The sequence below is a fragment of the Microcaecilia unicolor genome, chromosome 10, assembly GCF_901765095.1.
Source record: "Microcaecilia unicolor chromosome 10, aMicUni1.1, whole genome shotgun sequence".
Lineage (NCBI taxonomy): Eukaryota > Metazoa > Chordata > Amphibia > Gymnophiona > Siphonopidae > Microcaecilia > Microcaecilia unicolor.
Window position 1 is genome coordinate 10,819,993 of NC_044040.1, and position 72,089 is coordinate 10,892,081.

Here is a 72,089-nt window from a genome sequence, read left to right on the forward strand (position 1 = left end):
TCGAATCCCTCACATATGATCTAATATCTTTTAAACAGGGACGTAAATGAAATTTGCAGAGAGTGGATACACCTCAAGTTATTAATAACGAGACAGAGGGCATTATGCATGTCATCAATACGTGCATTGTCAGTATGCTCATGACGTTAAGGAGATTGTGGTTCCCCACTCCCAGGATAAGATATATAAGCTGCAGAAGCATACCGATATGCCATAAACACATTGTGTGGAATTACAAAGTTGTCCGTGTGGTTTATGGTATGTCTGGCAGCATAGGAGCCAACTCTGTGGGTGCTGTGGGTGCTTGAGCACCCCCAGTATTGAGAAAATTCCTTGTATGTGTACAAGGAAGGATTATTTCCACTGGGTTTAGCACCCCCAATAATTTTGAAAAGTTGTCTCCTATGTCTGGCAGACTATCTGAAAAATTAAGGTGCGGGTTGATCAGCATCTTAGTAACCTACATACCGCTCATGCTGAAGCCCCCCTGGTCTTCCATTGGATCCAGAAAAATTATACTGTGCAAGATTTGCAATTCATGGTATTGAATCAATTTACAGCTCCGATGGGGGATAATGTTCCCCTTACGTTGATGAGAAGGGAACAACGTTTGATTTTTCTATGGAATGCAGTAATTCCCCATGGCCTTAATAAAGAAATTGAGTGGCTTAGCATTTAAGATGTACGGTATTTAAACTCCGCTGTCATGACGTGGGCCATACGTCTGCGTGGGAGTCCGTTTCAGGCATACCCACGGCTGTGTGGCGCCATGAATGAGATTTCAACGGCTTGTTGTAGATGGTAAGCGTTTTTATGTATATTGTTATATAGGTGTGTATTGTATGAAATGGAATGATGTGAAAAAGGTGTCACTGCTATTGTTCTATGTAGAGATAGTGACCCCTGAAGACGCTCAGGAGTGCAAAACACGAATCGTGTTGGGTTACAGTGGAAGTGACACGTCTTTATATTCAACGCCAGTGTAAATGGTGATTAACAGGAGCACATAGGAAGAAAGAGGAATAGTCCGGGAGAACTTTCACTAGTTTGCTCAACATCATGGACTATGAATAACTCCAATTTGGGCGAAGTAGAGTAAACGGAGTATATGACAGCATAGTTTTAATCTGATGAAAAAAAGACGGGAGGAATTGAATCTTTTGTGATGTTGGACACAGAATATAGTATAAAGTTCTCTAAAGTGATATAAAAATGAGTACTTCATAGTTAATCCCTTATAAGATATATATATATATATATATATATATATATATATATATATATAGTAACATAGTAGATGACGGCAGAAAAAGACCTGCAGGGTCCATCCAGTCTGCCCAACAAGATAAACTCATATGTGCTACTTTTTGTGTATACCCTACTTTGATTTGTACCTGTCCTCTTCAGGGCATAGACTGTATAAGTCTGTCCAGCACTATCCCCGCCTCCCAACCACCAGCCCCGCCTCCCACCACCAGCTCTGCCACCCAATCTCGGCTAAGCTCCTGAGGATCCATTTCTTCTGAACAGGATTCCTTTATGTTTATCCCACGCATGTTTGAATTCCGCTACTGTTTTCATCTCCACCACCTCCCGTGGGAGGGCATTCCAAGCATCCACTACTCTCTCTGTGAAAAAATACTTCCTGACATTTTTCTTGAGTCTGCCCCCCTTCAATCTCATTTCATGCCCTCTAGTTCTGCCGCCTTCCCATCTCCGGGAAAGGTTCGTTTGCGGATTAATACCTTTCAAATATTTGAACGTCTGTATCATATCACCCCTGTTTCTCCTTTCCTCCAAGGTATACATGTTCAGGTCAGCAAGTCTCTCCTCACACGTCTTGGAACGCAAATCCCATACCATCCTGGTAGCTTTTCTTTGCACCGCTTCAATTCTTTTTACATCCTTAGCAAGGTACGGCCTCCAAAACTGAACACAATGAATATCTAATATAATAAAACGCACCGTGAACGTTCTGAAGACAACGTTCTGAAGCCACTCAAACACTCCCTGGCTGTAGGATTCGTGGATTCGTGGTGTGAAGCCAGCCAGCCATCTCTGCCCCACCCTTGCGTCAAACGTCATGACGTCGAGGGCGGAAAAATTTTTTTTTTTTAAATGGATTGCACCCACGCACGCGGTTCCGGCAGCGCAGCGTCAGGGAAGGAGGCGGTGCTCCCGACATCTCTAGCCTTCCCTTCGCTGTTTCCGCCTTCTTCTGACGTCAAGGATGATGTCAGAAGAAGGCGGAACACAGCGAAGGGAAGGCTAGACGTCGGGAGCGCCGCCTCCTTCCCTGACGCTGCGCTGCCGGAACCGCCACGGAGGTAAATTTAAAAAGAAAAAAAAAGGGATGTTGGGGGGGAGAGAAGAGGGTGGGCAGTAAAGTTGAACAATGGGAGCGGAAGGGCAGGGGAGAAACGACAGCATGGATGCGAAGAGGGGGGCATGGATGCGAAGGGGGGGGGAGGAAGAGGGCGGGCCAGGCTGGGACATGGGAGAGAGAGGAGCATGGATGCGAGGGGGGGTCATGGAAGGGAGAGAGGGACTTGCTGGAAAAGGATGAATGGAGGCGGCAGGGGACAGAAGAGCATGGATGGGCATGGATTGGGAGGGCAAGGCTCAGGGAGAGAGGGGAATTGCTGGAAAGGGATGAATGGAGGGGGCAGGGGACAGAGGAGCATGGATGGGCATGGATTGGGAGGGCAGGGCTCAGGGAGAGAGGGGAATTGCTGGAAACGGATGAATGGAGGGGCCAGGGGACAGAGGAGCATGGATGGGCATGGATTGGGAGGGCAGGGCTCAGGGAGAGAGGGGAATTGCTGGAAAGAGATGAATGGAGGGGGCAGGGGACAGAGGAGCATGGATGGGCATGGATTGGGAGGGCAGGGCTCAGGGAGACAGGGGAATTGCTGGATAGGGATGAATGGAGGGGACAGATGGGCATGGATGGATATGGATTGCAGGACAGGGCTCAGGGAGAGAAGGGAATTGCTGGATAGGGATGAATGGAGGGGGCAGAGGAGCATGGATGGGCATGGATTGGGAGGGCAGGGCTCAGGGAGAGAGGGGAATTGCTGGATAGGGATGAATGGAGGGGACAGATGGGCATGGATGGATATGGATTGCAGGGCAGGGCACAGGGAGAGAGGGGAATTGCTGGATAGGGATGAATGGAGGGGGCAGGTGACAGAGGAGCATGGATGGGCATGGATTGGGAGGGCAGGGCTCAGGGAGAGAGGGGAATTGCTGGAAAAGGATGAATGGAGGGGGCAGGGGACAGATGGGCATGGATTGGGAGGGCAGGGCTCACACTCTCTCATATACAATGTCTTTCTGACTCACACTCACACACTCTGTCTCACACTGTATCACATTCACTCTCTATGTGCCACACAGTCACTCACACACTCGCTTGGTCTCATACACTCACTCTCACAGAGAATCTGTGTCTCTCACACACTCTGTCTCACACTGTATCACATTCACTCTCTATGTGCCACACAGTCACTCACACACTCGCTTGGTCTCATACACTCACTCTCACAGAGAATCTGTGTCTCACACACACTCTCTCTCTCGCACACACACACACACTCTCTCTCACACTGTCTCACATACACACTTGCACACACTCTCATTCTCACACACTCTCTCACAAACACACTCACACCCAGACTCACTCTCTCTCTCACACACACACACTCACACTTTCACTCTGTCTCTCACACAGTCACTCTCACATACACTCTCCCAAACATACACACTCCGAGGAAAACCTTGCTAGCGCCCGTTTCATTTGTGTCAGAAACGGGCCTTTTTTACTAGTGTTACATAAGTACATAAGTATTGCCATACTGGGAAAGTCCAAAGGTCCAACGAGCCCAGCATCCTTTTTCCAACAGTGGCTAATCCAGGTCACAAATACCCGGCAAGATGTTGGGTGTGATTTGTTGTAGTGTGCAAGAATTATATGTTATAGAACAACAAAGTGTGTAGGAAATTTTAAGAATTAATATTTATATGAAGGATATAATAAAGATTGATGTGGTGTAACAGTTGTTTTTTTATAATTGTGATAGAAACAATTTGATAAAGGATCGTCCGTTCCTGTGTTTCTTGTGCAGTCGTGTCCCACATTCCATGAAGATCTTCTTGTGCTTTGCAATCATGTTTCCTAAATCCCATCTCCCGTTATTTCAGTATAGACACAGGGGATTTACAAAAGAAGGGAATGTCCAGATCAATATGCTTCTCCCACTTTACCCTCTTCAAAGTGCAAAAATGGTTATGGGAATCTGCAATAAACAAGCATCGAGCTGACTAAAACCATCTGGAACATGACTACATCATTATCCTGGGTTATGTTTTATTGATGGAGACAAGTTGCGAACACAGTTGCAGAATCGATAGTTTTCTTAAAACCAATAGTGCAGTTGTGAACAGAATGATGATGTCTGGTCATCTGTCTATTCTATTGATCTAAGGGGAATGTGCCTCATGTCCTGTCCAGCTTTCCTAAGACTTTTATTTTTACGTTTTAATGGAATAATAATAATAATAAAACTTTATTTATAACCTGCTAAATCTATAATAGTCTAAGCGGGGAACAAACCACATACAAAGTACAATAAAACATAACAATAAAAATTATTTTATTATTTATTATTTGTTACATTTGTATCCCACATTTTCCCACATTTTTGCAGGCTCAATGTGGCTTACATAATACTGTGAAAGCATTCGCCTAGCCCGGTACGGGATAAGTACAAAATGTTGTATTGGGATAGGGAAGATAAGATTCAATCAAGTTGGGTTTGAGGTAAAAGAGTTCATTAATGTCCAATACGATCTTTAATAGTGAAGTTTAATAGTGAAGTATACAGAAATTTGCTATATTACATTTAAAGCATTCTGCAAAATAAATTCAAATATTACTAACAGCAAAGTAATATCATACATCAAAGGAACCAAAAGCCTGAAAAAGTAAATGAGTTCTTAAAGCTTTTTCTTATTAAACGAAGTTCAATGGGCAACGCATTCCATAATTTCGGACCTTCGATGTAAAAAATAGAGGATCTACATTCTTCCAAATAGACCTGATGAAACGAAGGCACTGCGAGTAGCTGTTTCTTAGATGATCTCAGAGAGCGAGCGGGTTGATAACACCTTAGAGTAGCACTGAGTGTTGGGGAGATATTACCATTCAATGTTTTAAAAAACTAACGTTAAAATTTTAAACTCGGTACAGAAGTTTAGAGGGAGCCAATGCAGCGATTTCAAAATTGGAATTACATGATCATAGCGTGGTCCTCCTTTAATCACTCCGGCTATGGAATTTTGAACAACTTGCCACACCTTCAACATGTTACCTGTATTTCCCATTAGCTAACCATAACAATAATCTAAAAGTGAACAAACTAGAGACTGTAACCAGTGATCTAATACACCTCAAAATCCTTAATTTATTAAAAAAAAAACCTTTGCTATTATATTTCCAACCTGATTTTCCATAGACAAAGTAGTGTCAAGTTGCACCCCCAAATTTCTAATCTGTCGGACAATAGGAATATTAACAAAGACCATCCACTCCTTTTGTACCAGAGAGGAAAACAATTTGAGTTTTAGAAATGTTCAATTTCAAATGCTTTCCTTCCATCCATTGCACTAATTTTGTAAGATAAAATCTCAATTTGACAAAAGTGTCTTCAAAAGAGTTCTCAGCAGGAAACTGTATGTCATCAGAAGGTCCTTCTTGCAGCTATAGGTTTCTAAACAGCTGATTCTTCAAGGACTTTGGTTTTGCAAAGCATTCTGGGTCTTATAGTCCTGGCTTTCTGTTATATTAAGCAAGGTTAAAACCTTAAAATACTTTACAATAAGAATTGACAAAACAGGGATTGAATGATTGGAAAGCCTTTGAAGTTAAGAGAAATCCTTCTGTACTTGATCCTGAAACTAAACATGACCAAGGCTGAGCTTCTTACCTTTCCCCCTAAACCAACTTCTCCTCTTCCCCCAATCTCTGTGGATAACATTCTCATCCTCACTGTCTCATCAGCTCGTAACCTTGAGGTCATCTTCGACTCCTCTCTCTCCTCTGCACATATTCAACAGATTACTAAAACCTGTCGTTTCTTTCTCTATAATATCACCAAAATTCGTCCTTTCCTTTCTGAGCACACTACCAGAACCCTCATCCACACTCTTATCACCTCTCACTTAGACTATTGCAACTTGCTTCTCACAGGTCTCCCACTTAGCCATCTCTCTCCCCTTCAATCTGTTCAAAATTCTGCTACATGATTTATATTCCACCAGTGTCGCTATGCTCATATTAGCCCTCTCCTCAGTGGCGTAGCCACAGGTGGGCCTGGATGGACCAGGGCCCACCCACTTAGGGCTCAGGCCCATCCAGCTGTAGCACATGGTAATGAAAATGCTGCTCTCCACAATACTGGCACCTTCGCATGCTCAGTTTTCAGAGCATGCCTGCTCCACACTACCAAGGTGGAGACTGGAGAGAAGCATTTTCCCACCAGCTGAGATATTTTTTTGATGTGGGGATGGGAGAGAGAACATTTGGTGCCCACCCACTTCTTGCCTAGGCCCACCCAAAATCTGCTGTCTGGCTACGCCCCTGCCTCTCCTCAAGTCACTTCATTGGCTCCCTATCTGTTTCCGCATACAGTTCAAACTCCTCTTATTGACTTACAAGTGCTTTCACTCTGCAGCTCCTCAGTACCGCTCCACTCTTATCTCTCCTCTCTGGGAACTCTTCCACCACAAGTGTACCAGTTAGAGTGGGATATGGGCCTGAATTCCCCTTCTGTACAGTGCACTGCACCCACCACTAGGCTACTCCAGGGACCTACTTGCTGCTCTAATAGGACTGGTCATAACATCTGATGCTGTCATAGAGGCTGAAATGTACTCTATCTTTGGGGGGATGTGAGGGGATCAGTGACCACTGGGGAAGTAAAGGGGGGGTCATGCCTTAATCCTTCCAGCGGTCATCTGGTCATTTAGGGCAGCTTTTTGTGACGTGAGTCATCATTGAAACAGGACTGGACCAAAACGACCAACTTTTAGCCCTGGACATTTTTGCTCTATTCTATTATGGCAGAAAAACGTGCACATTGTGGGAACGCCCAAATTGCACCCCAACACCCCCCCCCCCCTTGGGATTTGGATGCACTGCATACAAACTGCATAGAAAAAAACACATCTAAAAATGTGCTTTGAAAATAGCGATTTGGAAGTTTTTGCAAGAAAAAAAAACGTTTATCTGCCACTTTATGCCACTTTTTGGATGTTTTTCTCTTTCAAAAATAAGCCCGATAGGCGCCTAATTGTTATTATAAAAATAGGTTTGAAAAAGGCGCCTACTTTGCCTTTACGCATAGGTGACTGGTGGTTACCCTCCACATAAACCACGTCATATAGCAATGCAGCAATGATTTTCTGAGTACTTGAAATTTCTGACACTGTACCTTTAAGGGAAAAGATGATGTAATATCCTGGTAAAGGCTGATCGTTTCCATACTAACTTTTTAACCAATAGGACTCTAATCTGAATTTATTTTACAAGGTTGCAAATAATTTATTTGAGTGCATTTCAAACTACCAGATGGCATATTATGATCAACGTACATAGGGGAGTGTGCCACGTGTGAGACACAGCTGACATGCAAGGTTGTAATGATTGATTGTCTTTCTATGGACAGAGAACGGACAGTTGTACGTCCAAAAGAGACCAACCATGTACCCACCTTGGAACAGCTCCTTCGATGCCCATATCAACAAGGGCAGAGTCATGTACATTGTTGTGAAAGGAAAAAGCAGCGACCTGGTCTCCGAAACCAGCATCCAATTGAACTCGCTGGCAGAGAGGTGCAGGAAGAACAATGGGAAAACAGAAATATGGGTAAGGACTCCTCCATCCAGTTCAAAGAACAGAAATTAGCCGTGTTATGTCGTAAGATGTACAGTATATACAAACCCTTTGTGATAGAAAACTGGAGGGTAACTGTCTCTGTTATACATGGGCAAGATCTATAGCATCAACACATTTTTTTTACTTACGTTTTGCAAACAGTAATACAGAGATGATTGCACATTAATACAATATAAGAAGAAAACAATCCCAACTAGATATATGGATTATATACAATCTTTCTCTTTCTTAGACCACAAAGTGAAGAAAAATAGGGAGAGTGAAATAAGACAAGGGGATCAATTAAACAGTAAACAGAAAAAAGGAAACATGGTATTAACCTGATTATCCCCAGATATTACTCGTCTAATTCATTATTCCACATTGATCATCTGGTTGGCTTCTTCAAGACCAAATACGGTGTATAGTCAATTCATTTCATTGAGAACATACTTATTGTCCAGATTTTAGTTAGAAATAATAGATCTGATTACATTCTCTGTCTTTTAAAAACCAGAAGTTATTTAACAATACATATACTTAAGTCTCTAATTCAAATCCCACTAATTAAAGCAGTCCCAGTTTTCACAGGCTTCACTCCTTTCGAAGTAATAATTAAGGAAATATTTCTGAGGAAAACTTTAGGAGTCATACCTGGAACTCTGGGAAAAACAATAATCTCGACATTAATCATCCACAATAACATCCACCTTATCATTCAAAGTTTCTGGTCCATTATCATTTTCAGGATCATACCCACTTCTAGCTTGTACAGAACTTCATCTGTCATATCAATTTTTTCACTCTCAGAGGGTTTAATTAAGTTTTTAAAAAGTAAATTCCATAAACATGGAAAAGAAAAGTCAGCAACGTTAGGAAAAAGCAAATACAATATCGTCAGTATTATAAATAATTCATCCTATAACCCACATTATGAAAAACATATCAAAGGAAATACATTCCTTTGCTTAGATTCTTATTTATAACCTTTCCATTTCACAATCATTATTCCTTCCCAGCAAGAAATTGTTCCAGGTGGAAAAGGTCAAAAGAAGGGAAATGAGCTATCCTGATGATGCACCAAACACTGAGAGAGAAATTAAAATAAATAAAGCCCCACCCCCACCCCCGCTATTTCCAGCACTTAAGAAAATACAAATAAAGATTGAAAAATAATAATGACACAATTTACATGTGTAAAATCATCATGCATGTATAAGAAGTGATTTTAGGGGGGGGGGTGCTACTTATCGTATATGTATCCCGCATGCACAGATTTCAAGAGGGTATGTTCTGGGCTTCGCCTGGGCAGATTTTTAAATACACATATGAATTTACACCCGCTCCAAAGCAGACATAACTCTGCTAACTGCGCGTTTGGACCTGGGATTTGCAGAAGTGATTGAGGGGAGGAAGAATCGTATTTATTTATTACCTCTTTGGTATTCAAAACTAGCAGAAGCATTGAATTTCAAACCTTGCTCTTTCACTGACTCCCCTTGTTCATACAGTTTTGCAAAATCCTGGTACTTGTGAGTTTTTAGATACAGAATTATTGTATACGATTTTGAAATTGATACTGATTTGATTGTAATCCTACATGTTTCTGTCTTATTGTAAGCCGCCTTGAGTCCAGCAGATTAAGCAGGATAAAAATGCCTATGTTCAATTAGATTAAGTTAAAATAGAAAGTTTTGAATGTTCGTGCTTCAGTACCATCAAATATACATGTTTTTCCCAAGACCCTATACATATTTTACAAAAGACTCTTGGGTACCTTGGCAGCTGCACCAGAGAGGTTCCTTAAGTTATGACCGTGGTTCCCAAATCTGGTTCTGGAGGCATCCCAGCCAGTCAGGTTTTCAGGATATCCACAATGAATATTCATGAGAGAGATTTGCATGCACTGCCATAAATATTTATTGTGGATATCCTGAAAACCTGACTGGCTGTGATGCCTCCAGAACCAGATTTGGGAACCACTGTTATAACCACTGTTATAACTGATAACTGATAACTGGAGTGGAGGAGTGGCCTAGTGGTTAGAGCATCAACCTTGACATCTAGAGGTGTCCAGTTCAAATCCTGCTGCTGTTGCTCCTTGTGACCTTGGACAAGTCACTTAACCCTCCATTGCCTCAGGTACAAACTTAGATTGTGAGCCCTCCAGGGGCAGGGAAATACCCAGTGTACCTGAATGTAGCTCACCTTGAGCTACTACTGAAAAAGGTGTGAGCAAAATCCAAATAAATAAATAAAGTAGTTTCAGTGATTCCTGACACATCCACAGGAGGTTCTTTAAAAAGAGACCCAAGAAGGATTCATTTGCTGACTCATCAAAGGAAAAACCTTATGATGGATGGATAACTCCCTTGTTGAATGAGATCAGCCCACTTTTATTTATTTTGATTTTGCTCACACCTTTTTCCATAGTAGCTCAAGGTGAGTTACATTCAGGTACTCTGGATATTTCTCTGTCCCAGGAGGGCTCTCAATCTAAGTTTGTACCTGAGGCAATGGAGGGTTAAGTGACTTGCCCAAGATCACAAGGAGCAGCAGTGGGATTTGAACCAGCCACCTCTGGATTGCAAGACTGGTGCTCTAACCACTAAGCCACTCCTCCACCCCAAAGAATCTTGTTACTCTTTGGGGTTCTACATGGAATGTTGCTACATGGAATTTTGTTATTCTTTAGAATTCTAGAATCTTTATTTATTTATTTAGATTTTGCTCACACCTTTTTCAGTAGTAGCACAAGGTGAGCTACATTCAGGTAGTTTGGATATTTCTCTGTTCCTGGAGGGCTCACAATCTAAGTTTGTACCTGAGGCAATGGAGGGTTAAGTGACTTGACCAAGATCACAAGGAGCAGCATTGGGATTTGAACCGGCCACCTCTGGATTGCAAGACCAGTGATCTAACCACTAGGCCACTCCTCCACTACACAGCTACCTTACCACAAGCTAACTGTTTAGCGCATGGACACCGCATGAACCTCTACCATCTACAAAATGGGTGGTGGTACATGCACACACGGTAATTTTACAAAACAGGCACATGCTAATGGCACCATATGCAATCTGAAACACTTTATAGCTGCCTTGCTTGCTGCAACGATTTCTAAATATGTGGTTTTAGGCTGTGTTTCTAAGCCACTTGTTTCCAAGACTCCAGCTCCTAGTTTGGGAGTGAAGGGGGATTGCTCCTGTTCTGACAGTGTATCACTTATATCCTTGGTAAATACCACCATTGAACAGCTGCCTCTGTTCTGGTGCTAGAGGGGAGGGGAATCAGTGGAGGTTGAAGATGGGGTTTGGTAATGCTCTTAAGGAGATGCAGGTTGTCATGGGGGGGGGGGTTGGAGTAGGTTGTCATGAGCTGTCCCTGGAGGGGAGAGAGAGGCAGCCACCACAGCCCCCCCCCCCCCCCCATCAACAAAATTGCCCTGAAAGAAAAATTAATCAAAGAATGAAACAAAACAAAAATCTAAAAATAACACAGGACACTAAATTAAGCAATTTCTTTACTACCTTCCAACCCCTTGAAAAAACTGCAAAAGGAAAGAAATTGTGTTAGCAAAGTTTTCCAGAATAAACATGGGGGGAATCCTTTCTTCCCTTTTCCTCAGATTTACCAGATTTTGGAGGAAAGTGCAGGGTGCTGTTCCTTTTCGACATGATTTACTGTAGGGATGGGCATGAATTCAAACCCCTCACTCCCCTCCCCCCATAAGTTGCAGGAAAGCAAATTAAGTAACATTTCAACATTCTTCAACTTGACGACTTTCTGCATCTTCTTAATGTCTTCCATCAGCCCCTCTGTGTCTCTAGGAAAATATTCAGTAAGTGGGGCTTACTATCGCTCTTTCTCTGGTCTTGAACCGTTTTGGGTCAGGTGTTCTAATCTAAGTGGTTCATTTTGCTTTTCCAAAACAGATAGAGCTAAGGCCACAAGGCAGAATGTTAATGAACGCACGATACTTCCTGGAACAAAGTGGTAAGTCCCGATTATTTGATTTTATTCATTATTTCATTTATTTCACAGAACAGGGCGGCAGTGGCTAAGAAGGCAAATAGAATGTTGTTTATTTATTGATGTATGTTACACAGAAATCTCTCGAATACAATGGCATAATAGTACTTTAGAAGCTCTAAACGATAGATAAGGGAAAAAGCCTCTGAAACCGACCCAACCTCCAACCCGAATAATTGTCTTTAATAACAAAGGTTGGAAAAAGTCAATGGGTTCCTTATCATCATTGGCATAAAAAACCCTTAAATTCTATCATGCAAAAATGCTAAAACCTCACAGAACTGACTGTGGATCCAAAAACAAGAAATGAAAAGATATCTTAATTCAACTTCCAAGTGCAGGTAGGAAACAACTTGCGGATGATCGGTCCAACCAGGGGCGTAGCCAGACAACAGATTTTGGGTGGGCCTAGGCAAGAAGTGGGTGGGCACCAAGTGTTCTCCCCCTCCTCCCCCACCACCGCCAAAAAAATATCTCAGCTGGCGGGAAAACACTTCTTTCCACCATGGCAGTCTGCAGCAGGCATGCGCTGAAAACTGAGCATGTGCAGATGCCAGTATCATGGAGAGCAGCGTTTTCATTACCATCAGGGGGAAGTCTTCAGCTGGCGGAGCTTGGGATCCCCACCAGCTACCGCTAAACATGTGCTACTGTTGGGTGGGCCTGAACCCTAAGTGGGTGGGCCCTGGCCCACCCAGGCCCACCTGTGGCTACATCACTGGGTTCAACACACCGACTTTGGCCAGAGTTTCGCTATAAAGTAGCTGTTTCAAGGCGTGAGGGATCTTGTAGCAGGAAGCCTGAACGTGTTTACGTTTTCTGGTTGCTCACGCCTTGAGACAGCTACTTTATAGCGAAACTCTGGCCAAAGTCGGTGTGTTGGACCGATCATCTACACGTTGTTTCCTACCTGCACTTGGAAGTTGAATTAAGATATCTTTCCACTTCTTGTTTTTGGATCCACAGTCAGTTCTGTGAAGTTTTAGCATTTTTGCATGATAGAATTTAAGGGGATTTTTTGCCAATGATGATAAGGAACCCATTGACTTTTTCCAACCTTTGTTATTAAAGACAATTATTCAGGTTGGAGGTTGGGTCGGTTTCAGAGGTTTTTTCCCTTATCTATCGTTTAGAGCTTAATGCACTTCACAGACGTTTAGTTTTTCTAAAGTACTATTTTACCATTGAATTTGAGAGATTTTTGTGTAACATTATATGTAGTACTCTCTTTTCCTTGTTGGTATACATATTTATTGATTTATGCAGTGCATTTTTCTAGCAAAAAAGGTGCCGGTACTCAAATGCCAGGCCACCCTTCAGGGGTGGGGTGATCACTGAGGGACCCACCCCACAATAGCCAGAACCCCTGCAACCAGTCACAGAATCTATGACAAGGCAGAATTGGTGTGTAGAGCCTGAGCTCTTTCGTTAAATCTTGGGTTCCTTGGGTCAATTTTAGCAGACAATGGGAAAGGTGCCGGTACTCAGTACCCCCAAGTACCCCCTCAAAAAAAGCCCCGGATTTATAGCATTTGTACCCTGCATTATCCCAAACAAGTTCGGGTTCAATGTGGCTTACATCAAACTTTTAAAGAAAATTACAGTAAGAGAACTATAACGTAAATACAAAGCAATAAAAGGTAAAAATATCCAAGCAAAAAGATGGCATTTTGAAACAACAATCTAAAAGAAAAATAATCACCAATCGTGGCAAGGAAATCACTAAATAAGAATTCTTTCAACAATTTACAAAATTTCAAGCAGTCCGTAACATATTTGAGTGACTTTGGTAGGAATTTGCATTTCCTAGTAGCTTGGTAGGTGAAACTTGCATCATGAATAGATCTGTAAGATTTTTACAACACGGAAAATGGAGACGATAGTCTCTCGACATTGGATGAGCATTTTGTAAAGGTAATTCTAACAAGTATTGGCATATAGTCAAGTAAAAGGCCAAATAATATTTGATGAACAAGTACACATAGTTTAAAGGTAACTCTTGCATTAATTGGAAGCCAAAGCCAACGCTGTTTGATTAAAAGAGGAGCTGACTTGGCGAATGGAAGGGTTTTACATACAAAACAAGCCGCAGTATTCTGAGCTATTTGAAGTTTTTTGGTAAGAGAGACCTTTAGACCTGAATAAACAGCATTACAGTAATCAAATTTGGTTAACACTAAACATTGAACTAAAGTGCAAACAAGCGAGTTAGAAAGAAAGGCCTCAGTCTTTTCAATGTATTTATTTTTGTAGCGCCAGAGTGTACCCGGTGGTAATCAGGCAGTGCCGCGCGCTGCCCGGTTACCGCCAGGTTAATGCAGGAGCCAGTGGCGATCCTAGGTCAACTACCACCCGGGGCGGATGGCTACTGCGCACCCCCCCCCCCCCCCCGGGTGCAGCGGCAGCCACACTCCCCCCCCCCAGCACAATGACACCCCCCTCCCCGGCGCATCAAGCCCCCCCCCCACGGTGCAATGACACCCCCTTCTCCCCGGCGCATCAAGCCCCCCCCCCTCAAGCATGCTCCCTCTGCTCCAGAACAGGAAGTAACCTGTTCCGGGGCAGAGGGAGCAGGGAACCAGTGGAGCCGACAGGCGCGCGGCTGCTCTCTGCACCCTCCAGCAGCATGCACCTGGGGTGGACTGCCCCCACCACGCCGCCCTTTCTACGCCACTGGCAGGAGCCCTTACCACTACCTCAATGGGTGGCGGTAAGAGCTCCCCTGAAATGGCAGTGCGGCAAGTGCTTTACTTGCTGCGTGGCCATTTCCTGCAGGAAGGCAAAGACCAGCTGCGGTAAAAGGGAGCCTCAACGCACATGTAAAACACGCGCTGACACCAGCACCGGCCCACTTTTGCCACAGTTTGGTAAAAGGGGGCCTCAACCAACTATGCGTTAGCCGGCTCTGCAAACCTGGAAATTCAATGCTGAAGCCCAGACAAGGCACATCATTGAGGGGCTATTTTACTAAGCCACGGTAGGCTCTATGCACGTGCAGCCAGGCCACCATACCCTTTGATGCGCACCCATAACGCCTGGATGAATTATTTATTTATTTCCTCCTACACGCGCCAGTTCCGGCAGTAATTGGCACTTGGTGTGTGCCAATTGGTCACCACGCATGTAGTATGTGAGCCTTTACCGCTAGATCAATGGGTGGCATTAAGGTCTCAGGCCAGTTTTGGGCACGTGCTGGTTTCATTTATACCGCAGGTGCTTTTCCCGTCCCATTAAAAAGAACCCATTTTTTGTAGATGCGGTATAAACTGGACCGGCACGCACCCAATGAACACACCTACACTACCGCAGGCCATTTTTTACCATGGCTTAGTAAAAAGACCCCTGAATTTCTAAACATAACGCTGGCATCGGTCAACAAAATGACCCCTATGTGTTTTTAATTTTGTTTCCTATCTAGTACTAGGAATAGGTGGGTTAGGAATAATTTTAAATATATAAGTTGCTCATTGTGACTCTCTGACATGCAGATCTGTCCGACGGACCTTAAGAACCCGATTTGGTAACACCGATGTATGCCACGTGTTTTTCTCACCTGCTGTAACTTTTCCATCCCTTAGACACCAAAGAGCAGAGCGAGCCTGAGACGGAAGGCTTCTTCACCCTGCACCAGCGCAGAGGTGCCATGAAACAAGCCAAAGTTCATGACGTCAAATGCCACGAGTTCATCGCCACCTTTTTCCCTCAGCCCACGTTCTGCTCCGTCTGCCATGAGTTTGTCTGGTACAGTAACTTGCTGGTTCATCCGATCTTTCCTTTAGCGTTCTTGTATTTGTACTCGGGTTTGGGGAGGGGAGTAGAAAAAGGGGGAGGGAGGAATGGGTAAAGAGTGTATCTTTTATTTTCTAAATAGCAATAATCAAAGAAGACAACCAAGTTACATAAGTACATAAGTATTGCCACACTGGGACAGACCAAACGTCCATCAAGCCCAGCATCCTGTTTCCAACAGTGGCCAATCCAGGTCACAAGTACCTGGCAGAAACCCAAATAGTAGCAACATTCCATGTAGAACCCCAAAGAATAACAAGATTCCATGCAGAATTTCAAATTGTATAGCAACATTCCATTTAGAACCCTAAAGAGTAGCAAGATTGCATTCAGAATCCTAAATACATAAGTGTTGCCATACTGGGACAGACCAAAGGTCCATCAAGCCCAGTATCCTGTTTCCAACTGTGGCCAATCCAGGTCACAAGTACCTGGCAGAGACCCAAAGAGTAGCAACATTCCATGTAGAACTGCAAAGAATAGCAAGATTCCGGAATCCTAAAGAGTAACAAGATTCCATGTGGAACCCCAAAGAGTAGCAACATTCCATTTAGAATCCCTAAGTACATAAGTAATGCCACACTGGGACAGACTGAGGGTCTATCAAGCCCAGCATCCTGTTTCCAACAGTGGCCAATCCAGGTCACAAGTACCTGGCAGAGACCCAAAGAGTAGCAACATTCCATGTAGAACTGCAAAGAATAGCAAGATTCCGGAATCCTAAAGAGTAACAAGATTCCATGTAGAACCCCAAAGAGTAGCAACATTCCAGGTAGAACTGCAAAGAATAGCAAGATTCCAGAATCCTAAAGAGTAACAAGATTCCATGTAGAACCCCAAAGAGTAGCAACATTCCATGCTCCCAACCTCCCGAGAGCATCCTCCCCCCCCCCGAAGACCCCCCCCAAATGCATCCATCCCCCCAATGTATGCACGTAAATTCTAATTTTTGCCAATTAGTGCTCATTATTGCTTGTTAACAATGCTTAACACCTGTTAAAATAATTAATCTATGCATATAGTTATAAAATACACCTAGATTTACAAGCAGAATTGCGCATAATTCTAGGTGTGCTATATAGAATCTGGGGGTATGCGACTTGCTCCCAACCTCCCGAGAGCATCCTCCCCCCCTCCCGAAGACCCCCCAAATGCATCTATCCCCCTCCCAAAAGTCTTCCTGAAGAGCCCTCCATCCCCTTCCTGCAAGCCCCACCTTCTACCGAAGACTCCTCACCTCCCTGTAAGCCTCCCCCCTGGGCCTATCTGATGAATGCCTTGGTGGTCTAGAAAAGGGAGGGTAGCAATAATTCCAAGTTGTTGCTGTTGTCGATGGCAGCTCCGGGTTCACAATGGCAGACACAATCTCTAGTGGTAGTCTGGCTTCTAAAATAACTCCCAACATTTAACAAGCAGTTTAAACAGTTTCAGAAACAAAACCCAACATAAAGAAATGATGCAAGTCCCAACACAAAATACCATGGTCAAGCACACAAAGCTGGATAAGGCAGGATTGTCCTGTTTGTCTGTCCTAATTAGATTGTAAGCTCTGTCGAGCAGGGACTGTCTCTTCATGTTCAAATGTACAGCGCTGCGTACGTCTAGTAGCGCTATAGAAATGATAAGTAGTAGTAGTAGTATTTGAGATCCTATATGGAATCTTGTTACTCTTTGGGATTCCGGAATCTTGCTAGTCTTTGAGATTCTGCATGGAATCTTGTTACTCTTTGGGATTCCGGAATCTTGCTAGTCTTTGAGATTCTGCACGGAATCTTGCTACTCTTTGTCCTTATCCCTTATCTGTCCTAATTAGATTGTAAGCTCTGTCGAGCAGGAACTGTCTCTTCATGTTCAAGTGTACAGCGCTGCGTACGTCTAGTAGCGCTATAGAAATGCTAAGTAGTAGTAGTAGTCTTTGGGATTCCGGAATCTTGCTACTCTTTGGGATTCTGCACGGAATCTTGCTACTCTTTGGGATTCCGGAATCTTTCTACTCTTTGTCCTTATCCCTTATTTGTCCTGTTTGTCCTAATTAGATTGTAAGCTCTGTCGAGCAGGAACTGTCTCTTCATGTTCAAGTGTACAGCGCTGCGTACGTCTAGTAGCGCTATAGAAATGCTAAGTAGTAGTCTTTGGGATTCCGGAATCTTGCTACTCTTTGGGATTCTGCACGGAATCTTGCTACTCTTTGGGATTCCGGAATCTTTCTACTCTTTGTCCTTATCCCTTATTTGTCCTGTTTGTCCTAATTAGATTGTAAGCTCTGTCGAGCAGGGACTGTCTCTTTTTGTTCAAATGTACAGCGCTGCGTACGTCTAGTAGCGCTATAGAAATGATAAGTAGTAGTAGTAGGATGGGCTCTCTATTCCTGTTTAGAATCGCCTTTTGTTGTTATATGTAGAAATAAGGTACTTTAAGCATCTGAAAACTTATCCTAAATACCCAAACTTCTTGCACTCCACAGGGACACAACATATTGAGAGGCCCTTTTACAGAGCGCCGGTAAGCCCAACGCGGGCTTACCGCTCGCTCTTTCAGGACTACCGCCAGCCCAACGCGGCTGCTGATAGTAGTCCTACCCCTGGAAATGGCTTGCGCAGCGGTAACCTGGCGGTAATCGAGCATCGCCGCTCGCTGCCCAGTTACCACCGGGTTAGCGTGGGAGCCCTTAAAAGGCTCCCCATTGAATGGCCATGCGGTAAGAGTTCTCTTACCGCATGGCCATGTTTGCTGGGGGGTTTTTTACCCACAGTGGTAAAAAGAGCGCTGGTGCATGGGAAAAATGGCCCCTACCACCAACACAGGACCCGTTTTCCCGCAGCTTGGTAAAAGGGCCCCCTTAGTTCTTTACATGCAGAATGATTGCAGTGACTTTCGCAACAGTAAATAAAAAAAACTTAAATATCATCTCCTTGTTTTTATAGTTTTCTAACATGCTTTGTTTAAAATGCCTGTTTGTGTTCTCTTTTTCAGGGGTCTTAATAAGCAAGGTTATCAGTGCAGACGTAAGAGTCTTCTATTTTTGTACTTTTTACATCGATCAACCTCTACGTTTTGTAATACGTCGTCTTTGCTTATGTTGTTCCTCGTTTTATTTTATTTTTGTTTTATTTCCAGAATGTAATGCTGCCATTCACAAGAAATGTATCGACAAAGTCATCGCCAAGTGCACGGGATCTGCCGTCAACAGCAGGGAGACAATGGTGAGTGTGGGCTGGAAGCTTTCTCAGCCGTGCATTGGTAACATTTCAAACACCAGAAGGCTTGAAATGCAACAAGAGGAAATCCGGGCAAGGAAGGCAAAATGTTTTGGTTTACTATGAAGCAGACGAGAGAATAAGAGGCATTCATCGTGAATGTAAGTGCTTGACAGGCCTGTTCAAGTACCAGCTGAAGCACAAAGTCACAGCGAAGGAGACAAGAAGGATGATGTCAGAAAAAACATCTTCAAGTCAGAAAAAACTCAGGCCTGCCTCAGGAGTCCCTGTATTTTAATTGGCTTGAAGGTGCCCTCGCTCGGTTGTGACGATGCACCTTCAAGCCAAGAAGAACATTTTGAAGTCCGTTTTTGAAGTCTATTTTTTTTCATCAAGAAATTGACATAGAGTTAAAATATAGGGACTCCTGAGGCAGGCTGGAGTGGCCGAAACACGATTCGTGTCGAGTCCAGGTTGTAATAATAAACTTTTGCTGTGAACGTTTTTAGTCCAGTAGAAGTTTTTTCTGACATCATCCTTCTTGTCTCTTTCACTGTGTCTTTGTGATTTGGCTCTACAAGTACCAGCTGGCCATTTAGGGGTCAATATTCCATAGGGTTTAACTAGGCAGAAGAGGCTAGTAAGTAAGAGAGATTGGTGAAGTGGTTCAAGGCCTTTCTTGATGGTGAATTCAACACTTATTTAGAGGCACCTCTTTTACATAAGAACATAAGAATAGCCATACTGGGCCAGACCAATGGTCCATCTAGCCCAGTATCCTGCTTCCAGCAGTGGCCAATCCAGGTCACAATTACCTGGCAGAAACCCAATTAGTAGCACCATTCCATGCTTCCAATCCCAATCCCAAGGCAAGCAGTGGCTTCCCCCATGTCTCTCTCAATAACAGACTATGGACTTTTCCTCCAGGAACTTGTTCAAACCTTTTTTAAATCCAGATACACTAACTGTTGTTACCACATCCTCCAACAACGAGTTCCAGATCTTATCTATTCTTTGAGTGAGAAAATATTTCCTCCTATTTGTTTTAAAAGTATTTCCATGCAATTTCATTGAGCGTCCCCTGGTCTTTGTACTTTTTGAATAAATGAAAAATTGATTCACTTCCACCTGCTCCACACCACTCAGGATTTTGTAGACCTCAGTCGTAACCTTTGTTTTCTCTATTGGTCAACATGCGTTGGGTAACTTTAATTGTATTATGTTTGGTTGGGTGGGGGGGATTTTAAACTTTGCTCAGGCTACACCTAAAGAGGTATTTCGGCAGTTCAACAAAAATACTCCTATCCAATTGAAATAATTATAAAGAATCGCCCTTTATTAAAGTCTAGAAAATATGTTAAATCCAAAATCACGACTAGAACACTTGCTTGTGCTCCTTTGACTTATTCACAGGACAATTCTTCATATCTTCCTGTCCTTGTTTATACTTTGACGCTAGATCAGTTTGTAATAAATAAGTTGTTATAAAAGATTTAATAAGTGATTCACAAGTAGGATTTGCTTTTATTAATGAGACTTGCCTTCAGGATGGAGATTCTTTTATTGCTTCTGAGTTGAGTCCACCTGGTAATAAAATTTTACATTGTTCAAGACCTGGGAAAAGAAGTGGCAGCTTAGCTTTAATTTATAGAGCAGTTGGTTCCCCATCACCCCCTCCTTTGAAATTTGGATGAACTTTGGCAAAATGTCTAAAATCGGGGTGTCAAAAATCACAATGTGGATGTTTTTGAGAGAAAAACATCCTTCTGTCACCTTATGAAGTTTCTTGGACCTTTTTTGTTTTGAAAATGAGCTCCATCATCTCCAAACCCTGAGTAAACAGAGAGGGGCGTAATCGAAAGGGACGCCCAAGTTTTGCTGAGGACGTCCTTGCAAAACATCTCAATAGAGGGGCGGGGAAACCCATATTATCGAAACAAGATGGAAGTCCATCTTTCGTTTCGATAATACGGTCGAGGACACCCAAATCCTGAAATTTAGGTTGTCCTTAGAGATGGTCATCCCTAGACTTGGTCATTTCTGATTTTCGGCGATAATGGAAACCAAGGACGCCCATCTCAGAAACGACCAAATGGAAGCCCTTTGGTCGTGGGAGGAGCCACATTCGTAGTGCACTGGTCCCTCTCACATGCCAGGACACCAACCGGGCACCCTAGGGGGCACTGCAGTGGACTTCATAAATTGCTCCCAGGTACATAGCTCCTTTACCTTGTGTGCTGAGCCCCCCCAAATCTCACTACCCACAACTGTACACCACTACCATAGCCCTTACGGGTGAAGGAGGGCACCTAGATGTGGGTACAGTGGGTTTCTGGTGGGTTTTGGAGGGCTCACATTTACCACCACAAGTGTAACAGGTAGGGGGGGATGGGCCTGGGTCCGCCTGCCTGAAGTGCACTGCACCCACTAAAACTGCTCCAGGGACCTGCATACTGCTGTCATGGACCTGAGTATGACATTTGAGACTGGCATAGAGGCTGGCATAAAATATTTTTAAAGATTTTTTTTGAGGGTGGGAGGGGGTTAGTGACCACTGGGGGAGTAAGGGGAGGTCATCCACAAATCCCTCCAGTGGTCATCTGGTCAGTTCAGGCACCTTTTTGTACCTTGGTCGTAAGAAAAACAGAACCAGGTAAAGTCGTCCAAGTGCTCATCAGGGACGCCCTTTTTTTCGATTATGGGTCAGGGACGTCTATGTGTTAGGCACGCCCAAGTCCTGCCTTCGCTATGCTTCCGACACGCCCCCGTGAACTTTGGTCATCCCTGCGATGGAAAGCAGTTGGGGACGCCCAAAATCAGCTTTCCATTATACCGATTTGGGCGACCCTGTGAGAAGGACGCCCATGTTCAGATTTGTGTCGAAAGATGGGTGTCCTTCTCTTTCGAAAATGAGCCTGAGAGATTCCTCCAAAACAACATTAAAGAAATTTCTATAACAGTGATTCCCAAACCTGACCCTGGACTGGAGGCACCCCAGCCAGTCAGGTTTTCAGGATATCCATAATGAATATTCATAAGAGAGATTTGTATACAGTGGAGGCAGTGCTTGCAAATCTCTCATGAAACTGTTATGATTTTTAATCTGTGGATGAATGAGAAGTCATCAACAGTCTCATGATTCCGTCTAGCTCTCCTGTCTTCCACAGTCCTTCCTGCAATAGAAGATGTCTTCTTAGAAGATATGCTGGTAGCAGGATGTACAGGATCCCCCATGCAAATTTTGCTTGCTGTGGCATATTTCTCCCCTCAAGGGCATACAGAACGGGTTGTATTTTGTACCCCTGGACATTTTAACAGGGTGGATTAGGATTTCTTGAGGTAGTAGAAGTCAGCTTTTGTTGGGGTTGGAAGGGTAGAGGGTGGGGGGGGGGGGTTATTATAGCTGCTCATTGTTATTATTCTTTTCTATTTGTAATTTATACACAATAGTTGCACAGCATATTGTTCCTTTTCATACGTTAATAAAAAGATTTAAATATAAAATCATAAGTGTTCGAGGCTTCTGCAGATGAGAAGAGCCCATGGGGATGGGGCGGGGAAGGGGACAGAACCTGCGGGGATAGAGACGGGGCCTGCGGGGACTAACTCGGCTACCACACCACTGTACTTGAAAACCAGAGTAACAAATATTGTGAATTCAACATTAAAATATCTCAAAAAGCAGGAAAAAGGATCATTCTTTATTTATTCACACTATTTCTAGCCTGCCTACTACTAAGCATAAGAGTATGCTCATGGTGTATCATTAATATTTCTCAAGATTTGTGATTTTAAAGGGAAGGTAAAATCTTGCTAAGGTCCTTTACTGCACTTACGTTCTGATTCTCACATATCAGTGCAGAGAGGTAGGAAATTATGTCAGTTGTACATCCTGTTGAAACGTTTAGCTAGTAGTTTGGTACAAGTGTTACTTATTACTTCCTTCACAGCGCTGTTAAGTATGTACTGTCCTATCGAGTTGGAGGCCCCTGGGAGCATAAATCACACTTGATTTAACACTTCGAACCAAGGCGGCATTTGGGTGGGCAGTAACAGTTCACAAACACATACTCGAGCCCCGGCTTCCCACCTGCAGGCTTTGAAACAGGAAGAGATCATATACAGGAATTTAGGGGGTCTTTTACTAAAGCTTAGCTCGAGTTATCTGCAGCAGGACCCATAGGAATAAAATGAGCCCTGCTGCTGATAACTCGAGCTAAGCTTTAGTAAAAGACTCCCTTAAACACTTATCCAGACAACCCAAGGGTTAATACTTCACCTTACAGGCAAAATTGCTTCCAGATTCTGCCCTCTAGCCTTCCATAAGTACATAAGTACAGAAGTATTGCCATACTAGGAAAGACCAAAGGTCCATCGAGCCCAGCATCCTGTTTCCAACAGTGGCCAATCCAGGTCACAAGTACCTGGCAGAAACCTAAATAGTAGCAACATTCTATGTAGAACCCCAAAGAGTAGCAAGATTCTAGAATTCTAAAGAATAACAAGATTCCATTCAGAATTCCAAGTACATAAGTACAGAAGTATTGCCATACTAGGAAAGACCAAAGTTCCATCGAGCCCAGCATCCTGTTTCCTACAGTGGCCAATCCAGGTCACAAATACCCGGCAAGATCCAGGCCAACCAAAAGTGCATATTTCATTTTTGGCCGTAAATAAAAACGTTCTGCCCAATATTTAAAAGCGAATGGCCACTACAACGGCACTTAAGCGGCTATCCGGCATTATTCAGTGATGGATGGATGGCTATCCGACACTGAAAATCGCCAATTAGAGGCTTAAAGATAGACAGTTATATCAGCGATATAACCAGCAATCCGCCGATTTTCAAAACCAGACCGGCCAAGTTTGGCGGCCAAAGAGGTGAAATAATTTTGGCCAGTTTGACTTTAACCAGCCAGCGCTGAATTAAAATCGAACCCACTAAAGTTAAACTGAATATTCAATGTCAGTCACCAGAAGTGGAATATCCGAGTTTAACGCCAACCGCTGGAGACAGCTTGGCTATCTCCCATGGTCTGAATATCGGAGCAAAAATATTTTTTTCTGTAAGACAGTAGTATTAAAATGGACTTGTGAAAAAATCCACTGCTTGTTTCTGGGATGAGCAGCATCAAATGTATTGTAGTGTTTTGGGATCTTGCCAGGTATCTGTGACCTGGATTGGCCACTGTTGGAAACAGGATGCTGGGCTTGATGGACCTTTAGTCTGTCCCGGTATAGCAACACTTTTGTACATATGTGCTTGGGATTCTGCATGGAATGTTGCACCACTTTGAAATTCTGCATGGAACCTTGTTATTCTTTAGAATTCTAGAATCTTGCTACTCATTGGGGTTCTACATGGAACGTTGCTACTATTTGGGTTTCTGCCAGGTACTTGTGACCTGGATTGGCCACTGTTGGAAACAGGATGTTGGGCTCGATGAACCTTTGGTCTTTCCCAGTATGGCAATACTTATGTACTTTATGTACTTAAATGGGGGGGAAATGACGGACATGATGTCTGTGTGGCAGCAGAGTAACATCTGCCACACAGATGATGTGGAAGAAAAGCCGACTGGTTAAATGGTTAAATCAACTAGTTGCAATGTGTTTTTTCTAGCAAAAAAGATGCCGGTACTCAAATGCCAGGCCACCCTTCAGGGGTGGGGTGATCACTGAGGGACCCACCCCCACAATAGCCAGGCCCCCTGCAACCAGTCACAGAATCTATGGCAAGGTAGAATTGGTGTGTAAGGCCTGAGCTGTTTCATTAAAACTTGGGGACCATGAGTCAATTTTAGCAGACAATGGAAAAGGTGCCGGTACTCAGTACCCCCAAGTACCCCCTCAAAAAAAGCCCTGACTAGTTGAGAGTTACAGCAGAGATCCCAAGGTTACTGGTTCAAGTCCTACTACTGCTTTCTGTAATTTCTGTTTCTTTTTCTTTTTTGTTTAATTGTGAGCACCCCAGAGACAGAAAAATACCTACCGTGACTTGTTTTAGCTCAGAGCACTTTTCTGTAACCTGGATGTGACAACTACCAGGTCTAAAGTCTATCATTTTAGACTTGGACATCCTTTCTCCTTCTATGATTGCCCCTTCCTAGTCCCACCCAAAACACACCCAGACCACGCCCTCTTTCCATATGAATGTACTGCAATGTTAGACGTCCATAGCCTGCCTTAGTAAAATTGGGATTTGGATGACCATACAATATGGACATCTAAATGCCAATTTTCAAACATCCAAAATAGGAATAGAGCTTCCAAAATAACCACCATATTGTCTAGTCAGATTAGCAACCGGTCAGGGAAATGAAGATAGCCAGGGCCGCCAAGAGACTAGGCCGGGCCCAGGGCAAGGCCGCCCTGCCCCCCCCCACTCCTGTCGCTCCCCCCGCCGCTGCAGTCCACGGTCTCACCTGCGTGCCTCCACGGCTCCGGGCCCCCTGCATTCAAAGTGGCAGCCGCAGATCGCGTCTCTTCTGGCCTTCCCTCCCTGTGACCCGCCCTCGTCTGATGTAACTTCCGCGAGGGCGGGACACAGGGAGGGAAGGCCAGAAGAGACGCGATCTGCGGCTGCCACTTTGAATGCAGGGGACCCGGAGCCGAGGAGGCAGGCAGGTCAGACCCGGGGACTGCAGCGCCGGCGCCCTGACCCTGGCGCCAGGCCCCCCTTGGAGGCCCAGGCACGGGGAATTTTGTCCCCCTGTCCCCCCCTCTCTGCGGCCCTGAAGATAACAGAAAGGATCTCTTACTTGAGAAAAGATCCGTATCCTCGTTTCAGTTAAAGAGGTGGCAATGTGGTCCTCTTGCTTAGCTTTCAGGATAACCAAAAATATGGAAAGTAATTTAGTTCACAGCCCAAATGGATACAAATCTACCCGTTGAATCTTTATTGTGGCTTTCTTGACAACCAGACTAGTAATCTAAATGGAAATGATTCTTCCAGTTATGTTAAGGTAACGATTACAAATATATTGAATACCTATCAAAGTGTTTGTAATGATTCTTTGCTTGCAGTTTAACAAAGAGAGGTTTAAAATAGACATACCCCATCGGTTCAAAGTCTACAACTACAAGAGTCCTACATTTTGTGAACACTGCGGCACGCTACTCTGGGGTCTTGCGAGGCAGGGATTAAAATGTGAAGGTGAGTTTTTGTTTTATTTCTTTCAGGCAATATAATGTTCTAAGTTATGAAACTCTTGTTTTGACTATTTTCTCCTATAGCCTTGTTGCAGTATAGCCCAGGGGCGTAGCCAGACTTCGGCGGGAGGGGGGGTCCAGAGCCCGATGTGAGGGGGCACATTTTAGCCCCCCCCCCCCCCGGTGCCGCCAACCCCCCCCCCCCCCACCATTGCCGACTTTGCCCCCCCTGCCATTACCAACTTTGCCCCCCCCCCCTGCTGCCGCCCCTCTCAACCCCCCCCTCCCACCGCCAACCCGCCATCGCCTACCTTTGCTGGCGGGGAACTCCAACCCCCACCAGCTGTTGTGCAGGACGTCAGAAACAGAAGGAAGCCTTTTGCAAGAAGAAGAGGACCTCGGCTGGCGGGGGTTGGGGTCCCCCGCCAGCAAAGGCAGGTGACGGCGGGTTGGCAGCGGGAGGGGGGGTCGGGCAGGTCGTCAGCAGGGGGGTCCAGGGCCAAATCTACAGGGGCCCAGGCCCCCTGGCCCCACGTAGCTACGCCATTGATATAGCCAGGTGCTGTAAAGTGTTTCCTGTAATATTATCATGTTGTGCCTTTAAGCCCTTGCTAACTAGCTGTGTCGGGTCTCGGAATAGCGATGATAAGGCACCAGAAAGACTGCACACACACACAAAATACTGTAAAAGCAATACAGACTTTATTAGACACAAGGATGCATCACCAAACTGTTCAGCATCTTAGTCCTTTCTCATCAGCCGGGAAAGGACTCTCTCAAAACATTCAGGACTTCCAGCTACTTTATATACAGCAACAGACAAGCAAGTGAATCAGTGGCCTGCTTGAGCTTTTTACTTGTCAGTCACTTCCTGGACATCCATAATAGTACTCCCCCTTAATCTGGGCATCCCCCCAATCCTGGGTCCAAGTCCAACTTGTTTGCATGGTTAGATACTGTTCAGTGAGGAGGTTAAGTAACGAGGTTTGGTACAACTCCGTGAGGAGATTAACGGGCTCATTTTCGAAAAAGAAGGACGCCCATCTTTCGACACAAATTGGAAGATGGACATCCTTCTCCCAGGGTCGTCCAAATCGGTCTAATCGAAAGCCGATTTTGGACGTCCCCAACTGCTTTCCGTCACAGGGAAGGCCAAAGTTCAAGGGGGCGTGTTGGAGGCTTAGCGAAGGCGGGACATGGGCATGCCTAACACTAGGACATCCTCGACCCATAATGGAAAATAAAAAGGACGCCCCTGACGAGCACTTGGACGACTTTACCTGATCGTGTTTTTCTCACGACCAAGGCACAAAAAGGTGCCCGAAATGACCAGATGACCACTGAAGAGAATCAGGGATGACCCCTGTTGCTCCCCCAGTGGTCACTAACCCCCTCCCACCCTCAAAAAATATCTTTCAAAATATTTTTTGCCAGCTTCAGATGTCATACTCAGGTCCATGACAGCAGTATGCAGTTTTAGTAGGTGCAGTGCACTTCAGGCAGGCGAACCCAGGCCCATACCCATAACCCCCCCTTACCTGTTACTTTTGTGGAGGAAACAGCAAGCCCTCCAAAACCCACCAGAAACCCACGGTACCCACATCTAGGTGCCCCCCTTCACCTGTAAGGGCTATGGTAGTGGTGTACAGTTGTGGGTTTTAGGGAGGGTTGGGGGGCTCAGCACACAAGGTAAGGGAGCTATGTACCTGGGAGCAATTTCTGCAGTGCTCCCTAGGGTGCCCGGTTGGTGTCCTGGCAAGTCAGGGGGACCAGTGCACTAGAAATGCTGGCTCCTCCTACGACCAAAGGGCTTGCATTTGGTCGTTTCTGAGATGGACGTCTTTGGTTTCCATTATCACCGAAAATCAGAAACGACCAAGTCTAGGGGCTACCATCTGTAAGGACGACCAAAATTTCAAGATTTGGACGTCCCCTGACCGTATTATGGAAACGAAAGATGGACATCCATCTTGTTTCGATAATACGGGTTCCCCTGTCCCTGCATTGGGACGTTTTGCGAGGACGTCCTCATCAAAACTTGGACATCCCTTTCAATTATGCCCCTCCACATACATTATTTGTCCCTCCATCCATGTTATGTGTATCTTTAAGATTAGTCTTGGAGGAAACAAAGGGAATTTCAGGTGTTACTGGACTCGCAAAAACTCTGAACCAGTTCTAATTTCTTTCTCATAGAATGTGGCATGAACGTTCACCACAAGTGTCAGAAGAAAGTAGCCAACTTGTGTGGGGTTAATCAGAAGCTCATGGCAGAAGCTCTGGCACTGATAGCGACCACTCAACCGGTAGGTAAGCCACTTGCGTTAAAAGAGTAGGTTTTCAAAGTGTCTAATCATCCGTACGTAAATGTCTATGATATGAATACCAATTTTCGCATATAGGGGGAAATTTTATATATGGCGCCTAAAAAACCGGCACGGAAATCATTGCCACCTAAGTGTATTCTATAAGCGGCGCCTAGATTTAGCACGGAGTATAGAATACACTTAGTTGATATCTCAGCGCCCAAAACTACATGCATCCATTTACACCAATGAAAACATGGCGTAAATCTCAGCACATAGATTTATGCGCACTGGGCCATATCTACATGCGTAAATTTTGGAACACCCATGAAACATCCATTTCCCCACCTATAACCATGCCACTTTTTGCCTGCGTGCGTTAGAAGTTCAGCGCACTTCGTTACAGAATACGCTTAGCGAGTGGTGCGCATAAATTGTAATTTGTGCCAATGAGTGCTCATTATTGCTTGTTGAGAGCTGGTATCTGCACTCGTTAGCTTGTTAAGTTACAGGACATGTGGTTATAGAATCCGCTTGGATTTCAGGGCGGATCTCTAGGCGCTCTATATAGAATTTGGGGGATAAGTAAGCAGACTTATTTATTTATTTATTTATTTGATACATTTATACCCCACATTTTCCCACCAGTTGTAGGCTCAATGTGGCTTACACATAACTGTAGTAGGTCTACAGTACAAAAGTACAATAATACAGTATAACAGTAAGAATTATAAACAGATTGATATCAGTTTAAACACAAGATAGTAAAGAAAATATAAGCTAATTAGTGTCCATGAATTATTTTAAACCATTAGTAAATCTTATTATGTTGTGCCTGGAGAATAAGCCTTTTTGAACAGGGTGGACTTCAATAATTTTCTGAAATTTAGATAGTTCTGCGTTGTTTAAGAGTGGACTAACAAGGCTACCACACCTCTCTACTAATTTGGGTAAAGCATTCCACCGGTTTTTTTTATTTATTTTATTACATTTGTACCCCACGCTTTCCCACTCATGGCAGGCTCAATGACATATTGAATACAGGTACTTATTTGTACATGGGGCAATGGAGGGTTAAGTGACTTGCCCAGAGTCACAAGGAGCTGCCTGTGCCTGAAGTGGGAATCGAACTCAGTTCCTCAGTTCCACAGGACCAAAGTCCACCACCCTAACCACTAGGCCACTCCTCCACTGTTGCTACTATTTGAGATTCTACATGGAATGTTGCTATTCCACTAGCAACATTCCATGTAGAAGTTGGCCCTTGCAGATCACCAATGTGGCTGCACAGGCTTCTACATGGAATGTTGCTAGTGGAATAGCAACATTCCATGTAGAATCTCCAATAGTAGCAACATTCCATGTAGAATCTCTAATAGTATCTATTTTATTTTTGTTACATTTGTACCCTGCGCTTTCCCACTCATGGCAGGCTCAATGCGGCTTACATGGGGCAATGGAGGGTTAAGTGACTTGCCCAGAGTCACAAGGAGCTGCCTGTGTCTGAAGTGGGAATCAAACTCAGTTCCTCAGTCCAAAGTCCACCACCCTAAACACTAGGCCACTCCTCCACTGTTGCTACTATTTGAGATTCTACATGGAATGTTGCTATTCCACTAGCAACATTCCATGTAGAAGTCGGCCCTTGCAGATCACCAATGGGGCCGCGCAGGCCTCTGCTTCTGTGAGTCTGACGTCCTGCACATACGTGCAGGACGTCAGACTCACAGAAACAGAAGCCTGCGCAGCCTTCTACATGGAATGTTGCTAGTGAAATAGCAACATTCCATGTAGAATCTCCAATAGTAGCAACATTCCATGTAGAATCTCCAATAGTATCTATTTTATTTTTGTTACATTTGTACCCTGCGCTTTCCCACTCATGGCAGGCTCAATGCGGCTTACATGGGGCAATGGAGGGTTAAGTGACTTGCCCAGAGTCACAAGGAGCTGCCTGTGCCTGAAGTGGGAATCGAACTCAGTTCCTCAGTTCCCCAGAACCAAAGTCCACCACCCTAACCACTAGGCCACTCCTCCACTATGAAGGAAAAGGTGGAGGCATATGTAGATTTATATTTGAGGCCAATGCAATCTGGATAGTGTAGATTTAAGTAAGATCGGGAGTAACTGGATCTGTTTCTAGGTGGTAAGTCAACCAGATCAAGCATGTATTCGGGAACTTGACCATAAATGATCCTGTGAATCAAGGTGCAGACCTTGAAGGCAACTCCTTCTCTAATGGGAAGCCAATGCAATTTTTTCACGAAGGGGCTTGGCAGATTCAAATTTAGATTTTCCGAAGATTAGTCTCGCCGCGGTGTTCTGGGCAGTCTGAAGTTTCTTCAGTAGATGTTCTTTGCAACCAGCATAGATTCCGTTACGATAGTCCAGCTGGCTTAATACCATTGATTGGATCAGATTCCGGAAAACATCTCGAGGAGAAAAAGGTTTTATTTGTTAAAGTCTCCACATCGAGTAAAACATTTTCTTTGTGGTGCAATTTATTTGGGATTCCAGGGTTAGGTGCCGATCGATAGTGACACCTAGAAGTTTTAAACTGTCCGAAATTGGTAGAGAAAGGTTGGGAGCAATTAAAGTGGTAGGATTATATTTATTATGCTGAGACGATATTATGCGACAGTGACATAAATTTAGGTCAGGAAAAACGCTATCCACCAAGTTAGCTGGACACTGGTCAGAATATCGGCTGCTGCCCAGTTCACTTCTGAATTCTTGCACTAACCCAAATATTCAATGCTGGAGGCCGGACATGTCCTGACATTGAAAATCCAAGATTAATTCTGCCGCAGCTGTGAGCAACTTGCATATTGCTTACCGCCAGCGGCAGAAAAACGGGCACTTAGATTTGAAGTTCTCTGAGGACAAGGAACTACCTTCTTGATATGGTCTCAAAATCACTGTTTGGTCATTCTTCTCGTTTATGAGATCAATTAATTTCATGTCCTCTTGTTTTTAGAAAAATATGCTTTTCTAGGTTATCTAATACATTTTTTTCTCCATTTGCTGTTTCTTTGTGGAGTTCTCTTCCACTATCCAGCTTATAATTGAAAAAGAAAAACGCCTATATTGCGACCCAAATCGGGAGATAGACGTTTATCTCACAAAAACGAATAAAGCGGTATAATCGAAAGCCGAATTTGGACGTTTTCAACTGCACTCCGTCGCGGATGCGGACAAAGTTGATGGGGGCGTGTCAAAGGAGTGGTGAAGGCGGAACTGGGGCGTGGTTAACGGGCGATCAAAGATGGGCGCCTTTCGCCGATAATGGAAGAAAAATATGCATTTTTAGCGAGAATTTAGGGCACTTTTCCTGGACCCTGTTTTTCCACGAATAAGGCCCCAAAAAGTGCCCTAAATGACCAGATGACCACTGGAGGGAATCGGGGATGACCTCCCCTGACTCCCCCAGTGGTCACAAACCCCCTCCCACCACAAAATATGCCGTTTCACAACTTTTTATTTTCACCCTCAAATGTCATACCCACCTCCCTGGCAGCAGTATGCAGGTCCCTGGAGCAGTTGTTAGGGGGTGCAGTGGACTTCAGGCAGGTGGACCCAGGCCCATCCCCCCCCACCTGTTACACTTGTGCTGGTAAATGGGAGCCCTCCAAACCGCCCCCCAAACCCACTGTACCCACATGTAGGTGCCCCCCTTCACCCCTTAGGGCTATAGTAATGGTGTAGACTTGTGGGCAGTGGGTTTTGAGGGGGATTTGGGGGGGGCTCAACACACAAGGGAAGGGTGCTATGCACCTGGGAGCTCTTTTACCTTTTTTTTTGTTTTTGTAAAAGTGCCCCCTAGGGTGCCCGGTTGGTGTTCTGGCATGTGAGGGGGACCAGTGCACTACGACTCCTGGCCCCTCCCACGAACAAATGCCTTGGATTTATTTGTTTTTGAGCCGGGCGCTTTCATTTTCCATTATCGCTGAAAAACAAAAACGCCCAGCTCACAAATTGTCGAATAAAACATGGACGTCTATTTTTTTCGAAAATACGGTTCGGTCCGCCCCTTCACGGACCCGTTCTCTGAGATAAACGCCCATGGAGATAGACGTTTTCGTTCAATTATGCCCCTCCACATATTCTGGTTGAGTGAAATTATTTAAAATTTCAAAAAAATGTTATAAACGTACTTATTTTGGCAATCCGAAATGTAAAATCATTAGTTGGAATTGTTAGATTATTTTATCTTGTTTTTACGTTCTTGAGTATTTTGTAATGTTTTTGTTACATTTCTCTTATTTCTGTTCACTGCGTTGAACCCCATTTGGGGGAAAACAATGATTTAGACGCACCATATTGACATTGACGTTCTGCAACTGATCTTGAGCAACTTTTGAAAAGATATGAGACAAATCTAAATAAATATATTATTGTCTCTGGCGATGAATTACCCTTTTCCTTGTTTATTTTCCCAATGAAAGATGAGGTTACATGGCACAGTGATGGACGACTGCTGTACTTTCCTTGTGTCTTAGGTTCGGAATCTCCGGGATGCCGAACCGATCTACAGAGAGGGTCCCATGGAAATTGGCCTCCCCATTGCAACGAAGGAGAACAGACTTCAACCTGCCCCATTACCTTCATCTGTGAAAAAAGGTACATTGTTCCCCCAAATCTTTCCTGGTGCTGTTTTGGTCATTGTCGTTCCTCCTTTCACAGTAATATGAAACGGGGTTGAAGAGAATGCCAGTTTTTACACATAACAAATCTTAGGCGCTCTTTTACTGCGTGCCCTGGGCGGTAATTCTAATTTTGACGCACGTCCAAAATGCGCGGCAGAAAATAATTTCTATTTTCTACCGCGTGGCGCTAACCGGGCAGTAATTGGCAGTATACGTGTGCTGACGATTACCGCCCGGTTAACGTGTGAGACCTTACCGCTAAGTCAGTGGGTGGCGGTAAGGTCTCAGGCCCAAAATGGATGCGTACTGATTTTTTATTTTGTCGCATGTCCATTTTCGGCAAAAAAAAAGACCTTTTTTGCAGGCGTGCTGAAAAATGGACCTGCGGGCATCCAGTCCACACACCTACACCAGCGTAGGCCATATCTTGGCACATCTTAGTAAAAGGATCCCTAAAGCACCTCTCAGAGTTACAGGTTGATCCATTAGATTCCTAAAGGAAGGGATAAGAGTCTGCTTAATTCAGGTGAGATATCAACAAGACAGTGTTAATTCCAGGGGCGGACTGACAGTGGTTGGGGCCCCTGGGCAGTAAGGGTTATTGGGCCCCCCGGCCACTGCTCACCGCCCCCACTGCTGCACCTCCGCCCCCTCCCGCACATTACAGCCTCTCATCCCACCGCCACAATTGCCACCTCCCTCCCACACACTACAGATCCCACTCTTTCCTGCTCGCTGCCGCTATTTTGCTTGTGCCTGGCACCGCTGGGTTTTAAAAATGGCTGCCGAGACTTCCAGCGGTAGTTTTGCAGGTCTCTGCAATCTTGTGAGACTGCCGCAGAAAGTCTTGGCAGCCATAGCCGCCGAGAGGGGGGGCAGAGGGGACAAAATTCCCCGGGCCCAGGCCTCCAAGGGGGGCCCGGCGCTGCAGTCCCACCTGCCCTCCGTCGTCGACCGTCTGCCCCCTGCATTGAAATTACGGTCTCACCTCTGCGAAATCAGCGCTGCAGGCAGCAGAACGCCTCCCTTCGGCCCTCCTTCCCTCCCTGTGTCCCGCCCTCGTCTGACGTAACTTCCGCAAGGGCAGGACACAAGGAGGGAAGGAGGGCCGAAGGGAGGCGTTCTGCTGCTGCAGCGCTGCTTTCACAGAGGTGAGACTGCAATTTCAATGCAGGGGGCCCGGCCCGGTGGCGGATGGAGGGGGGAGAGCGGCAGCGGCGGCGAAAACCTCAGGGGGGGTGGAGGGGGAGTGGCGACCTCGGGGGTGGAGTGGGGGAGCGGCGGCGGTGATCTGGGGGGGCGGGGCGGTGAGGGCAGCAGGGGCGGGGCCCCGGGGGCGGCCTTGCCCCGGGCCCGACCAAGTCTCTCGGCGGCCCTGTTGGCAGCCATTTTTAAAACATGGTGGTGCCAGACACAGGCAGAGAAGCAGCAGCGGGCAGGAAAAAGTGGGATTCTTTCCTGCCCCCAAAGAGGTCACTAGACCACCAGGGTCTTTCAAGGTAGGACCAATGGGGAAGGCTGTAATGCGCGGTGACAGTGGGCAACTGGGTAGAACCTCTAGGCCCCCTAGAGCCTCTGGGCCCTCATCCGGTTGCCTGAATGGTCAGCCCGCCCCTGGTTAATTCAGATGTACAGACCTCTATTTTTCCCAGGGTGGGTTATGGAGCTACTGACTGAATTCTTTCCTAATTCAGTGGTAATTATTATTGTAACCTCCAATAAACCATTCTATACATTTGACAAATTCAATCCCACAGTTAATATCCATTCCCTCTGCTCTCCTAATGGGCAACTAACCATTCTGTTCCCATGCGCTCCTATGTATGCGCTCCCTCGATAGACCATACACCTGGAACCGACCGGGTTAACTGCTCCGGCCAGGAAATTGCCGTCCTGTCTCTTCCTTCAGGCTATAAATTATCAAACAATATTGAATTAGATAAGTCTGGGAGAAGGACCTTCATTTTTTTTATTTTTGTTACATTTGTACCCCGCACTTTCCCACTCATGGCAGGCTGTATGCGGCGGGCAATGGAGGGTTAAGTGACTTGCCCAGAGTCACAAGGAGCTGCCTGTGCTGGGAATCGAACTCAGTTCCTCAGTTCCCCAGGACCAAAGTCCACCACCCTAACCACTAGGCCACTCCTCCACTGTTGCTACTATTTGAGATTCTACATGGAATGTTGCTATTTCACTAGAAGTCGGCCCTTGCAGATCACCAATGTGGCCGCGCAGGCTTCTACATGGAATGTTGCTAGTGGAATAGCAACATTCCATGTAGAATCTCCAATAGTAGCAACATTCCATGTAGAATCTCCAATAGTATCTATTTTATTTTTGTTACATTTGTACCCTGCGCTTTCCCACTCAATGGCAGGCTCAATGCAGCTTACATGGGGCAATGGAGGGTTAAGTGACTTGCCCAGAGTCACAAGGAGCTGCCTGTGCCGGGAATCGAACTCAGTTCCTGAGTTCCCCAGGACCAAAGTCCACCACCCTAACCACTAGGCCACTCCTCCACTGTTGCTACTATTTGAGATTCCACTAGCAACATTCCATGTAGAAGTTGGCCCTTGCAGATCACCAATGTGGCCGCGCAGGCTTCTGCTTCTGTGAGTCTGACGTCCTGCACGTACGTGCAGGACGTCAGACTCACAGAAACGGAAGCCTGCGCAGCCTTCTACATGGAATGTTGCTACTATTTGAGATTCTGTTGCTACTATTGGAGATTCTACATGGAATGTTGCTATTCCACTAGCAACATTCCATGTAGAAGTCGGCCCTTGCAGATCACCAATGTTGCCGTGCAGGCTTCTAGTGGAATAGCAACACTCCATGTAGAATCTCAAAGAGTAGCAACATTCCATGTAGAATCTCCAATAGTATCTATTTTATTTTTGTTACATTTGTACCCTGCGCTTTCCCACTCATGGCAGGCTCAATGCAGCTTACATGGGGCAATGGAGGGTTAACAAGGAGCTGCCTGTGCCTGAGGTGGAAATCGAACTCAGTTCCTCAGTTCCCCAGGACCAAAGTCCACCACCCTAACCAATAGGCCACTCCTCCACTAATTGGCTAATATTTTTACTTCAAAGCTTTGTGAATCATTATAAAGGTCAGACAATAGAAGTACATTTATCTCTGAAAGAATCCTGCAGTGCTAGAATTGCAATTTATTTCATTATCAATTTAAATTCTAGAACCTCAAGGGATTTCTTGGGAGTCTCCCAAAGAAGAAATTTCAAGACCAGAGCCTCTCACAGATCCTGAATTTAGGGAAGACCAGCAGCACGACCATGTTAAACTAACCATTGATGACTTTATCTTGCACAAAATGTTGGGGAAGGGAAGTTTTGGCAAGGTAAGTGAGCGAGCGAGCGAGCTGTGTAGGAAACCACCTCAGGTTCATTGATAAGAATCTGCAACATGCTTGTCAATGTACAGTTAGATAATGTGAAGGTTACAGTTATTTGCCACCTGTACGGTATTAAACAGTCAAATTGTACACCCATGAGAGAGCAGGACAGCAAGGAAAAACATGCTGAACTCTATAATTAACTTCAACATTCAGCCGTTTTACAAATAATGTCTTTATCTTGCATTTTGAATGCCAGTAGAGTTTTTATTTATTTATTTATTTATTTACTAGCTGTTAAGCCCATTAAAACGGGCGAGATTTGTAATTCTCACCTCCATGTCCAGCAAACCTCCTCTCTCCCCTGCCCTCCCCTCCCCCGATCCATGTCCAGCAACCCTGCTCTTTCCCTTGGCCTCCCCGCCCTGTCCACCAACCCTGCTCTCTCTCTCATGCCCTCCCCCCATGTCCAGCAACCCTCCTCTCTCCCTCATGCCCTCCCCCCATGTCCAGCAACCCTCCTCTCTCCCCTGCCCTCCCCTCCCCTCCATCGATCCATGTCCAGCAACCCTGCTCTCTCCCCTGCCCTCTCCCCCATGTCCAGCAGCCCTCCTGTCTCCCCTGGCCTCACCCCGTCCACCGACCCTCCTCACTCCCCTGCCCTCCCCCCATATCCAGCAACCCTCCTCTTTCCCTTGGCCTCCCCCCCACCCTGTTCTCTCCCCTGCCCTCCCCCCATGTCCAGCAACCCTCCTCTCTGCCCTGCTCTCGCCCCATGTCCAGCTACCCTCCTCGCCGCCGCTCCCTCCCCCCTCCGTGCCGGGCCCCCTGCACTGACATGAGAGCGCCTCTCACCTCCATGTGAAAGCGCTGCAGGCAGCAGCAGCTAGCTTGCTCTGCTGTTGCCTGCAGCGCTTCCACACGGAGGTGAGAGGCGCTGTCATGTCAGTGCAGGGGGCCCGATATGGCGGGGAGGGAGGGAGCGGTGGCGGCGGCGACGACGTCGGGGATGGGGGAGGGTGGAGGTTGGTGCGCCAGCGATGTTCCTTTCCTTTGTCTCCAGGCTCTCCAGCGACAGGCCGGCAGTGTCCGTTTCCCTCTCTGTTCCACTCTCTGACGTCATCATGTCTTGACACGAGGGCGGGACAGAGAGGGAAGTCTCTACTGCGCATTTGCGGGTGAGTCGGTCACTTGTGTTTTATATGTTTGATTCATTCATTCATTCATTTAGGGGCCGAAAAATGGCCTGCGCTGGTGTAGATGCGTGTTTTGGATGCACGCAAGTCCATTTTTCAGCACATTTGGAAAAAAAGCCTTTTTTTATGGCCAAAAATGGACTTGCGGCAGGTTGGCAGGGCCGCCGAGAGGGGGGGGCAGGGGGGACAAAATTCCCCAGGCCTGGGCCTCCAAGGGGGGCCTGGCGCCGCAGTCCTACCCACCCGCCCGCCCTTGGCTCCGTTGACCGTCCGCCACCAGGCCGGGCCCCCTCCATTCAAATCACAGCACCTCACCACCTCACTCCATGTGAAAGCGCAGCAGCGGCAGTCTGCAGATCGCCTCCCTTCGGGCCTTCCCTCCCTGTGTCCCGCCCTCGTCTGACGTAACTTCTGCGAGGGCGGGACACAGGGAGGGAAGGCCTGAAGGGAGGCGATCTGCAGACTGCCGCTGCTGCGCTTTCATAAGGAGTGAGGTGAGGCGCTGTGATTTGAATTCACGGGGCCTGGCCCGGTGGTGGACGGAGGGAGGGGTGGAGAAGGGGGGCGGAGGCAGGGCCCCGGGCTCAGCCCAGCCTCTCGGTGGCCCTGCACGTTGGATGCGCATAGGCGCCTACGCACCTTATTTTAAACTATTTATAACCCACATGATCTAAAATTCTCAGTGGGGTACAAAAATTACATACATAATATAATTAAAATAAATTAAAAAAACAAATACATCATTATTATAAATATTCCTTTCCTTCCTCTTTTTCTTTCTTTATTATTCTTTACTTCTTAACAATGAAATTCCATATATAAAACAAGGAGTGGCCTAGTGGTTAGAGCAAAAAGGAAAACAGGGCGGGGTTCACACTCTCCACAGCGATCAAGCACAGTAAAAATGGGGTAGAGATCAGTCACCACGCATAAGGGTAAGATGCCCCAGAAAACCTTTATTAGGACCCAACACGGTCCGTGTTTCGGCTATATCGGCCTTCTTCAGGGGTCAATCTATGGATGTACGGTGATATATCGACTGATGGAGCATTTAATGATCATTAATAAGAATCACAAAAACCTTAGGCAGGTCATGATCACTGCACATCAGCAGGGGAACCCTTAAACTTTAGGGCAGCTTCTGTCCTCCTAGGCCTCTGTGTAACTCACCTTGAGCTACTACTGAAAGGTATGAGCAAAATCCAAATAAATAAATAAAACACACCTGTCATCAAGCTCAAGTAGAATCAGTAAGTGACAGCCAAAGTTAGTCGTTGGATTGATCAGCGCTAGGCTAGTATTCTGTAAATGGCGCTCTGTGTGGAATGACTTTTACAGAATGATAGCTTAGGGGCCCTTTTACGGCTACTCCAGGGGCAGCACATGCCGAATTAACTCTACCACTGGGTAGCGCAAGTGCCCGGCGGTAATTCTGAAGTTGGCGCACAGTGTTTCTCGTGGTAGAAAATAATTTTCTGTTTTCTACTGCAGGGGTGTTCCTGGCGGTAATCGGCAGTGTGGCCACATTGCCGTGCGCTGCCTGATTACCGCACGAGTTGCATATGAGCCCTTACCGCCAAGCAGGGGCGTAGCTACGTGGGGCCACAGGAGCCTGGGCCCCCGTAGATTTGGCCCTGGATCCCCCTGCCGACGACCCTCTCGACCACCCCTCCCGCCACCAAGCCACCATCAACCCACCGTCGCCTACCCCAACCCCCGCCAGCCGAGGTCCTCTTCTTCTTTCGTTCTGTTTCTGAGTCTGACGTCAGACTCAGAAACAGAACGAAGGAAGAAGAGGACCTCGGCTGGCAGGGGTTGGGGTCCCCCACCAGCAAAGGTAGGCCATGGCGGGGGAGGGTTGGCAGCGGGAGGGGGGTTGGCAGGGGGGGTCAAAGTTGGTGGTGGTGGTGGTGGTGCTGGCGGGGGGTCGGCAATGACAGGGGTGTCGGGGGCGCCGGGGGGGGCTAAAATATGCTCCCTCATCTCAGGCGCTGGACCCCCCTCCCACCAAAGTCTGGCTATGCCCCTGCCGCCAAGTAAATAGGTGGTGGTAAGGGCTCAGGCAGTAAGTAGCCATATGCTACTTTTAATAGTAGCGCATGGCCATTTACTGCCCCGTTTTAAAAAAGCCTTTTTACCTGCCGTGATAAAAATATGGCCCAGCGCACACCTTTCACGTGCCCACGCTAGTGCAGGCTACTTTTACCGCAGCTTAGTAAAATGGCCCTTTAGTGTGTATTTCATACCTAACTTTGGGCATGAGCATTTACACCCACCAAATGCGGATACACTCAACCCTACACGGGTCGTGTCTTGGCATAAAGCCTTCCTCAAGACTCTGCTAATAATGCATTAGGGGAACGGAAGAATAATGCTTCAAAAGCAAGAAAATCAAAACTCTGATGCACTACTGGGTCACTGGCAAAGTGTAACCCCGCCAAACACCAAGCTTTTGTGTCCCTTCTCTTTGCTGCTGTCCTCCCATGGCCATACTCGCTTTGAAATTTTGGTGTGCATGTTATAGACTGCAGATCCATGTATAAGTCCTAATTACTGCCAATTAAGTACTTGTTAACAACAATTATGGATAGCGCCAATTTACCTAATTGCTTTGCACATGGATCTGCAATCCACGCCCAAATCGGAGTGCCTAATTTGGGATGATCTATACAGAATCTGAGGGTAAAGGTTGCATCTTTCGCACTGTACGTTGCATTGTCCGATAACTTTCACTTGCTTGCAGTAATTAGAACTCCCCTTAAAAGGGTTAATCCCTTTCTTCTAGGTGTTTCTTGCAGAGCTGAAGAAGACAAATCAGTTCTTCGCAGTGAAAGCCCTGAAGAAAGACGTGGTTCTGATGGATGATGACGTTGAATGTACTATGGTCGAGAAGAGAGTCCTGTCGCTGGCCTGGGAGCATCCTTTCCTAACGCACCTCTACTGCACCTTCCAGTCCAAGGTAAAGATTACAGAATTATTGTCGTTATTAATAAAATTACATATTTGGAGTAGTAACACTTCAGATATTGGATTAGTTTGTTTGCATACTCCTTGTTTTTCTGTTTGTTCATTTTTGTTGATATCATTGAAGCATGGTATAAACTGTCACGGTGCCAGTCGACACTGGACCTCTGTACTCAAGGGATGTCCACTCATTTGAAATGACACAGGGAATGTCAACATTTATTTATTTATTTATTTTATGGCATTTGTATCCCACATTATCCCACCTCTTTGCAGGCTCGATGTGGCTTACATTTCGTCATGGATACTGGACAAAATTTAGGAAAGGTTGTTTGGTATATATTTTATACACTATGCGTGAACATAATGGTTCCTCCACCACCACCACCACACACACTTATAATTTCTGAATTATACACTCAGGAATACCTTACATGCAGCTCATATAAAAGTAGGCATGCGCTTGATTACACATGTATGCGGGCACAGTTTTTGTTATAAAAACCACTTTCCGTGTATAAAACAGGCTTGATATGTAGAAGAAATGTTCATAAACATCGAATATGACGCACAATAATCAAACTAGGAAAGAGACAATTACCCTATCCCTTGCCGCACTTCCCACCCTTGCATTCTGCATGGGACAAATCACCCCAATTCTAATTTAATTGTACTTGTGCAAGCCAACCTGTACTGTTCACACCGGAGTCTGTAACCTCCTCTCCGGAACTATGTAAGCCACATTGAGCCTACAAACAGGTGGGAAAATGTGGGATCAAATTTAATAAATAAATAAATTCACTCTAAAACTGTATCCTTCTTATCTGTTCCCTTCTCCACTACTGCCAACTCCAGACTTCGCGCCTTCTGTCTCGCTGCACCCTACACCTGGAATAAACTTCCTGAGCCCCTACGTCTTGCCCCATCCTTGGCCACCTTTAAATCTAGACTGAAAGCCCACCTCTTTAACATTGCTTTTGACTCGTAACCACTTGTAACCACTCGCCTCCACCTACCCTCCTCTCCTCCTTCCTGTACACATTAATTGATTTGATTTGCTTACTTTATTTATTTTTTGTCTATTAGATTGTAAGCTCTTTGAGCAGGGACTGTCTTTCGTCTTGCCCCATCCTTGGCCACCTTTAAATCTAGACTGAAAGCCCACCTCTTTAACATTGCTTTTGACTCGTAACCACTTGTAACCACTCGCTTCCACCTACCCTCCTCTCCTCCTTCCTGTACACATTAATTGATTTGATTTGCTTACTTTATTTTTTGTCTATTAGATTGTAAGCTCTTTGAGCAGGGACTGTCTTTCTTCTATGTTTGTGCAGCGCTGCGTACGCCTTGTAGCGCTATAGAAATGCTAAATAGTAGTAGTAGTAGTAGTAGTATGTGGAATTCTCAGAGAGTCAAATTTCTAACTGTTAAAAATGGGAAGGAAAAAGCCTCTGAAACATTCAACTTGCTCAATAGATCTTACACCCATGACTAAAATATAATCATCGGCATAAAAAATCCTTCCCAAAACATCTAACAATAAAGCCAAAATTTATTGTTTACTTGATTTAATATACTGTCTTTATTGGAAGTCAAATCGAAGCAATGTACATTAAAATTAATAGAATTAAAAGCGAGCTTAAATTGAAACGGCGCCAACTGTTGCTTCTAGTATTCGAGTCTTGCCGTAGCTCCAACGATGGCCAGCATTTCACAGTTTATCGTGGCTTACTGCTTCTTCAGGGATCATCTGGAACATTTTGCACCCAAACTAACTCTTCTCAGTGGTCCACGAGGGTAGCAAGATTACGGAATCCCAAAGAGTAGAAAGATTCTGTGTAGATTCCCAAAGAGTAGCAAGATTCTGGAATCCCAAAGACTACTACTACTAGTACTTATCATTTCTATAGTGCTACTAGATGTAGGCAGTGCTGTACATTTGAACATGAAGAGACAGTCCCTGCTCGACAGAGCTTACAATCTAATTAGGACAGACAAGCAGGACAAATAAGGGATAAGGACAAAGAGTAGCAAAATTCCAGAATCCCAAAGAATAGCAAGATTCCATGCAGAATCCCTAGCAAGATTCTGGAATCCCAGAGTAGCAAGATTCTGGAATCCCAAAGACTACTACTACTAGTACTTATCATTTCTATAGTGCTACTAGATGTAGGCAGCGCTGTACACTAAACATGTAAGAGGCACTCCCTGCTCGACAGAGCTTACAAGCTAATCAAGACAGACAAACAGGACAAATAAGGGATAAGGACAAAGAGTAGCAACATTCCGGAATCCCAAAGAGTAGCAAGATTCTGGAACTTCAAAGTAAAGATTCTGGAACTCCAAAGAGTAGCAAGATTCCGTGCGGAATCCCAAAGACTACTACTGCTACTATTTATCATTTCTATAGCGCTACTCGACACAGTTTACAATCTAATCTACACAGACAAGCAGGACAAATAAGGGATAAGAGAATTACTAAGGTGATAATGATAAAACAGACATGGGCATTGAACAAGTGAATAGGAATTAAAGAGTCAAAAGCAGCCTCAAAATGGTGGGCATTTAGCCTAGATTTGAAGACGGCCAGAGATGGAGCTTGTCGTACCGGCTCAGGAAGTCTATTCCAGGCATATGGTGCAGCAAGATAAAAGGAACGGAGTCTGGAGTTAGCAGTGGACGGGTGCAGATAAGAGAGATTTACCCAGTGAACGGAGTTCCCGGGGAGGAATGTAGGGAGAGATAAGAGTGGAGAGGTACTGAGGAGCTGCAGAGTGAATGCACTTGTAAGTCAATAAGAGGAGTTTGAACTGTATGCGGAAACGGATGTGGTTAGTAAGTGCTAGACACACCCCTGATCTGTCCATGCTCCTCCCAGGTCCACACCCCCCTGCAGTTGTGCGTGTTGGATTCTGCGCACACAATTTGCAGAATACCAACTAAAGGCAATTAGCACGGATTATAGCCCATTACTGGTTGTTAAGTCTCTTCACTCCAGTTCTCCAAGCATCCAAACCCAAGTGCCAGCCTCATTTGACAGTTACAGGCACCACTGTGGGCAGAGTCAGATTATAGGTCAAAGACTGCAGAGGCTGGATTAACCTCTCACCCCTCAATAGGGTCCCTGAAGAGGATAGAAGCATGTTAGAAAAACCATAACATAAGAGATATCAGATCAGATCAATGGTCCATCAAGTCCAGCATTCTGTCTTCAAAAGTGGCCCATCCAGGTCCCTTGGAAGAAGTACCCAAGAAATCCGAAACGGAGATCTATACTCCCATTGAATTTCAGCCCCCAGCAGTTAAACGTAGAGTTCCCCATGCCCTACCTAGTTAAGAGCTGTGTTAGTGGCCTACTATGTCCTCCTGAAACTTGTCCACGTGTATTTGTAATCCCAGCTATCCTGCTAATAATGATCACATCACTAGGGAAGGAAGCTGGCACTGCCTCTGACCCGCATCACACCTGCTCTGAGGACAAATGGAAGACTTTAATTTCTAGTACGATAACATTTTTCACAAGCATTAAATTCAGCACAAAAGTATGAAAGATTCATTTCCTATTATGGTCTGTGCAAAAGAAAACCCCCCCAAAACATGAGACATCTAACCATAGAAAAATAAGCCCTGTTAGCTTTGTCTTCATTCACGGGAATTTTGAATTTTGACTTTGCCCTGCCATGACAGAAGATGTTTCTCTGGTTCCCTTCAGGTTGTTCTATGTAGTTTTTCTCTTCCTGCCTCTCATTATGAATAGGTGAAGGGCTCCATGCCAGGCTTTTAATGAAGCACAAGCCCTGTAATTAAAACAATCTGGCAATTTAAATGGCTCAGACTGGTGGCAAGCAGCTGTCACTTGAGAAAGATTAAATTAATTTATTACTTCTTGAGCCATTGCCAAGCCTGCCTGAAGTGCATTTAAGCTAAACTGAATAGAAGAACCAGTGTATTATAGTCACTGGAAAGACAGTAATATACTGGCAGACCTATATGGTGTAATGTGTCAATGAATGGTTAATTTAGGGCTTACCACTTGCTAAACAGAAAGTACCACCGGGCTACCGCAGCAGCCCAGCGGTACTTCCCTCTCCTAGCATGCCGTGTACCTAGCAGTAATCAGGCAGTGCGATGTGCTGCCCAGTTACCATCGGGTTAGCACGGGAATCCTTAACACCACCTCAATGGGTGGCAGTAAAGGCCCCCCTGAAATAGCATGTGCTTTACTTGCCACATGGATGTTTCCTGTAGGAAAGAGAGATTTCCCTTTTACCCGCTGCGGTAAAAGGGAGCCTTGGCGCGTGTGAAAAACACACGCTGACACCGCTGCAGGCCCCTCTTTGTAATGTACGATGTTGGGTGTGTTAGTATCACACATAATTCAGATGCTAGGACTTGGATTATAGAACTTGACTGATGTTGTGCACCTGATCTTGGATGGAATATTATATACATTTTTGTATACTATCAGGTGTTACCATCCAGCTTATTTTCGAAAGAGAAGGACGCCCATCTTTCGACACAAATCGGGATATGGGCGTCCTTCTCCCGCGGGCACCCAACTCAGTATAATCGAAAGCCGATTTTGGGCGCCCCCAACTGCAGTCCGTCGCGGGTACGACCAAAGTTCACGGGGGCATGTCGGAGGCGTAGTGAAGGCGGGACTGGGGCATGTTTATCGGCCGAGGAGAGATGGGCACCCTCGGCTGATAATGGAAAAAAGAAGAGCGTCCCTGGCAAGAATTTGGTCCGCTTTATTTGGTCCCTTTTTTTATAGGTCCAAGTCACAAAAAAGTGCCCGAACTGCCCAGATGACCTCCGGAGGGAATCGGGGATGACCTCCCCTGACTCCCCCAGTGGTCACTAACCCCCTCCCACCCTAAAAACAACTTTAAAAACTTTTTCTGCCAGCCTCTATGCCACCCTCAAATGTCATACTCCAGTCCATCGTAGCAGTATGCAGGTCCCTGGAGCAGTTTTAGTGGGTGCAGTGGACTTCAGGCAGGTGGACCCAGGCCCATCCCCCCCTACCTGTTACACTTGTGGTGGAAAATGGGAGCCCTTCAAAACCCACCCGAAACCCACTGTACCCACATGTAGGTGCCCCCCTTCACCCCTTAGGGCTATGGTAGTGGTGTATAGTTGTGGGGAGTGGGTTTTGGGGGGGATTTGGGGGGCTCAGCACCCAAGGTAAAGGAGCTATGTACCTGGGAGCAATTTGTGAAGTCCACTGCAGTGCCCCCAAGGGTACCCAGTTGGTGTCCTGGCATGTCAGGGGCACCAGTGCACTACGAATCCTGGCCTCTCCCATGACCAAATGCCTTGGAGTTGTTCGTTTTTGAGATGGGTGCCCTCGGTTTCCATTATCGGCGAAAACCGAGGGTGTCCATCTGTACAGCCGGTGATCTCAGCATTTAGGTCAACCATCTCTAATGTTGACCCAAATGTTGAGATTTGGGCGTCCCCAACCGTATTATCGAAACAAAAGATGGACGCCCATCTCGTTTCAAAAATATGGTCGGCCCTGCCCCTTCGTGGCGCCGTCCTCAGAGATGGGCGCCTTTAGAGATGGGCGTCCCCAATCGAAATGTGTGTGTAATAGCCTATAAATAATGCACACAGGATGGGTCTGATGGGCTCCTTATGAAGGCATTCAAGATTATTTGGGATAAGAAGCACATCTGTAGACCTTCTGCCTGATTTTCAAAGCAATCTAAACAGCTTGGAGAGGCTGCTGGCCGTTTAAATCGCTTGTCCCGGGGCTAAGTTCAAATATTCAGCCGCGCCGAGGGCCCCTTTTATAAAGCTGCGGCAAAAGGGAGCCTGCGCTGGCCCTTGTTTGTAACACGCGTAGAGGCCACCTTTTACCGCAGCGGGTAAAAGGCAGGGTCTGTTTTTTTCAGGAAATGGCCATGTGGCAAGTGAGGTATTTGTCACACAGCCATTACAGGGGTGGCGCACTTACCACCACCCATTGAGGTGGCGGTAAAGGCTCCGGCGCTAACCCGTCAGTAACCAGGCAGCACACGGCACTGCCCAATTACCGCCGGGTACAAACTGGCGCTACAAAAATAAAAATATTTTTGTAGCACTGGATATGATGCGCTGGGGGTGGGAACTACCGCCAGGCTGCTGCCATGGCCCTGAAAGCGTTCCTTCTGCTATGTCCCGCCTCCTCTGACACAACTTCCTGTGTCCATGTAGGTGAGACACAGCAGAGGAAACGCTTCCAAGGACAGCCAAAAGCAACTTCCTCTCCTTATCGACGCTACTGGCAGCCCGCAGACATGAAGGAGGACTGCCGAAGGGGAGGAGAGAAGGATGACAGCAATGCCGGACCACGGGGGAGGGGGGAAGAAGGGTATGAGATGTCAGCCTGTGTGCGGGGAGGGAGAGAGATGCCAGTAAACAGGCAAGGGGGAGCAGGGCCACCAAGAGACTGGGCCGGGCCCGGGGCAAGGCCGCCCCTGGGCCCCGCCCCCGAGGTTGTCACCGCCGCCCCCCCCCCCCAGGCCACTGCACCGCAGTCCCCACCCTCTCCCCTCGTCCGCCACCGGGCTTGGCCCCCTGCATTGAAATCATCGCAGCGCCTCACCTGTCACCTCTGTGACTGAGCGCAACAGCAACAGAACTGATTCGCCTCTCTTTGAGCCTTTCCTCCCTGTGTCCCGCCCTCACAAAAGTTACATCAGACGCGGGCAGGACACAGGGAAGGAGGGCCCGAAGGGAGGCCAATCCAATCTGCCGCTGCTGCGTTCAGCCACGGAGGTGACAGGTGAGGAGCTGTGATGATTTCAATGCGGGAGGCCTGGCCTGGTGGCTGACAGTCGACAAAGCCGAGGGTGGGTGAGACCGGGGACTGCGGCGCCGGGCCCCCCTTGGAGGCCTGGGCCCAGGGAATTTTGTCCCCCCATGCCCCCCCTCTTGGCGGCCCTGAGGGGGAGAAGGACAGAGATGGCAGACCACAGAGGCAGTGGCGGGGCCTTAAGATTGTTTGCCCTGGCCTGGGTCCAACTTTGTCGCTCGGTGGCCCTGAGTTAGCATAGCCGCAGCTATATGGACCACTATCCAGATGGTGGTCCATGCGCAGAGCTGCCAGGAATCTGGTTAGGGGCGATATTCAGTCTGCTAACCAGATAACTGTCCAGAGAAAGTTGGGCAGCAAAATGGTTGTCTAAACTTTAACTACTGTAAGTAACTATCCAGGGAGCAGGCTGAATATCTGGATTTCTTTTGACCACGTCAGCTGAATATCAGACGGAATCTGTAAAAGAAAAACAGAAAAAGGGATGGATAAGTAAGGGGAAGAGTGGGAAGACCCTGTCTGTCCTTTCAAACCAGTCTGTGCTAAGTTCAGGGGACCGATGAGAAGGGAGGGGTGAGATTTTGCAGATCAAATGTGTCAAAGGAGAACAGGAAAATTGCATTAGAGAGAAACATAAACCTTCCACTGTGGCTATTTTAGTATTGAAGGTCAGAGAGATGACAAAAATATCAGAGTTTTGTGATAAGACTATTCTCACGTTCTATAGTGTCAGAGTGATAAGAAAAAGCCCACGGTGGGTTTCGTAGATAAGTATTGCTATAGGCCACTGCCTTTGTCCTTCAGGTGTCTTTTGCTCTCAAAATAAATTCTTTCCTTCTGTCATCAGGAAAACCTCTTTTTTGTGATGGAATACCTTAATGGAGGAGATCTGATGTTTCACATACAAAACTGTCATAAATTTGACATTGACCGAGCAATGTGAGTATTCAGGGGGTGGGGGTGGGGGGGACCGTTCCAATTCTGTTTCACTTGCAGAGGAGGCACACGCATTTCAGGGAGAGATGAAAATCTAGGGGGGGAAAAAACAGACACAGAAACTTTGCCAACATGGAATCTACTGTATAGACAATGTAATAATCCCATGTGATAGGAATGTTTTTATCCATTTATCCTGTGTCAGGGGTTTATATATTACTTGATTGTTGGTATTAATTGTACCCAATTAATATTGCCTTTATTACCCTCAAGTGGCCCTGACAAGAAAAGCAAAGACCACTTAGCACATAGTATTTATTCTTATGTATTGTTAACCGTGTAAACTTGAAACAATACAAGGATATAAAAAATGATTCACCCCAGCCATGCGGATAGAATCTTTTATAGCAGAGCACTTCCTGTCTCAAAGAGCTTTTGCTTTAAAGGTCCTGTTTTGTCTTGTTTTGTATTTTTTTCCATTCTAGATGTTCAATACATAGTAACATAGTAGATGACGGCAGAAAAAGACCTGCACGGTCCATCCAGTCTGCCCAACAAGATAAACTCATATGTGCTACTTTTTGTGTATACCTTACCTTGATTTGTACCTGGCACTGACCCATGGTTTGGTGACATTTTTATGAACTGTCACATGCAGGACTTTGGTTCAATCCTCACAGTAAGCTTCTGTTCCTCAGGTCAATAGGGGGCTTTAAATACTCTGGCAGGTACAGTTATACCCCTCCATATATCAAAGTAGTAAATTTAATATGAATCGGAGAAACGTTTTCTTCACTCAATGTGTAATTAAACTCTGGAATTCGTTGCCAGAGAATGTGGTAACGGCAGTTAGCTTAGCGGGGTTTAAAAAGGTCTAGACGGCTTCCTAAAGGAAAAATCCATAGATCATTATTAAATTGACTTGGGGAAAAATCCACTGCTTATTTCTGGGATAAGCAGCATAAAATGTATTGAACCTTTTTAGGATCTTGCCAGGTATTTGTGACCTAGATTGACCGCTGTTGGAAACAGGATGCTGGGCTTGTTAGACCTTTGGTCTGTCCCAGTGTGGCAATACTTATGTGCCCTACTCTTTGAACTGTCAGTGGAGGAGGAAAGTCCAATCACCGAGTGACAGGGATGCTGAGTAGCTGACTCCAAGGAACATATGTGCGTGATCCACAGGAAAGCTCAGTCTGTTTCTCTCAGTCAGAGGACTCTCCCAGAGATGGCTGGGCTATACAGGAATTATTAGGAAAGGAATGGAGAACAAAACAGAGAATATTATAATGCCTTTATATTACTCCATGGTGCAGCTTCACCTCAAATATTGTGTGAGTGCAATTCTGGTCACCTTATCTCAAAATGATATAGCAGAATTAGAAAAGATACAGAGAAGGGCAACCAAAATGATAAAGGACATGGGATGACTTCCCAATGAGGAAAGTTTAAAGAGTCCCAGGACGTTTCAGCTTGGAGAAGAGACGGCTGAGGGGAGGTGTGATAGAGGTCTATAAAATAATGAGGGGAGTGGAACAGACAGAGGCAAATCACGTTTTCTCTTTCCAAAAATACAAGGACTAGGAGGCACGCAATGAAGCTATTAATTAGTCAATTTTAAACAAACCGTAGAAAATATTTCTTCACTCAATGTGTAACTAAACTCTAATTTGTTGCCAGAGAATGTGGCAAAAGCAGTTAGCTTAGCAGAGTTTATAAAAAGGTTTGGGTAATTTCCTAAAAGAAAAGTCTATAAGTCATTATTAAAATGGACTTGGGGAAAATCCACTGCTTATTTCTAGGATAAGTATTTTACTCTTTTGGGATCTTTCCAGGTACTTGTGACCTGGATTGGCCACTGTTGGAAATAGGGTAGTGGGCTTGATGGACCTTCGGTCTGTCCCAGTATTGCAACGCTTATTATGTTCTTATACTCCCACAGGGGTTCCTCAAAGTACCTAAATGGAAATACTCAGCTACAGAACTGTCACCTTTTTCTTTACATATGTAGCCCTGTTCCCTGATTGAACGAGGCTGTGGGTGGTCTCTGGGGTGGATGCACATGTTAAGGAGGTATGTGTCCCATTCAGCTTCAGTGTGCAGCATATTTTTATTATCCATCTTTCCAGGTAATTTATATGCCAAGTGAATTTTTATTCACAAAAATGTTAGAAAATTAGGAAACATGTAGCCCCTCCCCCATTTATCTCCTGGAAATTGCCATAGAGCACTGTCACATACAGTTTGCCTGTCATATCCTGCTGTAAGAAGAATGGTGGTCTAGGCCATGTTTTCATTGTCACTGTGAGGTGTGACCCCACCGTTCCCTCTAAGCTGAGTGGGAGTCCTCCACCTACAGCCCTGCCAGTGGGGGGTGCTGTTACACTATCGCCTTTCCAATGGTGAGGGACAGGCAAGCTCTGCAGGACTCCAAGGAACCAGCTTATTCCTAGTAATTGAAAACACAACATTGAAGTACTGCCCTCCACTGGCAGCAATGCAGCTGGAGGACTGTCGCTGAACTTAGAGGGAACGGTGGGTATGACCTGCCCCTTCTATTTATTGATTTATTTGCATTTGTATCCCACATTTTCCCACCTATTTGCAGGCTCAATGTGGCTTACAGAATCCTGTTATGGCATTGTCATTCCAGAATATCAGATACTATTGGTGATCTAGAAGGTTGGGTATGGGAAAAGAGAGAATTGGGTTGGATGAGGATAGATGAAAGACTTTTCTACAGGGGTGTGTTAGCGAAGTGATTTAGTGAGGTTATGGGTTCTCTTTGTAGGCCTTGTTGAATAGATATGTCTTCAGAGATTTGCGAAAGTCGGTTATTTCGTCGATAGTTTTCAAGGCAGTAGGTAGAGAATTCCACAACTTCGTGCTCATGTACGAAAAGGTAGTTGCATGTATCGGCTTGTATTTTAGTCTTTTACAGCTGGGGAAGTGTAGATTATGAAATTTGCGGGATAATCGTTTGGCATTTCTGGGAGGCAGGTCTACGAGATTTAGCATGTAGGTTGGGGCATCTGCGTGGGTGGTCCAGTTTTTCATGGTGAGAATTCTGTAATCTGAGCTCTTGTTTCTACTTATACATTGGAGGCACCTTGGACACTGTCAGCCTGACCGATAGCCCACATTACTCTGGTGATAGTCTGTACCCCATAATTAAGATAAAGCTGGTTCTGAGTGAGATATGGGTAGCTTATGATTTTTGCCAGTTTCTGCCTTTGCATTTTCCTACGCTTTTATTCCAGTAAAGGATTTTGTTTTTCATCTCTTCCTATTATGTTAAGGTGCTCCGTGTTTTTATTAACAAATTCATAAGTCATTTGAAAAAAAAAAAAGAGAAAACCAGACCCTTGTCTTGAGCTATTAATCAAGAAGCATAAGATAAATCGAAACAGATAAATTCTATTGAATTCTCTTTCAGGTTTTATGCTGCTGAAATTGTCTGTGGTCTTCAGTTCCTCCATTCCAAGGGGGTAGTTTACAGGTAACTGATACCCGATGGTTCACTTGCTGGGTTATTATTTGAGAAAAGGCTTGCAACAAATTTCAGAGCTGCCAAGGGGACCAACCTCCTATGAAGGAGATTTAGGACCCAACCAACCTTGCCCATAACTCTGCCCAGTCCCATCCACAACTCCTCCCAGCCCTGCCCACAGCGGCACCAGGAGAGGAGGAGGACCTTCCTAAAAAGTCAGCGCCTACTGCCATTGGTCCTGCTACAGCAGGAGATGTTTTAGGAAGGCCTGTCCTGCTGCCGCTGGAAGGGGAGGCTACCGCTCTTCCCTTTGATGGTTGTACCTAAAGCCAAGAAGGTTTGTATTTAGTAGAGGTGACCTGAGTCAAACAAAAGTCAGTATATTTTTAGTAGGTCCCCAAAGAGCTGCGTCCAGTTCTCAGTCACAGGTACCTGCAGACAGTCTCAGCTTCTGTGTGATAGGTAAGTTTTTTCTTTCTTTCTTCTTCTTTTTTTTATGCAGAGATCTGAAGTTAGATAATGTTCTGCTGGACCAAGAAGGACACATCAAGATCGCAGACTTTGGGATGTGCAAAGAGAATATGTTTGGCAATGCTAAGACCTGCACTTTCTGTGGGACGCCAGATTACATAGCTCCAGAGGTGGGTATCAGGTGCCCAGCCAACATTCACATGCTGTTCCCACAGAAACAAAACATTGTCCCAGATTTATCCATGCCATGACTTTTCTTTGGTTCCTCAGCAAAGCATTTGGGGCTCCTACCTGCTTAAATTGCTTGTGCCCGCCCAGCCACCAATATTCAGTGGTACTCACCAGTCATGTCCCCAAGTGGACAGGTCAAGTACATTATAGATGGCAGAGCTTGGGAGGAGCTGACACAATATTCAGTATCGGCTCCCACATAGCGAACTGGGCATTGAATATTGCCCAGATCCACATAACTTCTGGCACTGGCTGACACATGGTACAGTGTCCTCCCTTCCCTCCCATCCCCTGTCAAGGTCGCCTTACACCGCACCTTGCTAACTTCCCCCTACATTTTTAAAGGCACACTAAAAAAAACTGGATGTGTACTAATGAATGTCCAACCCTACAAGACAGCATCTTGAGATACGAAGGAACCGTAAACCCTCCATCTTACTTCCCTCTGTCATCCGTTACCTTCCGTACATGAATCTGATGATCTGACATTAGTGGTTAAGAAAGAATTTGTCAAGGCTATTGCCTAAATGCTTAGTTAGAACAGGCATGTGGGATCTCTTTGGGGAAGAGGAGATAAGAGGATGATATGGATGGGCCAGATGGCCTTTATCTGCCGTCATTTTCTATGTTTCTATAGGATATGAAGGCCAAAATGTCATTTTGATTAGTTCTGTGTGTTGTTTATGGGACTTTTACATTTATTTAGATTTTTAAAATTGTTTTCATTTCAGGGCAGTGTCATTGACAATGCACACTAGACAGAAAATTTGGTTTGGTATTTTTTTCGCCTGTCATTTGAGTTAAAAAGTTATACTAAATGAATGTGCGTCTCTAATGCCTACTTCACTTGTGCCCCTGGATCCTTCAGATTTTACTGGGACAGAGGTACAATGTTTCCGTTGACTGGTGGTCATTTGGTGTTCTACTCTATGAAATGCTGATTGGCCAGTCGCCTTTCCATGGCCAAGATGAAGAAGAGCTGTTCCAGTCGATCCGCATGGATGATCCTTTCTACCCCCGCTGGCTCAACCAGGATGCAAAGGACATTTTAGTCCAGGTAAGAAAAGGGAAAGGGACTTTCTATGGATTTTACAACTACTTTAAAGCGGTTTACATAGTATATACAGGTGCGTATTTGTGCCTGGGGCAATGGAGGGTTAAGTGACTTGCCCAGAGTCACAAGGAGCTGCAGTGGGAATCGAACTCAGTTCCCCAGGATCAAAGTCCACTGCATTAACCACTAGACTACTCCTCCACTCATTCCACCAATAAGAGCCAACCTCATCAGTGATGTCACAATGGCTTGATTGCCCGATACTTGGCTCACTTCTGATATTGTGATGTCATAAGGGAAAGGGAAATGGGACTTGATATACCGCCTTTCTGAGGTTTTTGCAACTACATTCAAAGCGGTTTACACATTTTCAGGTACTTATTTTGTACCAGGGGTAATGGAGGGTTAAGTGACTTGGCCAGAGTCACAAGGAGCTGCAGTGGGAATCGAACTCAGTTCCCCAGGATCAAAGTCCACTGCATTAACCACTAGGCTACTCCTCCACTCATTCCACCAATAAGAGCCAACCTCATCAGTGATGTCACAATGGCTTGATTGCCCAATACTTGGCTCACTTCTGATATTGTGATGTCATAAGGGAAATGGGACTTGATATACTGCCTTTCTGAGGTTTTTGCAACTACATTCAAAGCGGTTTACATATATTCAGGTACTTAATTTGTACCGGGGCAATGGAGGGTTAAGTGACTTGTCCAGAGTCACAAGGAGCTGCAGTGGGTATCGAAGCCAGTTCCCCAGGATCAAAGTCCACTGCATTAACCACTAGGCTACTCCTCCACTCATTCCACCAATAAGAGCCAACCTCATCAGTGATGTCACAATGGCTTGATTGCCCGATACTTGGCTCACTTCTGATATTGTGATGTCATAAGGGAAAGGGAAATGGGACTTGATATACCGCCTTTCTGAGGTTTTTGCAACTACATTCAAAGCGGTTTACACATTTTCAGGTACTTATTTTGTACCAGGGGTAATGGAGGGTTAAGTGACTTGGCCAGAGTCACAAGGAGCTGCAGTGGGAATCGAACTCAGTTCCCCAGGATCAAAGTCCACTGCATTAACCACTAGGCTACTCCTCCACTCATTCCACCAATAAGAGCCAACCTCATCAGTGATGTCACAATGGCTTGATTGCCCAATACTTGGCTCACTTCTGATATTGTGATGTCATAAGGGAAAGGGAAATGGGACTTGATATACCGCCTTTCTGAGGTTTTTGCAACTACATTCAAAGCGGTTTACACATTTTCAGGTACTTATTTTGTACCAGGGGTAATGGAGGGTTAAGTGACTTGGCCAGAGTCACAAGGAGCTGCAGTGGGAATCAAACTCAGTTCCCCTGGATCAAAGTCTGCTGCACTAACCACTAGGCTACTCCTCCACTCATTCCACCAATAAGAGCCAACCTCATCAGTGATGTCACAATGGCTTGATTGCCCGATACTTGGCTCACTTCTGATATTGTGATGTCATAAGGGAAAGGGACTTGATATACCGCCTTTCTGAGGTTTTTGCAACTACATTCAAAGCGGTTTCCATATATTCAGGTACTTATTTTGTACCAGGGGCAATGGAGGGTTAAGTGACTTGCCCAGAGTCACAAGGAGCTGCAGTGGGAATTGAACTCAGTTCCCCAGGATCAGAGTCCGCTGCACTAACCACTAGGCAAGGGACAAGAAGGGCAATGGTTCTCCTTCTTTATGCTTCTGTCCCCTTTGCCCCCATAAAGCTAACCACACATTGCTAAAGAGATGTTGAAAATGTACTATGTACCTTAACAGCACCCTTGCTGTAATCAGGGGCGTATCTGCGTGGGGCCACAGGGGCCTGGGCCCCCGCAGATTTCGCCCTGGCCCCCCCTCCCGCCGCCAGCCCTCCCCCGCTGCCGTTTCTTACTTTTGCGCCGAGGTCCGCTTCCTCCTGCGCCTTTAAAAATATTTCTTCAGCTGGCGGGGGACCCCAACCCCCGCCAGCCAACTGTGACGTCTTTCAAGTTCTTCGTCCGCCGTCAGACTCCGAACTGGATTCAGCTGCTCAACTCCAGCATGTCGGCCACGGCGGACGAAGAACTTGAAAGACGTCACCTCGGGTTGGCTGGCGGGGGTTGGGGTCCCCCGCCAGCTGAAGAAATATTTTTAAAGGCGCAGGAGGAAGCGGACCTCGGCGCAAAAGTAAGAAACGGCAGCGGGGGAGGGCTGGTGGCGGAGGGGGGTGGAGAGAGTCGTTGGTGGCGGTGGGGGGGGTCAGGTAATGGCGGCGGGGGGGGTCGGTGGCAGCTGGGGGGGGGCTAAAATGTGCCCCCTCCCTCTAGCTCTGGCCCCCCCCCTACCGCCGGAGGCTAGATACGCCTCTGGCTGTAATCATAGAATAAGGCCTCTGAATGAGATTGTTTTGTGTACCATGACAAGAATGAACCTTACTCATAAGCCACATTAAATTGAGTATTATCTCAATCTCTCAAATGTATAGCTAGTGCCCACCCAAATTTCTGCATTGTTCCAAAGACACCTTCCTTCTAGAGTTTATATGGTGTGATATGTAAACACAATCCGGATGAAAAAATATGATAGATATGATAGAGGTCTATAAAATAATGAGTGGAGTTGAACGGGTAGATGTGAAGCGTCTGTTTACGCTTTCCAAAAATACTAGGACTAGGGGGCATGCGATGAAGCTACAATGTAGTAAATTTAAAACGAACCGGAGAAAATATTTCTTCACTCAACGTGTAATTAAACTCTGGAATTCGTTGCCAGAGAATGTGGTAAAGGCGGTTAGCTTAGCGGAGTTTAAAAAAGGTTTGGACGGCTTCCTAAAGGAAAAGTCCATAGACCATTATTAAGTTGACTTGGGGAAAAATCCACTGCTTATTTCTGGGATAAGCAGCATAAAATGCAATGAACTTTTTTAGGATCTTGCCAGGTATTTGTGACCTGGATTGGCCACTGTTGGAAACAGGATGCTGGGCTCGATGGACCTTTGGTCTTTCCCGGTATGGCAATACTTATGTACTTATGACATTTAGCACTATTTAACTGGCCAGGAGTGGCTTCTGGCCAGTTAAATAGCATTTAGCCAGTTAACCGCTACTCTTGTATCCCTGCCTCTGTCACCTCCCACCCTCAGGCTTCCACAAACATGGGATGGATCACTCTATCTACCCTGATAACAAAAGTATGAGGAGCTGGGCAGAATCTTAACACCACATCTAGGTTGCATGCAAAGAGAGGACAGTTCTGAGGGTTCTTCTGTGTAGTGCGGAAGGATGACAGTGTGATGACTGGATTAGAAGTCATGAGGGTTTTTCTTTTTTTTCTAATGTGAAAACTTGTACAGCTTTTCGTCAGAGAGCCGGATGGGAGGCTGGGTATAAAGGGGGACATCCGACAACATGCCTTCTTCCGCGAGATTAACTGGGAGGCCTTGGAACATCGGGAGATGCAGCCGCCCTTCAAGCCCCAAGTGGTAAGAATCAGTCCTGTTGGTTTTGTGTCAGTGGTTTCGTGTGATTTCCTTCAGGAGGCATCAAAGTTTCCATTTAAATAGGAGAAACGAACTTATAAAAGAGCAGAAAACATTGTCTCTATGAATCCTAATCTCTGAACGCCTCATTTAGGGGCCTAGGAAAACAATAAAAACTCTATATTGCATGGAAAGATTTTTTTTCAACAGTTGTAGTAAATCCCCTCTACTGGTGAAAGATAAAACACAACTGAAGAAAGTTAAGGGAGAAACCCCAACTTGGCAGTAGGACTGCCTCTATTTTATGGGTCAGCAAAGCTGCCATCGCACGACCAGAAAGGTCACTGGTTTGCTATTGAGACAGACATGGGGAAGCAACTGATTGCCCCAGGATTGGTAGCATGGAATGTTGTTACTAATTGGGTTTGGTGACCTGGCTTAGCCACTGTTTGGAAACAGGATACTGGGCTAGATGGACCATTGGTCTGACCCAGTATGGCTACTCTTATGTTCTTATATTATGTTCTTATTTGGGGTTCTGAATGGAATCTTGGTACTCTTTGGGGTTCTACATGGAATGTTGCTACTATTTGGGATTCTGAATGGAATCTTGCTGCTGTTTGGGGGTTCTACATGGAATGTTTGGGTTTCTGCCAGGTACTTGTGACCTGACTTGGCCACTCTTTGGAAACAGGATACTGGGCTAGATGGACCATTGGTCTGACTCAGTATGGCTACTCTTATGTTCTTATATTTCTTCACATACGTTCATAGCTTCCATGACCATTGATGCTTTGATGTCCCCATGCATACCCCCACCCTCCCACTCTGTCAGACTGTCAAAGTAATGCTTTGATGTTTCTCTTATATATACTATCTGCTACCACATTTGCTTATTTCCGATCTGACTAAGAAGGGCAACCTTCAAAAGCTAATCAAGAAATGTATTAAGTTATGTCCAATAAAAAAGGTATCATCTTATTTTCTTATCCATGTTTTATTTTGTTTGATTTCTATTCATGACCATTGAGAAATCCATGACAAATTCTGGTCCTCAATGTTCTAACATAGGAACATCTATAAAAAGGAAATAATGTCCACCCCGAGTCCTTCCCCTATCTGTTGCCTCTTAATTTAATGTCAACAGACAGGAAAAATTCAGTAACCAGTTAACCAAATGCTATCCGAATGAGAGGAGCAAAAATGGTCCATGTTCTCTGTCGCATATCATTTTCTCATCTTTTAAATGACAGCCCCTAAATAAGTCCTCTTCTCTGCCCTCCATTCCCGTTAGATCTCTTGTGTAAGCGATCAAAAAGAACTTCACCATTACGCTCATCTTTCACAACTATAACAAGTGCAGCACACTCCCTGAACACCAAAACTATAGGTTTTCTCAGCCCCTCTTTACCCCGGGGGTCTTCCTCCTGGTTGGAGATATTTTCAGGCCTCTGTCCTGCCCTCCTTCCTGAGAGGCAGGCAGTGGCAGCAAAAGTACAAAATCAGCAAACTGAATAAAATTTACTGGGAGGCCAGGGATGCATCTGATTAGCATCTCTCCTCTGCACCTGGGTGATAGGACTTTCATACAGTTTAAGCTCTTTCCTCTCTTCTCTCCAATATAAGTAATGGTGTTTACCTTCGTCCCCTTGGTGGCACTAGGCCCTTGTTGAACGTGGCTCTCCTGGACCATACCACCTTGTCTGTGGTCTCCTCTATCCTTCAGAATCTTCTCTTTCCTTAGTCAAGCGTATCCGGGTTAGACTGTTTGCTTTCTGCAAAGTTTTAGCCTGGACAATTACCTGTAGAAAACGGCACCCTGCTCCACTGGGCCTCAGCCTTGGGCTCAAATATTCAATCCTTTTCCTCCTCCTTCTCTTTGGACTACTTGAGGGAAGAAGACTCTTGGCACTGGCTTGCCAGCCCTTTTATTCTTCCCTCCAAAATGTGCAAGGGGAAGCCTCCTGTCCCTTGACTGACGGTGAGACATTCTCTCTGTTGCACCGCACCATACAGAGCTCTAACTAGGATCAAGGACTCATCTTCCTCCTTTTGAGCAGTAGAAAGAGCCACTTTTCAGACCTCTGTTACACATGCTAACCTACAAATTAATGTTAAATTTGTGTTAAAATGAGTGTATGGAATAAACCGATACAAGTCAGAAAATCAGGAAAATATCCCAAAATGAGCTGAAAATGAACCACATTCTGTGCCTTTACCATGTATTTATTAATTGTCCTGTCATTCACTCGAAATGTTGTTTTTTTTTCACTTGACCTGATTACGGTTTAGACTTGATCTGATTGGGTTTTCTCTTTCTAACTTTTCTTCAAGAAATCAGCAAGCGACTGCAGCAACTTTGACAAGGAGTTCCTGAATGAGAGGCCGCGGCTTTCGTATGCCGATAGGACGCTTATTAACAGCATGGACCAACACATGTTCCAGAACTTTTCATTTGTGAACCCCAAGATGGAGAGAATCTTATCCTGAAATACACTCCCGCCCACCTCTGTCCCCTACTCCCATCCACACCACTGCAAATAAAAGAAACACCCATTCTTGGACGGGACGAATTAATGACACGTAGACCAAAACTTGTTCCCACCTCTCCACCGTCACTGGTATAACCAGAGAGAGAAACAGACTACAAGGACAAGCTGTGACTTGAATATGACATTTTTTTTTAGACCAACCGTGCTGAGTATTTAATTTATACTTTTATATAGTATGTACTATTTTTCACGTTAAAATCCTGCTCAAAGCAGTAGGCGATCATTAAAAAAATAGACCCTTGCAGTGGAAGAAATGGAGGTCTTCATCGGTAAGCAAAGAATAAAAGAAAGGAACGGAACTCCGCAGATCAAATGAGCAACCTAGGAAGCAGAGACAACCAAAAAGTGGCCATGAAAAGCTGACGAGAAACGTTTATTGATAAAACAGTGACCCAAAATGGCTGTTGTTTTGTCACATTGTCTTCTTCAGAGGTCTAACAATTGTGTGCGTCAAGTAACAATGAAGATCATAAGCTGCTGGGTGCAAAACGCATCGCCTTAGAGTTTCCTGAAATCGTTGAGTAAAGAGACAGCAGTGAGAGTGGATGCTTGTATTTGTCACCACTGTTTTATGACTGTTGGACCCCTGACACAGACAATTCGCCGAAACACAGCCATATCAAGTTTCAACATTTCTCTTCAGCTTTTCATTTGCTTCTCTTTGGCTGTTTCCACTTTATGCATTGTCAGTCTTCATCGGTGAGACATACAGAGAGTTCTGCAGCAACAGGAAACGTTTTCCGCCTACCTCTCTCCTGCAGACTTTTGAGACACACGTTTCATCCGGGAAAACTTCCGGAGAGAAAAAAAATCCCAGGACTTAGATCTTTAAAAAAAGTGTGAAGAGTTCTCTCTGGATATAGTCTGACACCTCTTCTCACAACTGGTGCACGTTGACATTATTCAGAAGGCCTTTAATTAACAAGTCGGCATGCCACTGCTCAATATAATGGACGCAGTTCTCAGGTTTTGTCCTCATTACACAGAAGATAGTTTTTGTAATTATTAGTTAACCGTACAGCCAACAGAATACAGAAGTCATTTGGACTAGCAATTGTATATATTAAATAAAACATATTTTAATTGTCTTTGTGCCCTCTTTGGGCTTCCATTAAGAGAGAACCAGTGGAGGCGGGGCCGCTTGATGGCACAGTCACAGAGCTGCCATGTGGGAGACTGAGGTTTGAGGCCTGGCTCATCGGGTTGGAAGGGGCTGGGAGCCTTGCTGAGATAGTGATCATGGCTGGGGTACCTTCTCTTACATGAGCACGCAGATACAGAATGCACTACCTACAGACCTGAAAACAATTGAAGAAATAACCAACTTTCGCAAATCTCTGAAGACATGCTTCTTCAACAAGGCCTACAAAGCGAATCCATAGCTTCACCAGTCCACCACACCAACCCGATCAGTTACGAAAGCCCACCTCAATACCTACCCTTCAATACATCCCTTTGTTCTTCCCTTACTCAATCTCCGCACTTTACTAATTCTATCTGACATCCTACTACTACTACTACTTAACATTTCTAGAGCGCTACTAGGGTTACGCAGCGCTGTACAAATTAATAACTAAGGAATGTTAATAACATCCTTATATATGTTATATATATATTATATATGTTAATATATTTATTTATTTATTTATTTATTTATTACTTATATCCCACATTTTCCCACTCATGCAGGCGCAATGTGGCTTACAGAGAATTAAATAAGAGTACAAAGTTAAAAGCTTAGGCAAGCATAAAAGAAGCAAATAGGAGGGGAGAAACTAACAGCGTGAACTAGGCAGGGTAAGGGACAAGGGATGCATCAATCAACATGGTAAGTTGAGGGGTAAGTCTTAGCAAAGAGGAATGTCTTTAACAACTTCTTAAAAAGGGCATGGTCCACTTGAGCTTTAAGGTGACGAGGTAACGTATTCCAGTGTTTGGGACTCCAATAACGGAAGGACGAGGCGAAGATTTTCTTGTACTTGACACCCTTACAATTCGGAAAATGGAGGTGGAGATAGGACCGAGCAGCAGGGTTGGCATTTCTAGGCGGAAGGTCGATCAAGGGGAGCGTGTAATCCGGGGCAGCCCCATAGATGATTTTATGTGTTAGGGAGCAGATCTTAAAAGCAATGCGCTCCTGTACAGGAAGTACAATAAAGTATAATATATATATTATATATGTTAATAATTATATGTTAATATTATATATGTTAATAATTAATAATAAATTAATAACATCCTGGAATGTTAATGTCATAACAAAACTCTGTAAGCCACATTGAGCCTGCAAATAGGTGGGAAAATGTGGGATACAAATGCAATAAATAATAATAATAATATACACATAAACAGACCCCCTCTCCACCCCCACCCCAATATTTACCCCGCAGCAGTCAGCAGTATTTAAACACCAGGCCACCGCTAGTTTTTTTTTAATCTCCAGATATTAAACATACCTGGATACCAGAGATAAATATCTGGGTGTAAAGTATATCAAACGCATTACTCTCTTCACTTGCCAGCACTTATCTGGGTACTACTGATACTCAAACTATTATTGTATTGTACTATATTAGTATATTTCTACTCCACTTTTAAAGCAAATTGGAAAGCAGATTACGGCAATAAAACTTCTGCATTCAGAAGGAATTTACATACAATCATATGATCAATACATTAAAAAGTAAAGAATATACATAATTCCGATTAAAACTTACAAATCCTACTCAAAAAAAAAAACAAAAAAGTTTTTAAAAATTTTCTAAATAAAAATGTGAATTAATCTGCCGCATATTAACAGGTAAACTGTTCCAAAACCTTATGCTTTGAAAGTCAGCTGATTGCTCTCTAATAGATTTATGATTTACTCCTCTTAAAGAAGGAAAATCTGACTCTAGTCGTTGGTTACTTCTTGAATGGAGTCTGCTGCTGATAACTACCTGGAAAAAGTTAGGACTGTCTTTTCCGGTTCTAACTTTATCTGGGTCGGCACTCTGTGAGATATTTTTCTATTGCGTTTCCCTGGCGATCCTAAGCTATTTCGATCTAAGGGGACCTTTTACTAACGGGTTGCCGCACAGCAACCCGGAACTACTGCCGGCCCAGCGCGCACCAGGGGCGTAGCCAGACCTCGGGGGAGGGGGGTCCAGAGTCCAAAGTGTGGGGAGGCGCATTTTAGGCTGCCTCCCCCGCAAGGTACCTTGGCTGGTGGGGGTCCCCAACCCCCCCGCCAGCTGAAGTGTTTATCTGTCCCGCGCTGGTCTCAAACTTGCTTCCTCTCCTGTTTTCAGCGCGCCGTGCACTGCACGCTCATTTTCATGAAACTGAGCATGAGCGAGCATGCTCACTTTCATTAAAACGAGAGCATTCACGGCGCGACTGGAAACAGGAGAGCAGGCAAGTGCGACACCAGCGCGGGACAGATAAACGCTTCAGGTGGCGGGGGGTGGATTCGGGGGCCCCAGAGCCCATTTGGGGGGCCCAAGCCCCCGTGGCTCACCATAGCTACACCACTGGCGCACAGCATTTCCGGTGCTACAGAAAATCAGGTCTGATTTTTTTTAGCGCAGGGGTTACCTAGCAGTAATCGGGTAGTACCACATGCACCCTGGTTACCGCTGGGTTAGCGGGGAAGTCCTTACCCGCCACTTCAGTGGGTAGCAGTAAGTGCTTCCCCCAAAATGGCCGCACAGCAAGTGCGAACTTACCACACGGCCATTTCTTTTTTCCACCTTTTTACCCTCTGCAGTAAAAGGGGACTCTGTGGACAGCAGAAACTCATACTGCCGCTGGCGCAGGGCCTCTTTTACCGCAGCTTAGCAAAAGGGACCCTAAGACAGCAGGCATCCGTTATTTGGAATTCTTTACCATCTCATATTAGAATATTAAAATATTATTAAGGGCCCTGATTACTAAAGTGCACTAGCGTTTCTATAAACGCTGGAGACACCCATATATTCTAATGGGTGTCTCTAATTTTTAGTGTGCGCACCTATAACGTGGCTTAGTAAACAGGGCCCTTAGGTTTTTTGAAAATCATCGAATTCTTTAGAGGCAAGATGTTAAAGTCAAATATTTTATTTTATTATGTATTTCCCAGGAATAACTTGGCTTCATCTTTTGAAATCCATGTAGAACTTTACAGTGTCTGTGGAATATAAGGCCATTTGTTATTTATAATTTAATTTGTAATTTGCAATGTACTATAAATGTAATCGCGATATTTGGTTAGCAGACCGAATACCAGCGCTAACCCCGCAGATTCTGCATATGCCACACAAAATTGTGTACACAAATTTGGGTACGTCCACACTTTGAGGGCCCCTTTTACCAAGCTGCAGCAAAAGGGGGCCTGCGCTGGTGTCAGTGCGTGTTTTTCACATGCCGAGGCTCCCTTTTACCACAGCAGGTAAAAGGGAAGTGTCTCTTTCCTGCAGGAAATGGCCATGCGGCAAGTACAGAATGAAATCTCTATAGACCTAGAGGATGTAATGGGGCAATTTGACAAATTGAAAAGTAGCAAATCTCCTGGACCTGATGGTCTTCATCTCAGAGTACTGATAGACCTGAAAAATGAACTTGCAGAACTATTGTTAGTAATATTTAATTTATCCTTAAAATCGAGGGTGGCCAATGTAACGCCAATTTTTAAAAAAGGTTCCAGAGGAGATCCGGGAAATTATAGACCAGTGAGTCTTACGTCGATGCTGGGCAAAATGGTAAAGACTATTATAAAGAACAAAATTACAGAGCATATTCAAAAGCGTGGATTAATGAGACAAAGTCAACATGGATTTAATGAAGGGACATCTTGCCTCACCAATCTATTACATTTCTTTGAAGGGGTGAACAAACATGTGGATGAAGGTGAGCCGGTTGATATTGTGTATCTGGATTTTCAGAAGGCATTTGACAAAGTACCTCATGAAAGACTCCAAAGGAAATTGGAAAGTCATGGGATAGGAGGTAGTGTCCTATTGTGGATTAAAACCTGCTTAAAAGATAGAAAACAGAGAGTAGGGTTAAATGGTCAATATTCTCAATGGAGAAGGGTAGTTAGTGGGGTTCCCCATGGGTCTGTGCTGGGACCGCTGCTTTTTAACATATTTATAAATGACCTAGAGATGGGGGTAACTAATGAGGTAATTAAATTTGCTGAAGACACAAAGTTATTCAAAGTAGTTAAATCGCGGAAGGATTGTGAAAAATTACAAGAGAACCTTACGAGACTGGGAGACTGGGCATCCAAATGGCAGATGACGTTTAATGTGAGCAAGTGCAAAGTGATACATGTGGGAAAGAGGAACCCAAATTATAGCTACGTCATACAAGGTTCCACGTTAGGAGTCACCGACCAAGAAGGGATCTAGGTGTCGTTGTTGATGATACGTTGAAACCTTTTGCTCAGTGTGCTGCGGTGGCTAAGAAAGCAAATAGAGTGTTAGGTATTAGGAAAGGAATGGAAAACAAAAATGAGGATGTTGTAATGCCTTTGTATCGCTCCATGGTGCGACCGCACCTTGAATATTGTGTTCAATTCTGGTCGCCGCATCTCAAAAAAGATATAGTGGAATTAGAAAAAGTGCAGAGAAGGGCGATGAAAATGATAAAGGGGATAAAACGACTTCCCTATGAGGAAAGGCTAAAACGGCTAGGGCTCTTCAGTTTGGAGAATAGGCAGCTGAGGGGAGATATGATATAGGTCTATAAAATAATGAGTGGAGTTGAATGGGTAGACGTGAAGCATCTGTTTACGCTTTCCAAAAATACTAGGACTAGGGGGCATGCGATGAAGCTACTACAAAGTAGTGATTTTAAAACAAATCTAAGAAAATGTTTTTTCACTCAACATGTAATTCAACTCTGGAATTCGTTGCCAGAAAATGTGGTAAAGGCGGTTAGCTTAGCGGAGTTTTAAAAAGGGTTGGACAGCTTCCTAAAGGAAAAGTCCATAGACCATTATTAAATTGGACTTGGGCAAAATATTTCTGGGATAAACAGCATAAAATGTTTTGTACTTTTTGGGTGATCTTGCCAGGTATTTGTGACCTGGATTGGCCACTATTGGAAACAGGATGCTGAGCTCGATGGACCTTTGGTCTTTCCCAGTATGGCAATACTTATGTACTTATGGCATTCAGAACAAACAATGCATCCCACCACCATGCTCTCCTCTACGCTCAACTCAACAATCGCTTGTAAACAGTGAGCCATCCTTTCTAGTCATCTCTCCACCTCATCCGCCATGTTCTCCAAATCTCCCACGTGGCTGGGCGGGTGGTCCTTTCCCTGCCTTCTGGGGGTACATGTGACGTCAGATGTCCCACCTGTTCAATTGAAATCCGCTCCCAAAAGTCTGCAATGCGCTATCAAATGGAGCACTCTTATCTTCCTCCGCCCCAGCTGACGCGGGAAACACCGCCATGGTGATTCAGCACTTCCTTCCTGCCCTTTTCCCAGGTACTCACAGTTTTAGCGCATTTCACAGATCCGGTTGCGCGAACTTGGCTGGGCGGGAGGATTTAAAATTTTAACGGTCAGTGCCAACAGTTTTACTCCCAGTCTTAAGCCAGAAATTTGTACATCTACAAGGCTGTCAAAAAGACAGTCCTTTTGGCATTTGTAATCCACAGTGAGAGTTCTGTCTCTCCGATCTCGATAATACGAGAACAACTTTTGTAATCCACTAGCAACGGAACTGTCCACCTTCACTCACAAATCGCAAATCCTGTAGCCCCCAAGCAAAGACTCTCTCTTTATTTCTCCCCCAATGCCCCATGTGCGGCTGCCAGTTTCTGTAACCTGGGTCTCACCCATCCACCAGCTCCGGTCCAGGGCCACAAACAAAACATACATGCAGTTCCTTTTGTCTCAGGTCACTCTTACATCAGTTCCAGTTTGTTTGCAGTCAAGCTTGAAAGCGGATCAATGGTGCGGAATAATGATCCGGGGATTGGAAGAGAATGTTCCTAGCTTCTACTCAGCCCCTTCAGTTCAGGAACCACGCAGTACTCTGAGGGTTTTATAGAAACTTTAACTTTTATTGGGAAAAAAATACTGCAACGAGCAGGCAATTGCAGATTGAAAACATCCACTTAGATTGTCAAACCAGTCTAATTCAATTTCTTCTGTTGCTCTGCTTGAGAGTTCCCTTACCACTCTCCCTCTCAGCAGTGGCGTCGTGAGGGCAGCTGACACCCGGGGCGGGTCGCCGCTGCGCACCCCCCCCCCCCTGGGTGCAGCGCAATGCACCCTCCCCCCTCCGTAGCGCAATACCCCCCCCCGCCCGCCCACGAGAACATACCTGGAAGGCGGTGAGGGGCGGGTGGGAGGGCCAATCCGCCGAGAGCACGCCGCTGGGGGGGGTGTCGGCGCCTCGCTGGTTCCTTGCTCTCTCTGCCCCAGAACAGGAAGTAACCTGTTCTGGGTCAGAGAGAGCAAGGAACCAGCGAGGCGCCGACACCCCCCAGCGGCGTGCACCCGGGGCGGACCGCCCCACCGCCCCCCCCCCTTCCTACGCCACTGCCTCTCGGGTTATTTACAGGGCACTCCTGAGCTTGGGGCTAGGTACATACACCCAAGGCTCCTGCCCATGACCATTATTCCCAAAGGCTGTCCTGTCCTGTGTATTAAACCACCTGTGCGGGTTCAGGTCCCTCCTCGGTCTCTGACTCCCCACCAACAGTGACCACTCTTGATCCACTATGGTCCTGGGACGAACTCTCCTTAGCTCTGGTCCCCTGCTCCTGGGCTGGGCCTTCTTCCTACCCACCCGTAGCACACAAGTTGCAGGTTGCCACATTATAGAGCTGCAACCTGCCTCCTGCAGCCAATGGGCCTCTAAGTTCCAGGACTCCCTTTCTCCCCAGGTCAATGGCAAGGGATGTACGGGTAACTCAGACCTGTAGGTAGCCAAAACCCCCTCCTTCAGGCACAACTCTCACCTTTATCCCTTCTAATCTCCTCCTCCCTTGTCACTCAACCCAAGGCCCCTTTTCTCCATGCAGTGGCCTTCCTAGGGTGGCTGACACCCAGGGCGGATCGCCGATGCACCCCCCCCCCCCGGGTGCAGTGCGACCCCCCCACCCCCGGCAAAATGATGGACACCTCCCCCCAGCGAAACGACACCCCCCCCAGGTGCATTTTTACCTGCTGGGGGGGTGCCGCGCGCCTGTCGGCTTCGCTCGTTCCCTGCTCCCTCTGCCCCGGAACAGGAAGTAACCCATTCCGGGGCAGAGGGAGCAGGGAACGAGCGTTGCCAACAGACATGCGGCACCCCCCCAGAGACGTGCACCCGAGGCGGACCGCACCCACCGCCCCCCCCCCCCCCTCCTTAGTACGCCACTGTCTCCATGCATTTTCCCTCTGCATTTTATTTCAAAAACACTCCCCAAGGGCTGGGCTTCCTCCAACCCTGGGACTTCCCAGTCACTCCCCCCCCCCCCCCCCCCAGTGATTCTCAACAGGGATTCTGTCTCTCAGTAATTCCCATATAATGGGGGATTACGTGTATAAAATTGAATTTCTCCTGGGTTTTATTAGGGTTGAGTGAATGCTTATTGGCTGTAGTCTATGATTACCATGTAACTTTGGAAACCACCTTCCAAGATGACTCGGGATCAGTGGCGTAGCCAAGGGTGGGCTGGGGTGGGCCCAGGCCCACCCACTTTAGGTTCAGGCCCACCAAGTAGCAGCACACCTATAATGTGGCTTGCAGGGACCCCAAGCCCCACCAGCCAAAAACTCCCAACAACTGTTTGCTGCCAGTGAAAATCTGCTATTTAAAAGATATACGGGGGAGAGGTGATGTTTGAAAGACTATATGGCATGCAGGCAAGAGAGGGAGAAACCAAATCACTTGTAGGACAAGGTGGAGTTCTGCCCACCCACCTTGGGTCCAGGCCCACCCAAACTTGGGTATCTGGCTACGCCCCTGCTCGGGATATTGCTTAGATGTGTTTCACAGTAACATTGTAGATGGTAATGGAAAAGACAAACCTACCCATCCAGCCTGGTAGTCAGAGAGCGTGATGACTTGTAAGATCTCTCTTCTTTTCTGTACTCTGTTGTCTTGGTCAGATGAGCATTGAAGATCCTCTATTTATCGGATCCTCGATAGACAACATGGTTCCTCCCATCTTGTTTGGATTGAATTTTGTGTTTTGTTCTTTTAAAGGCCTGCAAAGATATATATATTTTTTTAATTGTAAATGAACTTTGTTGGTTTGAGGAGCAAAATTGATGTTCTTCACAAAGTAAGTGATGAGAGATAAGGTGGTTTCCCTTTGAGTCTCTGTGTACCCACTAGCTCTTGTTCTGTGATAGGAGAGGTCGAGGTGAGGTCGAGCACTGTCTGGTCGACTTACCTTTTCTTTAGCCTTAATAAAAGTAGCGCCCTGTACCGTGAATCACATTCACCTAACGTCATGAGAAATTTAGCAGTTAAGACTGAATTCTCAATGCTGTTTCCAGTCTCAATGGAGTGTCAATGTTCTGACTACTGGCACTGTGTGAGGTAATTAACCAATAGTAAAATCTGATCTGTCTGATCGGTAGCAGTTAGGTAACCTCCGTATCCTCAGCAAGCCTTCCATGATCGCTGTGTTTCCTGCCACCTGCCAGGAAGACAAAGAGCTTTCCAGAAGGAGAAAGAACTGGATAGCACAGTTCAGAAGCTCCTGGAAAGCGGGAGAATTAATTTTTTATTTGTTGCATTTGTATCCCACATTTTCCCACCTATTTGCAGGCTCAATGTGGCTTACATAGTACAGTAGAGGCGATCGCCAATACCGGTATGAACAAATACATAGTGAGGTTATGGTAGCGAATGATCAAGTGTGGTAGACACATCGTGGGGTCATAAAGAGGAAGAGTTAGGTTATGTCCAGTACGAACTTATATATTGTTGTGTTGCGGGGTTAAGGCATTTAGGTTGGATCGTTAGGGTATGCCTTTCCGAACAGGTTAGTCTTTAGGAGTTTCCGGAAGTTTAGGTGATTGTATGTTGTTTTCATGGCAATTGGTAGTGCGTTCCATAGTTGCGTGCTTATATAAGAGAAGCTGGATGCATAGGTTGATTTGTATTTGAGTCCTTTGCAGCTTGGGTAGTGGAGGTTTAGGTATGTTCGTGTTGATCTTGTTGTGTTTCTGGTTGGTAGACCTATAAGGTCTGTCATAATGGAGTGTTTAGGGTAATCCTTGGGAAGGGTCTGGTAGCAGCAGAAGCCCCCCCCCCCCCCCCCCGATTATATAATGCCATTCCATACCCATAGGTTCCATCTCTCATCTCTGACCCTCAGCTGTAAGGGAGACTCTTCTTGCCAAGCCCTCTTTATAGTTACAGTGGTGTGCAAATGACTGCATGGGATAAATCCCGAAGGGACTGACTCAATGGCTGATGGTGGTTGGATCCGAATCTCTAGCCTAGAATGTGGAAGAAAGGATGCTTTCTATGAACTTGAACATGTAACCTTTTTTCCTTGTTGTCACTAAATTAATTCTCAGTTTCGTATATGCAATGCTGAACTCTAGTCTTCTGAACACTCACATTGGGTGGGGTTTTCAGGCCACCCCAAATGAATATTCCCAATAGATGAAGAATTCAGGGGCCCTTTTACTAAGATGTGTAGGCAAATTAGAACTACCACCTGGCTACTGTATGCCCCGGCCGGTAATTCTAATTTCTACGCGCATCCAAAACGCATGGCAGAAAATAATTTCTATTTTCTACCGTGTGGCGCTAACCTGACTGTTATCGGCAGTGTATGTGCGCTGACGATTACCGCCCGGTTAACTTGTGAGACCTTACTGCTAAGTCAATGGGTGACGATAAGGTCTGAGGCCCAAAATGGACGCATGCTCATTTTTATTTTGCCGCATGTCTATTTTTGGCAAAAAAAAGGCCTTTCTTGCAGGCGCATTGAAAAATGGACCTGCATGCATCCAATACACGCATCTACACCAGCGCAGGCCATTTTTCAGCACACCTCATTAAAAGGGCCCCTCAGTGAACTGGCAAATTAGGGTTATTGTGGAAACATGACTTCAGCATGACGCTGGAAGACCTGTGGTGGCCATCCTTCCTATAAAGTATACCTTCGTACTGGTTGCTCAGGTCTCGCCAGTCGGCACTTAAACTGAGGGGGGAGCGAGTTATTCTATAACAAGTCACCAATGTCAAACTTCTACAAAGGCATCTATTTAAGCCCTAAATTATAAAGGCAACATAGGTGTCTACATGCTTATATTAAACAGACTCCCAAAACAGACTCCAGTAGATCAGAAATCCTCACACACAAATTTGCACCTGCTCTGAAGCTGTGACTGTGTACATGTGCTCTAAACAAATGACGTGACCACATCACACCATTTTTGCAAAAACTTCATTGGCTACCAGGGCAATACAGGGCTAAATTTAAAGCTCTATGTCTGATCTTCAAAGCCCTTAAAGTAAATGGCACCGAATACTTGAAGAACAGGATGGCCCTCTACACACCGCCAAGGACACTAAGGTCCTCCCAAGGACTTTCACTAACTACACCCTCTCCAAAAGACATTACACGATGTGATACCCGCAAGCGAGCCTTCTCCGGAGTAGCCCCCACACTCTGGAATCCAATGCCTGAAAGGCTCCGCTTAACACAAGACTACCTCTACTTCAGGAAGCAGGTGAAAGCTTGGCTCTTCAACCAGGCCTTTAACGGAAGAAGTAACTAACTTGTTAGTCTCACTCGCACAAGGAGTGACTCGGGCTGCACATACTGCAGCAGGACATGTATATCCACTCCTACCCTAGCTGATATAATATTTAACCGTCTCTCTGACCTCACGTGCAACTTTCTTTAAATTAGTCACCTGATTTTCTAACTCCTCTTACTCTCTTACCTGTCTATATGTTCCATCTTTGCTTATACCCTACACTGTCACTTAAAATGTTCTATTACATATTGTGTTGACATTGTAAGTAGTCAACAATACAAAGTATGGTATAGTAATTTGACTATTTTTACTGCTGAAATTGCCTATTGCTCATATTTGGTCTATTCTTACTGTACACCACCTTGAGTGAATTCCTTCAAACAGGCGGTAAATAAATCCTAATAAATAATAAACATGGATGCGTCTATATTATAAAATATGCATGTGCATCCCAACATCACCCCCATTCCCACTGCCCACCTCTTTGCTACTGCTTTCGACTCCTAACCATGACTCTCTTACTCAACACCCTCACTTATCACCCCTACCACTGCAATTTCCCCACCCCTAGCTGTCGGTTCGTCTGTCCAATTTAGATTGTAAGCTCTGTTGAGCAGGGACTGTCTTTTCATGTTAATTTGTACAGCGCTGCGTAAGTCTAGTAGCGCTATAGAAATGTTTAATAGTAGTAGTAGTAGTATGAGCCAAGTATAGGACAGTCAAGCCATTGTGACATCACTGATGAGGTTGGCTCTTAGGCATTGGTGGACTGAGGCATTATGACATCACAATGTCAGCTC

The 72,089-nt window shown here is 45.4% G+C and overlaps 1 protein-coding gene across 2 annotated transcripts; it reads left to right on the forward strand.

Moving 5' to 3' along the window:
- The first annotated feature begins 7,723 nt into the window (after positions 1-7,723).
- Positions 7,724-60,610, forward strand: PRKCQ (protein kinase C theta). 2 transcript variants are annotated; one of them, XM_030216078.1, is made up of 16 exons: positions 7,724-7,927; positions 11,872-11,932; positions 15,547-15,709; positions 18,731-18,762; positions 18,875-18,960; positions 25,981-26,110; positions 28,303-28,412; positions 32,912-33,032; positions 36,259-36,419; positions 40,395-40,568; positions 48,223-48,314; positions 51,748-51,810; positions 52,304-52,442; positions 53,372-53,560; positions 56,915-57,043; positions 59,375-60,610. In XM_030216078.1, exons 1-16 carry the CDS (start codon positions 7,763-7,765, stop codon positions 59,528-59,530), a joined length of 1,971 nt encoding a protein of 656 aa, XP_030071938.1. In that variant the 5' UTR covers positions 7,724-7,762; the 3' UTR covers positions 59,531-60,610. The 2 variants fall into 2 exon arrangements, with proteins under 2 accessions (XP_030071938.1, XP_030071937.1); XM_030216077.1 differs by lacking the exon at positions 7,724-7,927 and adding an exon at positions 11,737-11,777.
- Positions 60,611-72,089: the final 11,479 nt, after the last annotated feature.

Excerpts from the sequence above, each read along its gene's own strand:
- PRKCQ (XM_030216078.1), top strand. The coding sequence starts at position 7,763 with ATGTACCCACCTTGGAACAGCTCCTTCGATGCCCATATCAACAAGGGC. Across the intron at positions 36,420-40,394 it reads GGAAGGGAAGTTTTGGCAAG|GTGTTTCTTGCAGAGCTGAA; the intron begins GTAAGTGAGCGA and ends CCTTTCTTCTAG. Across the intron at positions 52,443-53,371 it reads CAGATTACATAGCTCCAGAG|ATTTTACTGGGACAGAGGTA; the intron begins GTGGGTATCAGG and ends TGGATCCTTCAG.